We start from the raw sequence: 60,948 nt of genomic DNA, 5'->3' as shown, positions 1-60,948 counted from the left end.
ACTAGTTGGAGACTTAGTTTTGTTCAGCTGTTCTCAGCACCTTGTCACATTACTTGTTTGCTCAAAACCTCTAATGGTCTCTCATTACATTCAAAGAAAGTTATAGTTCCAACAATGGCTAACCAGGTCCTCCATGATCCAGCTTCTCCCTGCCACCCTCACCATTTGTCTTTGGCCTCAGCTAGTTTCCCCCATATTCATTCTGCTGTAGCCGTACTGGCCTCTTTGCTTTCTTGAACAAATGAGGCATTGCTCCTACATCAAGTTGCTTTGCAGTTGCTGTCTGCATGTCTGGAACATTCTCCAGTCTCATGGCTTGCTTCCTTATACTATCTTTTCTCCAATGTCACTTTCTCAGTGAAAACCTTTCCCGGCCAACCTATCTAAATTGCACTCTTTCCTTCTTGACATTTTGTATCACTTTCCTATCTTCTCCCTAACCACTTGTCATCATATGACATACAATATGCTTTTTTAAAAAACTGTTTCTCATTTACTTTGGGTTTTCCACTGCCATGTATAGTTTTTCACATACACAAGCAACAGACGTAAATCCCAGAACAGTGCCTGACCCAGAGTGGGCATGTGTTGAATAAAAGCTTGCAAAATGTTTTGCTCAATTTTGAAAGACATCTCTTTGAAAACTCCATCTTGGGAGATGTGATTAATCAGAGGTGCCAGATGACATAGAGCACTGCTACATTTCCGGCCACAGAAAAGAGCCCACAGGGTGAGGCTGCTCAGGTCTGTGTGTATTCATTCAGGTCTTGAGTCCACAGGCCTGAGAATGAAACAAAGAGCCAGAGAACCATGGAGTTGGGATGGAGGTCACTGGAAGGGCTCCAAGGGTTGCATACAGGGGATGTCTGAGGGGAATCCCCCAAGAACAATGGTAGGAGATGGGTCCAGCTCTCAGCAGTGTAACCCTTAAAGTCCCAGGTGAATGAGTCTAAAGGAAGAGTAAGAAGAGACCTGCCAAAGAGGCAACTGTGTAAAAAGCTGTTCATCCACATTCCCAACATCAGTGTTCTGTTACTATTGGAATGTAAAGTACATGTGTGTGGTGTGTGTTATAGGGAGAGTGGAGTAACAAATGGCAAAAGTTGACAGAGGCCAAATCATGGAAGGCCATGCTAATTTTATTAACTTATATAGTGCATAAAGTCTAGAATTTAAAATTACAAAGGTTTTCTACAAATCAATAAGAAAATACAAATAACCTATATTAATCAGAACAGAAACCCAATTCAATTATCTTAAACAAGAAAGGGACTTTATTGGCTCACAAAACTTTAAAGTCCGGAGGTAGGGCAGGCTTTAGGCACAGCTGGATCTAGGGCCTCCAGAAAAATGACATCAGAACTTAGTTCTCTTTCCATTTCTGCTAGCATCCGAGTTTCTCCTCAGACAGACTCTCTCCACATGGCACAAATTCAGGTTTACATGGTCCTTGATTCCTGGGATCTCCATAAAGCCTTCTTTCCAGTAGTCCCAGCAGAAGTTCTGTTGAGGGCTCTCCTTAGCCTGGCTTAAGTTATATACCCATTCTTTAATCACTGTGGCTAGGAAGCTGTGGGACTCAGGAGGCCAGGCCTGGTCATGTACTCACCTAAGCCACAGGGAATGGGTTCCCCACAAATAAATAAGGGTTGTATTACTAGAAGATGGGGAAGGACATGCTGAACAAACAATAACAAGATACCTACACATAACCCAATAGAAAGCAGGTAAAGGATACCAACAATCCACAGTAAACTATAAATGGCCAATAAACATGAAAATAACCCCAATCTCACCATTTTTTTTTATAGTCAGGGAAATGCAAAATAAGAAAAGATTCTTTTTCGCCCAACAGACAAAAACTATCAAGTGTAGGTATGGTTATATGGGAAAATGAACATTTTCCATACAGTTGGTGAAAATACAGTTATGAAGGCCTTTGGGAAGACTAAAGGTGGACAGAGAACAAACCCTTTGACCCAACAATCCACCTTACTGGACTCCAGACTAAAGAAATATTCACACACATGCACAAAGACATCTCAATAGGATGTTTACTTTGGCAATGTAATAGCGAGAGGAAAAAAAATTAAGGGAATAGTTAAATAATGGCATTTTCATAGTATTTAATCATATTCAACCATTAAGGAAATTTAAAGACCTGTTATCTTTTTTTGAGACCAAAAGCTACAGAATATGCGATCCTATTTATGTAAAAAGTGTTTTTATGTGTATGTATATTTGCATGGAAAGGTGACTAGAGGATGTATGTTAAACTGTGGTGAAATGTGATTGGTAGCATTGGAGAAAAGGTCTCTCTATTCAAAGAACTGTGTTATTATTTTTTATACAATGAGAAGGTAGTCATTACACTTTCATAATTAAAAAAAGAAAAATGGGCAAAAGCAATTCATAATAGGAAATGCAAATGGCCAACAAACATGAAAAGATGTTCCTCCTCATTAACATTCAGAGAAAAGAAAGAAATTTTGCCTATCAAAATTAAAGGATTCAGGGTTGGCAGACTGTAGGCAAACAGGCATTCTTACTAATGATGGAGTTGTAAATTGGTAAAATCTTTTTGGTACTAGTTCTCAAAACTGAAAACGTGAAATCTGATCCAATCAATTTCTAGTTATTCATCCTACAGAAATACCCACACAATTAGCAAAATACATGTACAGGAAAGTTAACTACACCTTTATCTATAGTGAACCTAATTATCAATCCATAGGGGATTAAATAAATTACAAAATATTCATGCAATGGAATAGTATATAGTTATGAAAAAAGAACATCTTCAATGTGGGCAGAGAGGAGGCAAGTCTCAGTGTAGTGCATGTGAAATGGGGTTATCTCCTACTTTATATAGTAGCTGAGGATTAAGAGTTAATCCATGATAAAGCACTTCAAGCCTGTCACAGCAACCACAGGTGTCAGCTATTAACACATTATTGATTAAATAAGTATATGCCTAAATCTGGAAGAAGAACAAACCAAATTATCATGACTTCTGGGTAACATTGTGAAAGGAAATACCCTTTTTCATTTTACATTTCTGCACTGTAAAAAATTCAAACCAGCAATGTATAATAGCTTTCACATTTGTTAACCATAAACACAAATTTATCGAGGTTTAATAGCCACCACCCATGGCATGGTGAATATGTCCCTGGAGTCTACAGAACCAGATGTGTTTTATCTCTAGGCCATATGCAAGTCACATGATCTCTGAATCTTGCTTTCCTAGTCTACAAATGTGAGATAGGTACAGTGTCTTAAGCCAATGCCTAGCATGCAGATTATTTCAGTACATGTAACCCTCCCTTCAATTTACATGAATATGAGACATACTGCTAAAGATCAACAAGTACCAACTGGGTATGACTACAGAGAGCTTAACCTCCAAGAAAGCCAGAAGAAAAAACCAGCAAACGCTCAGTGGCTACTGGGCAGGTATCAGCAGTCTGCATGACCTAAAATGACTGCTCATTTGCTAACCAGATGTTCTGGCGATGCCACTGCTTGGCAACTGCCATATCACCACTTCATCAGAAGCTAGGCACTCCCCCAAATTTCTAAGATTATCTGTGTGGGTAATAAATGATTGTGTGGATAGAATTTTAAAAATCACTACAGAGTATTCAAAATCAATTTGTATAGTGGGAACTAAGCCTAACCAGAGAGAGAAAGTACACATCTCATCATTTCCTCTTCTTGTGTGCTACCATCCGGTTTGTTTTGGTCCAGTCCCTTTTCCCCACAGAGCTTTGCCTTAGCCTCAGAATCCTTTCTGAACAATGCAGATATTAGAGCTGCCAAGACAAAGACAGTATTTGCCAACCCTAATACTACTTTTTCTACACTCACATTACCAAATATCTTTGGCATTTATGACAAATCTACCACAGGGAAGCTTCCTTGTATATAGGAACCATATATGATCTTAAAAAGCATGACATAACAGCCATTGAGAGGTTGCTCCCTTCTTACCTACTCTGATACAAGAATTCTGTCATCCCAGCTGTCTTCCAAATATGCCACCTCAAAACCTACTTGGAAAGAAGCCAGTTATAAATAAATAAATCACATCATTTATCTTAAAGCAGAGGAGTTTATAGCTTTATTGGACATTGACTTGTTTTCCCTTAGCCACAGAGAAAAAGACCCAAACAAAAGTCCCTACATTTTCTTGTATAACTTAAAATACATTATATCATTACTACATATTTATACTTCAATAAATCTTAATCTATAAAGCACATTTTTTATAATTGTTATCAGAAAACCTATAAACAAGCTCCATTCTGCCTCACTTCTCCAACCAGCTGGCCTTGCATTTATTACTATGCTTTTTAATAGGCTCACGCAAAATCTCACCTTCCATTTTTAAACTTGATCCAAGCACCAGATATAACCAAAATCTCTGAACTAGGAAATATTTGTATTCACATGGGTCATTTTCCACACAATGATGCCCATTATAAAAAAGCCTCCTCTCATATTCTATATTTTAACTTCCAGAGTTTTCCACTCAACAGTAGAACCACAGTACTTGGAATTCTCAGCCAAGGAGTACATAATCCTACTACTACAATGTATTACTTTAATACATTTTAAAAAATGTGTTAAGACTGAAAATTAAAAAAAAATTCAATTCTGATAGGATAGTTAATAAACTAGTTGTTAATAGTCTAGTTGTTTATTTTTTAAATAGAACAGTCCGTTCAACTTAATATGTAGGTACCACCTCAATGCTATTAAGAGATTGATTAGTTCTTTAAAAAGATTCGCAAACTTCCAAATTGTGGTAAGAGTATCGTGGAGTCACCTCTGAAGACCACTGGAGAGCGAGCTAGCTCTTTGAGCCAAGTCCTCCTCCCCCTCCAAATACAACACCCTGGTAAAAGAACTCTAGTTCTGGGAACCTCACAGGTGACCTCCCCTGAGGAGTGCTCAGACAAGGGGAAGAGGCTAACTCACACGAAACAGCAAACCCCTGTGATTTCCAGTGGAAGAATACCTACCTACTTAGGGTAGGATTACAGTACCTAGCACAGTGCCTTGTTGGTAGAAAATGTTTAATACACGCATGGCTGCTTTTTTAGCCTGATGTTCAACCCTTTTGTACCAAAGGAATAAAAAATAGGTAACCTGATACTTGTCCACCTGTCAGGGAATTTTCTATCCTTAGCAAAGATGAAGGCAAAATAATGATGAATTTGATCATCTTTTTCTAAAAGCCATGACAGACCATTACCCTTATGTTTACATTTGCCCTTCAACACTGCCATCCACTACAAATATTTCCCTAGTGTTATAATTTCTACCTTCATTATTTTACAATTGTCTATTGTTTAGACTGTATGCTTTTTAATAATATATGGGAAAACATTATTTTCATTAGTAAGATGACTCCAAATTATAGAGAGGATGAGTAGCTTTTGAATTTTCCTGCAGGCAGAATATAAATTCTTGATACACTTCAATTCTTAGATCAAAGTATTTGTGTATCTTCCCCAATCAAGGTGTTCCATTCACTTTTTGATGTTTTATCACCATCACTTCTTATCTGAGATCTTATGGCTCATTTTGAGGCTCTTAGCCATCCATTATCCTCTATTTTCTCAAATGCATATTCAAATTAGGTAAAAGGAAACAAGGGTAAATTTTTAAAAGATGGTTTAAAATGGTTTTCAGACTGTAATTCCTGTTGCCTTTTTATAAGGGAATGTATCCTTATAAAGAACATTTCAATGATCAATGCAGAAATAACATATTTGTCTTTAAAGAAAAAAGGAAACTTTCAAGAAAAGGACAATGAATCAGGTAGTTCATTATTTGGAGAATAGAGACATAAACATCACATGGGAAATTTAGGCATTCAGACCTGAATTAAGTTTAAATTTTCAGTTTCTAGGCAGGTACGATACCATTTCTTTCAAGATAAAATCATAATGGTGAGTGAAGATTTTTACATTTCCCAGTGGATTTTCTGACAGTCAATAGGGAAAAAACTATTCTGCATCATTTCATATTTTAAATTTTGTCTTCATTTCTGAAGAAAAAGACCTGAGTGCTGAATTTTTTTTTTCAATTTCTTAAACTTTCACAACATTCAGAAGTTTTTCTGCATTGTGTCTTCTCTGATGTCTAAAAAGATTTGAGCTTTGACTATATGATTTCCCACACTGAACGCATTCATAAGGTTTCTCCCCAGTATGGATTCTCTGATGATTAATAAGCCCTGAATTCTGGCTAAAGGCTTTCCCACATTCAAGACATTTGTAAGGTTTTTCTCCAGTGTGGACTCTCTGGTGTTGCACAAGAATGGAACTTCGGCTGAATGCTTTCCCACACTCAACACATCCATAAGGTTTCTCCCCACTGTGAATTCTTTGATGAAGAATAAGGGCTGAGCCCTGACTGAAGTGTTTTCCACATTCATCACATATATGTTGTTTCTTTCGAGAGGGATTTCTCTTTCTTTCAAACCTGCCCTTGGGGAAACAGGTTTCTCCATATTTAAAAATCTGAGGAACACCCATATTGAGAGTACCAGGAACTTCATGGGATTCTATTGCTGAAGGAAGCTCCTGCTTTGGAGCTAGTGCTCCATTTTCAGTCCTACCATCATCATCTGAAAAAAACAGAAAATGTAAATATCATTCATTATCTATTAAGGGAAAAAGAAACCTAAAAAAAATTTTTTTAATGAATTAAATAGCTTGCACACATCTATAAACCACTCTGAAAGTGGTGTTAAGGCCTGTTCTCAAAAAAGAAAAATGAAATTACTCTGAAATAACAGTATAACATCATGATATATCTGAATAAAACATAGGCAAGTGGTTTATAAATGGTAGTCAGGAAACAAAGGGCAGAAAGATGGTAGATTCTAAGATGGCTAGGGAGATAGTCAAAGTTATGTGGCTAGGTATGGATGAAACGTTGTAAGAATAAAAATAAAATAAAACTGGCCACTAGGAAATCATTATAATGTTCTTTTGCTTTGAGAAAGGGAGACATTGCATCAAAATACAAAGAAGTAAATTTTAAAAACCTGTCAGAAAGTGGCTATTTCTGAAATGAACAAGACAAGTCAGGTCACAGCCAATGTTAGACTAAAAGCAGAACACAGGAGTCTTGACACGAAGAGGCTGAAGATAAGCTGGGGCATCCTGTGTTAACCAAACACATGACATAAAAATTCAGTATGCCCCTAATAAATGAAAGTTTTCCAATAAAAGAAGCTTGCCCCATGTGATATTTGTCATGGTACTTAGAAAAATGGTTATTTCTAAGCCAGTGAAACATGTCCAATGAAAGAAAAGCCTGAATTACCAACAGGTAGTAGCATCACTCACATGCAGGCAGAGATAACAGCAAGTGTCATTTAAGACTTTTCTGAAACTTCATGCCTTAAGGAGTAAAGATACAGTTAATCTAGGGTTAGCAACTGCCTTCAGTGAAGAGGGAAATAGTAAATAATTAACAAAAAGATAAAGTCAGGAGATAAGGCTAAGAGAGAGAGACTGAAAGGTTAGAGGACAGTGAGGCTTGGAGACTTGAAAAACAGAGGAGTGAGTTTGAAGATTAAGTGGAGACAAACGGCACACAGGAAACAGAAATTCCCAAGTGTGGAAGAGACTAGACAGCTGAAATAAGGCTATTTAAACATAGGTGAAAAGTCACTCTAAAATTCAGATGAGAAGTTGAAAATATCAACCCCATATATCAAGAATGATGCTTCTCAAACTTTACTGCACAGAAGAATGTCCCATGAAACATGTAAAACTGCAGATTTTCAGCAGACTTCAGCCCCATCCCAAAAGTTCTGATTGGCTGGCACTGTCCCCTCAGATGTGAAGAAAACCTGCTCAGACCTCATTCAATGACATATAAGCACCATCTACAACTACCTCAAGGAATGATTACTAAAGCAGAGTCAAACAAAATTTCATTTTAGTTCACATAAACATGAGAAAGCAATCTAGCAGTTTTAGGAATATACTGGGCCATATCAAAGGATACACATAAGTATATGGTGTTAATGGCCAATATAATGGGAAAGACCGGTCTCATGAATTAATACAACTTTGAGCTTTTAGAAAAGCTTTTTCTGCATTTAAAGCATGTTATAGCTAAGAAGGCTTTTTTTACGTAAATACTTAGAAAAAGGAAAAAAATTACTCCAAATATAATTTCTACAAAAGAAGCTTCTTAGAAGAAAATGACTCTGGGTAGACGTTGAAGAAAATCAGAAATAAATATTTAGAAAGACTTCAGTGATATACAACAGAGAGATGAGAAGAGGTTTTCAGGTAAGCTTACTGTACCAATGGAATTAGGCAGGAGATTGAAAGTAAAAGGATGGAAAACGGATGACAAGTAATACTGAATGTAAAATAGAGGGACTTGGTCCATGGGTGGGTGCTGGCTCAAAGTAAGGCAAATGGTAGCCTGACATGGGCAACTCTTTTTAGGAAGGAAACTCAAACGGAAGAAAAGGGTGAAGATGTTAATGTCTAGGAATAAAAGATCTGAGGCCAGCAAAATCAACTTAATCAGAAAAAAACTGAGATCTTAGATTAAGAGTGATATGATTCCCTCCACCACTGAGAACAAGCAAAGTTCTGAACAAACGGCCTACGCTCTCTTTCACCCTCTAGTCCACACAGAGTTCTGGTCCTCACCACAGTGCCTTAGGGAATGGAGCTCCCAGGATGCCCACTTGAGCTGGTTCTCCACAGCATCAAGCTCAGAACTTGGTAATCCCTGAGCTTCTTCTTGAGATACCATGTCTTCTACTAGTACTTCCCGTTTTCGTCGACGGAGAGAAACCTGGAAACAGAAAGATGTGATTCAGAGAAGGAACTGTAATGAGAATCAGAACTAAACACATGTAAGAGAAACCCCATAAAACAAATATTGCAGAAGCCTAGATGGCAAAGAAGCACAGATAACAGGGAGTGGTAGGGGCACGGGGGAAAAGGTATAAACATAATTCTAACTTAGTTGAGTGGAATTAATTCAGCAGCTTTGCCTACTACTTTGCCAGTGCTTCTGACCCAGGAAATGACACAAGCAGGCTCACCGGTTGTCCAGGGTCATCAAGTTCACTCTCCAAATCCTCCAGCACTGTCACTGCCTCCTCTCCATTCTCTGGATGATGATCTCGAACCCAAGTCTGTAGCTCTTTGGGTAGGATGGCAACAAACTGCTCCAGCACTACCAGCTCCAAGATTTGCTCTTTTGTGTGCGTCTCTGGCCTGAGCCACAGACGGCAAAGTTCTCGGAGCTGGCTCACAGCCTCACGGGGCCCAGGTGAATCCTGGTATCCAAACTGCCTGAATCGCTGTCGGAAAATCTCTGGGTCTGGGAGATGGTTCCAGGGGATACTTGATCCCTCTTCGCCATCAGGATCCTCCTCCAACTTCACTCTCAGAATTTTTTCCTCTTCATCTGGAGTTGGGATGATAAGTATTGAATCTTCTTCCACTGACTGTGCAGACATTCTGATTTATAATATTTCAAGAAAATACAACTGAGGCAGAATATAAGCCTCAGGGCAATACCCCGTTTTCTTCACAGGCACTCCTGAGGCACAAGAAATAAAAGATATATAAATAAGCAAAAATATCCTAAGAATTTGGACTTACACTGATAACAGTAAAAGATACTTGTTCTTTGACGGAGTTAAAAAGTCCAGTTAATAACCTACACCAGGATTTGGCAAACTACAGCTTCGCGGCCAAATCTAGCCTGTCACCCATTTCTGTACAACACTTGCACCAATAATAATTTTCACATTTTTAAATGGCTGTGGTCTTCACCACAGTGCCTTAGGGAATGGAGCTCCCTAAAATCAAATGAATACCTAATGATATTTAGGGAATGGAGCTCCCCAAAGTCAAATGAATACCTCATGACACGTGAAAATGATACGAAATTAACATGACCGTATCCATAAAAAATTGTACTTACTCATACTTCACGCTACAATAGCAGAGCTGAGTAGTTTCAACAGACTAGATGGCCTAAAAAAACCCAACACAGTCATGCACTACAAAATGATGTTTGGGTCAATGAAGGACCTCACAGATGACAGTGCTCTCGTAAGATTATAATGGAGCTGAAAAATTCAAGATTCACCTAGTGACACTGTAGCTGTTGTAAGATTAATGCATTATTCACATGTTTGTGGTGATGGTGATGTAAACAAACCTGTTGTGTTGCCAGTTTAACACATACAGTTATGTATGATACATAAAACTTGATAACAATAAATGACTATGTTACTTATGTATTTACTATACTTTTCATACTATACTATTTTAGAGTGTGCTCCTTCTACTTATTAAAAAAAAGTTAACTGCAAAATGGCCTCAGGCAGGTCCTTCAGGAGCTATTATAGAAGGCACTGTTATCACAGAGATGACAGCTCCATGCCCGTTACTGCTCCTGAAAACCTTCCAGTGGGACAAGATACGGAGGTAGAAGGCAATGATATTGATAATCCAGACCCTGTGTAAGCCTAAGCTAATGCAAGTGTTTGTCTTAGTTTTTAACAAAAAAAAAATTCCAAAAGAAAAAAAAATAAAAACTGGCTAGGTGCAGTGGTTCACATCTGTAATCCCAGCACTATAGGAGGCTGAGGCAGGAGGATCACTAAAGACCAGGAGTTCAAGGCTCCACTGAGCTATGATCGCACCACTGCATTCCAGCCTGGGCAACAGAGTGAGACCCTGTCTCTAAAAAATGAATTTAAAAAGAGCAAAAAGCTGGGCCTGGTACGGTGGCTCACACCTGTAATCCCAGCACTTTGGGAGGCCGAGGCGGGCAGATCACGAGGTCAAGAGATCGAGACCATCCTGGCCAACATGGTGAAACCCTGTTTCTACTAAAAATACAAAAATTAGTTGGGCGTGGTGGCTCACGCCTTAGTCCCAGCTACTCGGGAGGCTGAAGCAGGAGAATCTCTTGAACCCGGGAGGTGGAGGTTGCAGTAAGCCACGATCGTGCCACTGCACTCCAGCCTGGCGACAGAGCGAGACTCTGTCGCAAAAAGCTTACAAAATAAAGATATAAATATATTTATACAGCTGTACAATGTGTTTGTATTTTAAGCGAAGTGTTATCACAAGAGTAAAAACGTTAAAAAAAAATGTAAGTTTGTAAGTGAAAAAGTTCCAGTAAGCTAAGGTTAATCATTGAAAAAAAAAGTTTTCTTAATAAATTTAGTGTAGCCTAAGTGTTCAGTGTTTATATAATCTATAGGAGTGTACAGTAAAGTCCTAGGCCTCCAAATTCACCACTCACTCACTGACTTCTTAGAGCAACTTCCAATCCAGCAAGGTCCATTCATGGTAAGTGCCCTGTACAGGCATACCTTTTTTTTTTTTTTTACACCTTTTATATCATCTTTTACTTATTTTTTCTATGTTTTGATACACAAATAGTTAGCATTGTGTTACAATTCTCTACAGTATTCAGTACAGCAACATGCTGTACAGGTTTGTAGCCTAGGCACAATAGGCCATACCAGATAGCCTAAGTGTGTAATAGGCTACGCCACCTAGGTTTGTGTAAGTACATTCTACGACGCTCGCACAAGGATGAAATAGCCTAACACATTTCTCAGACCGTAGCACTATCGTTAAATTATGCATGACCTTACTTACTATATGGCCACTTACAGGAAAAGTCTGCCAATCATGACCTACTAAGACGACAAACCCTATGTCAATAATCAAAAGAATCCAAGTAAGAACCAGACTACTTCAGTGCTTTCTAAATGTGCGTGACCCTGGAACGCATTATTTGCAATTCAGGATTGGTGTTTCCTGACAGACACAAGTCAACCAAAACGAAGGTTTGCTTTATTATTATGTGCTTAAAAAAATTTTAAAACTTAAAAAATATTTTTAAGGTATTTAAGAACTCCTTGGACTTAAAATATGTGAAAAAAATGTTCACTTGCTGAGTAACAGATTACATAATATTGAAAAGATCATATGTGAAAAACAGATCACATAATTTTGAAAAATTATCTTGCACATAATACGTAAATATTCAGTCTTCCACCACACCATACGTACATTTATATTTATGATAGGCATTAATCACAGAAAATTCTATTAAGAAAAGGCACTCGCACAAGCACCTTAACGTCTTGCAGTGGTCCAGTGTCTTGTCCTTACACTGGATGACTCACAGTTTCCCCAGCTTCTACCTTCAGGGAAACTGTATGCTGTTTCTGGACCTTTATTATTTGCACTATTCACGCCCGTGCTGTTGTTTATGACACATACTAGCAATGAGCCATGCAGCCTATTCTAGTTATTTACTCAGGGCCCAAATTCTGAACAACTTAAAAAAACTTATCGTAACCCAAGCAAGATGAAGACTGGAATCAGAAAAGGCCTTATCAGACAAGTAATACATACTGGTTTAATTAAATACCCTGGAGTGTGGTGGCCTTATAAATAAGGTCTAGCCAACACTGATTTGTTCCTATTCCAAGATCCTGCTTATCAAAGGTGCAACTATTTCTACATAAATTTCTCTTCCTTTTATGCTGTAGAGCATACTGCTTGTGGGAAATGGAGGGAAGGCCGACGGTCCCGACAATGTTTGGTCAGGGCACCTCGTTCCAGGTGATCGCCCACCTTACTGCTGCAAAGACCCGCTGTGTACCCCGATCCCGGCCAGTCCTCTAGCCCCTCTTCCCAGCACTCAGGACGGCGGATTTCAGATGACCAAAGACCACCCTGTGACAAGAGCGTCGGAACCACGGCACTTCCGCCTGCGGCCGGTGGGACTACAAATCCCAACAGCCCCGCGCAAGTCTCGCCCCACAACCACCTCCTCCCAACACGACTCCCAGAACCCTCCGCGAGACGCCAGGGCCTCGAAATAGAACAAAACCGGCCGGGGGGGAGGGGGAAGGTGAGGGTCTCGGAGGACAGAGGGGGATAGAGAGCTCTCTGCAGACGCCGAAGACCCAAGCGAGCCTGCCGCCTACCTCTCCCCGCCCCACAACTGCTAGGCGCGGAGATCGCGGCCTGTTCCCCGCGCCTCCCGGGAAGCTGAGGAAGGTCCCGGGAAGGCTTCCCCGCCGGCTCCTGCTAAGAGGTCCGCAGACCCTAGCCCGGTGTCCCACTCCCTCTCATAACGTTCCCCGCACACCAGCGCAAACCTCTGGCTCAGGAACCGCAGCAGCTTCGCTGTCCACGGCAGACGCAGAAACGCCGTTCACAAGCCTTTTCCCAGAAGCCCCCGGCACGGGCTGCTTCCGGTCTGCGGGCCTGAGGAGGCGGGGAGAGGTAAAGCCCACGTTGCCATGGAGAAGCACCCCGGGCGGGGGAGGGGCGGCCCCACGACAATGACCGCATTGATGCTGCGCTTGGCCTCGCGCCTGGAACAGCCTATCGTCCTCTGGACCGTTTAAAAGAAAAGAAGAAGTAGAGGACTCTACCATTAACATAGTCCTTACAGTTTCGCAAGCCCTTTCACGTGCATTATCTTGTGGATCCTCTCAGTAATCCCCTGCAAGAAGGAATAAAAGCGAGTATTTGTGAAAACTTACTACATTGTGCCAGGCGCTCTCATCGTGCTTTACATGTCATTTATTTTTTCACAAATAAATGATGTAGGAACTTTCATTATCCCCATTTCACAGCTGAGATAGTTGAGGCACAAATACAGTAAATAACTTGACAAGAGCTCACAACTCATTTGTGGGTAGCAGGATTTGAAACCAAGACGTGATTCAAATCTTTGGCTCCCACTAGTTATGTCACGGAGCTTTATTCTGACCTATTTATCTGTCAGGAAAACTAGATGAGACAGGTTAAGGGTTTTGGCAGCGATGTCACGGTGAATTTGTAGAATGCATGGTCATCTTCAAGCTGGGCATTTTATACCATAAAACAGCTGCTGACGCAATCATTTATTACAAATCAGACCACTTCACTCCCCTATTTAAAGCCCTCCAATTTATGCCATAATAATTTATGAAATAAAAACTCCTTATAATGTCTTGTAAGTCCCCCGTGGTCTGTTGCCTGCCCGCACCCCCAGACCCTGGCGCCCCCAGTCACCTCAGCTCTTCAGCTCCGTGTGGCCCAAGATCCTCAGCCTCACCGCCAGCCTTTCATGACACATGACCCTTCATGGCACTATTATTAATGGAAGTGATCTCATTTATTTACTTGTTTTTTGTTTTATTTTGCCTTTAAGTTCCTTAAGGGCAGGGACCTTGTCTGTCTTGTTCACCACAGCATCCCAGCCTAGACCCCAGAAGCTGACTGCCTGGTAAATAGAGAACACAATAAATGTTTGTTGAATAAATAAATGAATTGTGGGATGGTTACATCGCTGCCTTTAGTTAGGTCACATGATTGGCGTCAGACACCACACAAAGGAGCCCTGTTGTTTAAGGACTGGTCAAAAGTGCAGATTCAACCTAACATAAGCATTTCAAGTTCCTCAGGCTTTGACTTTTTGCCTCATTCGGGAACATGCCCTCTGCAGAGTGCCGTCAGGCTCTGCTGGATTCGTGCATGAAGAGAGCAAGTGAGCCAGCAGCTGATGTGTGCTATACCACTGCTTTTCATTCCGACCAGAGCTTTTCTCACAACCCGTGCTAACACTTCTCTCTTCACTGCAGGAAGCTTCAGAAATCCAGCCTTTTCACTCTGCTACTTGGATACGGCCCCCAAGCAGCTTGGCTGCTCTTCCCAACTTCTCCCTCTTTTCTGATTCATAAAGGCTAGCTGAAGTCATTTTTGTTTTATGAGTTTTTACATCTAATTAATGTTGGAAAACAAAAATCTCAAACGAAACCTTGGGGAAGTTAAAAATGTTGCAACGTTTTACAAAACCCTTTTCCTGTGATTATATTCTGTTTGTTTTTGAGACAAAGTCTCGCTCTTTCACCCAGGATGTAGGGCAATGGTGAAATTTTGGCTCACTGTGGCTTCGACCTCCCAGACTCGGTGATCCTCCCACCTCAGCCTCCTGAGTAACTGGGCATTTTGTACCATAAAACAGGTGGTGATGCGATCATTTAAAATTACAAATCAAACCACTTGACTCTCCTAATTAAAGGCCTCCATTTTATGTTATAATAATTTATCTTGAAATGCTTGTGGAAGGCTGGACTTACACTTTTGACAAGTCCTTAAACAACGGGTGTGCTCCACCATGCCCAGCTAATTTGTTTGTTTGTTTGTTTGTTTTTCAGAGATGAGGTCTTCCTATGTTTCCCAGACTGCTCTCCAACTCCTGGGCACAAGTGACCCTCCTGCCTTGGCCTCCTAAATTGCTAGGATTGCAGGCATGAGCCACTGTAACTGGCCTCCATTCTATTCCTAATTCCTTCTAAAATACTACATGGAAACCACAGTGAGGTTTTCCTCACTAAGTTACTCTTTTGAAGGCAGACGCTAATAACACCTGCTTTGAAACACCATCCTTCTGAGGTCCTTTGGGATTTTTCCTGAATGGTGGCCCTTGTTGCCATCTTAAAGATCTAGTCAAGATAAAACATCATGTTCCTCTGGACAACCTGAATGGAGGGAGCAGCTTCATACCAGGGCCTGACAATCTTGCACATATCTACATAGACCACATAGGCAATGCCTGAACCACAGCTGATCTGAGTCTTGGCAGAACACCTTGGTGTCCTCCCAGAAGATGAGCACAGTGAGAGACTTGTAAGCAGCTACTGCAAGGCTGTTTCCCACTCAGCTCTCTGTCTTCCAAAGAGACTGTCATGAGGCAGTTTCTCATTGCTTCCCGGGTTCCAATGAGCCATTCTGCCTTAGCCACTTAGAGTACAGCCACAGGTTATAACAAGGCTTAGCTGCAGCATGGCAATGACCCCTCAGCAACAAGGTGTCCACAACGTATGCTGTAGTCATCCAGCCCCTTCTGTTTTGGTGTCATCATTTTGGTATCTGAGACAAAAGCTCATGGAGAGCTGGCACTTGCTTTTGCTTTCAATGTCTTTGTAAATAATAATATGTCTAAATTCAAAAAGGGCTCATTTCTTTACCAGCCAAATCTTTCAACCTTGTCTTGATACCAAACATCTGATCCATTAATTAATGGTAAAACAAACAAAACTACCAGGCAGATACCACCTGGGTACCAGAAATACAGAGATTAATAAAATGAAGTCATGATTCCTTCTTTGTTTTTCCCTTTAAAAGAGATGGGGTGTCACTCTGTTGCCCAGGCTGGAGTGCAGTGGCATAATCACAGCTTGCTGCAGCCTCAAACTCCTGGTAGGGATCCTCCCGCCTCAGCCTCCTAAAACACTAGGATTACAGGTGTGAGCCACCATGTCCAGCTTGATTCCTTCCTTTAACATTACCATCTCTTATTAAGGAAATAAACAGCAACAACAGAAAAAAACCAAGTATTCACAAGGCAGTGTAGAGTGCTACTAGAGAAGAGCAGAATGCCTGTAAGGGCTCCTAAATGAGATGGTGTGCTGAGAGGGAAGGGAGGCACCCTGAAATGGAGGAAGCCAGCAAGAAGTTTTTAGGCTGGGCATGGTGGCCTGCACCTTTGGTCCCAGCTACTCAGGAGACTGAGTTGGGAGGATTGCTTGAACCTGAGGGGTTGAGGATGCAGTGAGCTGTGATCGTATCACTGTACTTAAGCCTTGTGGACAGAGCAAGATCCTGATCAAAAAGAGAAAAAAAAAGAAGTGTTCACATTGGAAGGAAAGTATAGACCTTCAGATTTGGTGTTATCGGATTCCATCCAAGACTGATTTTTTTCCAGGCTTTGGAGCTCTCAATCCCCTTCAGCTCAAAAGTATCTCCCTCTGGGCGCTTTCAGTACATTGCTTAAATATTCCATTTTAGCTAGTAAGTATACAGTATGAGGAGTCTTTTGATTGCAAGTGACTGAAAACCTAACAGGCAAGCATTGTTAGCTTCCTACACAAAGTGCTTCCCCTTACTTTTAATACACTCCTGATTTTTTGGATGGAGAGCTGGGAGTGTGCCCAGCTGTAAGAATAAATTGTAATTGAGCTAAGCTATCCATGACCATTCTGCTTCCCTGTGCCAGATACCGCTTTGCCTTGCTGGCAGCGAGGAATGAGTATGTGATTCATTTCTGGTCCATGAGATAAAAGGGGAAATAGTTTGTATCTTTGAAAAAATTTATCTAATTCATTTAAGTTGTCAGATTTATTGGCATAAAGTTCACAATTTTTCCTTAATATCTTTTAATGCCTAATAATACTAAATAGTTCCTTAATATCTTTTTAATGTTTGTAGAGATGTCCCCTCTTTCATTCCTGACATTGCTAATTTCTGGTTTCTTTTTTCTTAATCAAGACTTCAAGTTTTGTGCGAGGCTTATCAATTTTATTAATTTTTCAAAGAATCAACTTTTGGCTTTGTTTATTTGTTTCGTTATTCTCTATTTATGGAGTTCTTCTCTTTTAATAAAATTAACTGACAGCAAAATATGGCATTTTTGGCAGGGGGCAGATATTTCTGAGTTTTAGATTTGTGAAACGACCACCAAAATTATGATACAGAATAGTTCCATCATTCTGTAAAACTCCATCAAGTTGTACTCACGCCTTTGCCACATCCCTAATTCATGGCAACCATAGATTTGTCATCTGTCACAATAGTATTGACTTGTCCAGAATGTAATAAAAATGGAATCATAAAGTATGTAATCTCTTAAGGCTGGTTTCTTTCATTCATCATAATGCCTTTGAGATTCACCTGTGTTGCCATACGTATCAATAGTTGATTCCAGTCTATTACTGAGTAGTATTCCACTTGTATCATAGTTTGTTTATCCATTCAACCACTGAAGGACTTTGGGGTTGTTTCTGGATTTGGGTGATTATGAATAGAACTACTATAAATAGTCATGGACAGAGGCCAGGCGTGGTGGCTCATGCCTGTAATCGCAGCACTTTGGGAGGCTGAGGCAGGTGGATCACCTGAGGTCAGGAGTTCGACCAGCCTGGCCAACATGGTGAAATCCTGTCTCTACTAAAATAAAAATTAGCCGGGCATGGTGGTGTGTGCCTATAATCCCAGCTACTTAGGAGGCTGAGGTAGGAGAATCACTTGAACCTGGGAGGCGGAGGTTGCAGTGAGCCGAGATTGCACCATTGCACTCCAGCCTGGGCGACAGAGTAAGACTCCGTCTCAAAAAAAAAAAAAAAAGTTCATGGACAGGTTTTTACATGAACATAGATTTTATTTCTTTAGAGTAAATATCTAGAAGTGGGATTGGTGGGTCGCATGGTAAGTACATGGTTAACTTCCAAGGAAACTGCTGAACTGTTTTCCAGAGTGTACCATTTTGTACCACCAGCAATGCATGAGTGCTCCAGATGCTCCCCATCCTTAACAGCACTTGGTATTGTCTTTTGCTGCTGCCGTTTGTCCATTCTAATATAGCTCATCATTGTTTCAATTTGCATTTCCCTAAAGGCTAATGATGATGTTGGACAACTTTTCAGGTGCTTTTTGCCACCCATAAGTACTCTTTTATGAAGTGTCTGCTGAAGTTTCCCTCCCCATTAACATTTTTTTCTTACTATTGAGTTTTGGAAAGACATAAGTCTTTTGTCTAATTTGTGATTTGAAAATATTTCTCTGAGTCTGTAGCTTATATTTTCTTCTCTTAATAGTGTGTTTTGCAGAGCAAAACTTGTTAATTTTTATGAATGTCAACTTATCTATTTTTTAGTGCTTTTAGTGTCATATCTAATAATACCTAATACCAGACCATGAAGACTCTCTTATGTTTTCTTCTAAGAGTTTTACAGTTTTACATTTCACATTGAATATATGATTTAGTTTGCATTAATTTTAGTATAAGGCATGAACTATATAGGTCAAGGGTTTGTTTTGTTTTGTTTTGTTTTTTGCATAAAGATGCCCAATTGTTCTATTTGATAAAAGTTCATCCTTTGTCCATTGAACTGCCTTTGCATCTTTATAAAAAATCAGTTGATCATATTTCTCATTTCTCTAAACTCTTAAGTTATCAAGCATGTTATTTAACATGCTTGATTACTGTATCCTTATGATAATTGTCAAAAACCTGGGCTGGGCATGGTGGCTTATGCCTGTAATCCCAGCACTTTGGGAGGCCAAGGTGGGAGAATCATTTGAGGCCAGGAGTTCAAGATCAGCCTGGTCTACATAGAGAGACCCCATCTCTACAAAAAACTAGAAAAAATTATTTAGGTGTGGTGGTGCACACCTGTAGTCCCAGCTACTAAGGAGGTTAAGGCAGGAGGACTGCTTGAACCCAGAAGATTGAGACTACAGTGAGCTATGATTGTGCCACTGTACTCCAGCCTGGGTGACAGAACAAGACCCTGTTTCTTTAAAAAAAAAAATCTGGTAGTTTGAGTCCATTTAGCATTCCATATATCTTTTAGAATCAGCTTGCCTATATTTACAAAAACATCCTGCTGGAAATTCTATTGGAATTACATTAAATCTATTGTTCAGTTTAGGGATGTTCATGAACACTACATCTCCCCCATTTATTTTGGTATTCTTTGATTTTCTTCATCATCATTTTGTAGATTTTAGTATACAAATTCTACCCATGCTTTGTTCAATTTATTCTTAAATACTTACTGTTTTATGAGCTATTTTAAATGTTTTTCGTCTGAGACAGAGTCATGCTTTGTCACCCAGGCTAGAGTGCAGTGGTGCAATCTAAGCTCACTGCAGCCTCCAGCTCCCGGGTTCAAGGATTCTCATTCCTCAACCTCCTGAGTAGCTGGGATTACAGGCAAGTGCCACCACTCCCAGCTAATTTGTGTGTGTGTGTGTGTGTGTGTGTGTGTGTGTGTATTTTTAGTAGAGATGAGGTTTTGCTATGCCAGCCAGGCTGTTCTCAAACTCCTGGCCTCAAGTGATCCACCCACCTCAGCCTTCCAAAGTACTGGGATTATAGGCGTGAGCTACCACACCTGGCCTTTAAATAGTATTTTTAAAAATTTTGCTTTCCAATGTTTATTGTCAGTATATATAAATGTAATTGATTTTTGTGTATTGACTTTTGCTATGGACTAAGTGTTTGTGTTCCCCTGAACTTTATATGTTAAAGCCCTAATTCACAATGTGGTGGTATTTGGAGGTAAAGCCTTAGGAGGTGATATAGTTTGGATCTGTGTCCCTGCTCAAATCTCATGTTGAATTGTGATTCCCCAGTGTTGGAGGTGGGGCCTGGTAGGAGGTGATTGGATCATGGAGGCAAGTTCTCATGAATGATTTAGCACCATCCCCCTTTGGTGCTGTTCTCATGATAGAATTCTCACGAGATCTGGTAATTTAAAGTGTGTAGCACCTCCCCCCTTCTCTCTCTTCCTTCTGCTCCGGCCATGTAAGATGTGCCAGTTTCCCCTTTGCCTTCCACCATGATTTGAACTTTCCCAAGGCCTCCCCAGAAGTTGAACAGATGCCAGCATCATACTTCCTGTACAGCTTAGAGAACCATGAGCCAACCAATCTCTTTTCTTTATAAATTACCCAGCCTCAGGTATTTCTTTATAGCGGCATGAGAATGGACTAATACAGAAAATTGGTACTGAGGAGTGGGGCATTGCTATAAAGATACCTGAAAATGTGGAAGCAGCTTTGGGACTGGGTAATGGGCAGAGGTTGGAAGAGTTTGGAGGGCTCAGAAGACAGAAAGATGAGGGAAAGTTTGGACATTTCTAGAGACTTGTTGAAGTCTTCCTAGAGACTTGTTGACCAAAATGCTGATAGTGATATGAATAGCGAAGTCCAGGCTGAGGAGGTCTCAAATGAAAATGAGAAACTTATTGGGAACTGGAGTAAAGATCACTTTTGCTATGCTTTAGCAAAGAGTCTGGCTGCATGGTGCCCCTGCTCTAGGGATCTGTGAAATTTTGAACTTGAGAATGATGATTTGGGGTATCTGGTAGAAGAGATGTCTAAGCAGCAAAGCATTCATGATGTGGCCTGGCTGCTTCTAACAACCTATGCTCATATGCATGAGCAAATAAATTAGCTGAAACTGGAACTTACATTTAAAGGGAAGCAGAGGGTGGAAGTTTGGAAAATTTGTAGCCTGGCAATGTTGTAGAAAAGAAAAGCCCATTTTCATGGGAGGAATTCAAGCAGGCTGCAGAAATTTGCATAAGTATAAAGAAGCCAAGTATTAATAGCCAAGACAATGGGGAAAAGGCCTGGAAGGCATTTCAGAGACCTTTGTGGCAGCCCCTCCCATCATGGGCCTGGAGGCCTAGGAGGACAGAATGGTTTCGTGGGCCAGGACCAGGGCCCTGCTGCCCTGCCCAGCCTTGGGACACTGTTCCCTGAATCCCAGTCACTCAAACTCCAGCCACGTCACTTAGGGGCCCAGATACAGCTTGGGCCACTGCTCCAGAGAATGCAAGTCATAAGACTTGGCAGCTTCCACATGGTGTTAAGCCTGTGGGAATGCAGAGTGCAAGAGTTGAGACTTTGGAGCCTCCACCTAGATTTCAGAGGATGTATGGAAAAGCCTGGAGGTCCAGGCAGAAGCTTGTTGCAGGGATGGATCCCTCATGGAGAACCTTTACTAGGGCAGTGCAAAGGGGAAATGTGGGGTTGGAGCACCCATACAGACTCCCACTGGGGCACTGCTTAGTGGAGCTGTGAAAAGAGGTCCATCATTCTCCACACCCTAGAATGGCAGACCAACCAGCAGCTTGCACCCTGCACTTGGAAAAGTCACAGGCACTCAGTGTCAATCCTTGAGAACAGCTGTGGGGGCTGAATCCTGCAAAGCCACAGGGTGGAGCTGCCCAAGACCTTAGGAGTCTACCCATTGCATCAGCGTGCCCTGGTTGTGGGACATGAATTCAACAGAGATTATTTTGGCACTTTAAGATTTAATGATTACTCTGCTGGATTTGGGGCTTGCACGGTGCCTGTAGTCCTTTTCTTTTGGTGGACTTCTCCCTTTTGGAATAGGAGTATTTACCCTATGCCTATACCTTCATTGTATCTTGGTTGTAACTAACTTGTTTTTTATTTTACAGGTTCATAGGCGAAAGGGTCTAGCCTTGTCTCAAATGAGACTTTGGACTTTTGAGTTAATGCTGGAATAAGTTAAGACTTTGGGGGCTGTTGGGAAGACATGATTGTACTTTGCAATGTGAAATGGACATGAAATTCGGGTGGGGCCAGGAGCAGAATGATAGGGTTTGGTTCTATGTCCCTGCCCAAATCTCATGTCAAATTGTGATCCCAAATATTGGAGCTGGGGCCTGATGGGAGGTGATTGGATCAGGGGGTGAGTTCTCATGAATGGTTTAACACCATCGCCCTTGGTGCTTTCCTTGTGATAGAGTTCTCAAGAGATCTGGTTATTTAAAAGTGTGTAGCACCTCCCTACCTCTCTCTTGTACCTGCTCTGGCCATGTAAGAGGTACCTGCTTCCCCTTCATCTTGCACCATGATTGTAAGTTTCATGAGGCCTCCCCAGAAACCAAACGGATGCCAGCATCATGCTTCCTATATAGAAATAAATTTCTGTTGTTTAAACCACTATGGTATTTTGTTATAGCAGCCCAAACTCACTAAGACAACTTTATATTCTACAACCTTGCCAAACTCCATTATTATTAGGAAGTTTTTTGTAGATTCAGTGGGATTTTTTTAAGGTAGATGTACATGGTACCTGCAAATTGGGAGCACTTATTTTAAAAACAAACAGCATCCATAACTTTCTTTTTCAATTTGTAAAATTAGAGACAGGGTCTCATTTTGTCACCCAGGCTGGAGTACAGTGGTATGATCATGGCTCACTGCAGCCTCAACCTCCTGGGCTCAAGTGATTCTCCTACCTCAGCCTCCTGAGTAGCTAGCATTACAGGTGTTGCCACTACATCTGGCTCATTTTTAAAAATTTTTTGTAGAAATGGTGTCTCACTGTGTTGCTAGTCTGGTCTGAAACTCCTGGCCTTAAGTAATCCTCCTGCCTTGACATCCCAAAGTGCTAGGATTACAGGTGTGAACCACCATGCCAAGCTGTGTGTAATTTTCATATCTTGCCTTATTGTACTGGTTAGGACTTGAATTACAATGTTGAATAGCAGTGCAGAGTAGACATCCTTTTTTTGTTCTCAGTCTTAAGGGGAAAAACATTCGGTCTTTCATAATTAAGTGTTATATTAACCCTAGATTTGTAGTGGATACACTTTACAAGTTTGAAGAAGCCTCCTTCTATTTTCATAAATGGATGTTGAATTTTGTCAAATACTTTTCCTGCATCAATTGATATGACCATGTGCTTTTTCCTGTTGACTATTAATATGGTAAATCAGCTTCACTGAATTTTGAGTATTGAGTCAACCTTACAGTTCTAGGATAAACCCTACTTGGTCGAGATGTTTTATCCTTTCTATATATTGCTGAATTAAATTTGCTAGTATTTTGTTGAGGAGTTTTGTGCCTATGTCTATGAAGGATATTGGATTGTAGTTTTCTTGTACTGTCCTTTTTTTTTTTTTTTTTTTTTGGTCGATCTTTTACTTTCTGTGTCATTTAGATTCAATAATTTCTTTTGATTTATCACTATTTCCTCTGTCATCTCCGTTTTCCCATTGAACCCATCAGGTGAATATTTTATTTTGATTGTTGTATTTTTCACTTCAAAAATTTCTATTCGTTTCCTCTTTATATCTTCCATTTCTTTCCTGATGTATATCCTTCCATTCATTCACCCTTACTTTCAAAGCATGGTTATAAAACTTGCCTTAAAGTTTTTTCTGTGAATCCTAACGTCTGTATCATCTAGGTGTTGGCATCACTTGATTTTTTTTTCTCTTGCAACTTGAGATATTCCTGGTTCTGTGCCTAGTAATTTTGCATTGTATCCTGCACATTTTCAATATTATGCTGTCAGATCCTGGGTATTATTTAAGTCATAAGGAGAATGTTGATGTTTTTGTTTAACAGGTAAATGCCCTAATTAGGGTAAGATTGTGAGTTCTGATTTCATTGTGTGGGCTGCAGTTTCAATGTCAGTTCAGGTTTCAAACATTTCCAGTTCAATTTGGGTCTTTGTGTGTGCCACCCAGTGGCCAATCTGGGGCCTAAGCGGTAGTCTATCTTGTAGCTCAGTTCTCAATGCTTGTGATGTGCCAGTTAGGGTCAGCTCCACATAAGTGCAGTTTAGAGGTGAGCAGACGGGCTCTTACAAAACTTTAGGGGATCTCACTTGATCTCCATTCTCTTTGCAATAACTTTATCACTTTTCTGGCTCCCTGGGGCCTCTCTTACCAGTTTTTCAGCTAGAAAGCTGGGGTTTTAGTTTCCTGGTTTAGTTCTGCTGTTTACCTCTCCCAACTGCATTCTGAATCCTGGTCCAAGCAGCCAGAGGACACAGAGAAAATAAAAGCAATGGGGATTTGCTCCATGCTTCTGGGACTAAAGCAGCTCTGTTCAGAACAAAGTATTCCTCTTCCTCTGAGTTTAAAGTGCCTTCCCACAGCCTGGGTGACACAATGAGGCCCTGTCTCTAAAATAAATAGATAATTAAATAAATTAAATTAAATGCCTTCTCAAAGACTACTGCCATTGCAGTGCTGCTGACGCCAATGCTACTGTCATAGTATTCCTTGAAGACTGGGGTAGAAGAGAAGGGAAATAAAGCAAAAAATATTGTATGTGGGATTTCCACATTCTCTCTGACCCTTAGAACCCCCCTTTCCCACTCCAAACTTTATTAGGGCAGGGATTTTTTTTTTTAAGTGGCTTCATTTTTGTTTCTTCCAATACTTTTGTTTTTCATTGTGATACAATATATGTAACATAAAAATTGATCATTTTAACCATTTTAAGTGTACAATTCCTTAGGCCAGAAACAGAACTCTTATCTTGGAACTTTCTATTCATTCTTGGTGTGCACTTCTGGGTTTCAAGCTGCCTTTGAGTCTAGGCAAAGAGATGCCAAGTGGAGAAGATAGTAAATTCAGTGCTACTTTAGTAGATTTCAAATTCTGTCCTCCTTCCCCAATCTGCTTGCTGTCATTTACTTTGAAGAGTCCTAGATTTTGTCCAGACTTTCCAATTAGTGTGAGAGATGGGGTCAGGAGGAGTGTGCTTACTCTATCTTCCCTGGAGTCAGAGCCTCTGTTCTTGTTTTTATCATTCTATGCCCCCTCCTACTTACTTGGCTTAAGCTGCTTTTTTGTTTTTTTTCCCCCTCATTTATTAATGTGGATGATTAGATAATTGATTTTAAATATTTATTCTCTTCTAATAAAGCTATTTAAAGGAATGCTACATCAGGGCTTCAGTCTTGCTTTCCTGTAGTTTTCTATTTTTTTCCCTTCACATTATCTGCTTAAAATCCTGCAGTTTTCATAGCTCTTTCCTCCACATGTATCAGCTTCATCTTCCAGCTGATGCAGCATTTCCTAGCATCATAACCAGTCATAGTAACATGTGGGAATAGGACGATATCATCTGTCTCTTTTTTTTATAAGAAAGCAAGCTTTTCCCAGAAGTCATGGGGCAGGCTTCTCCTGATGTCTCATTGGCCTGGATTGGGTGAAATACTCATTCTTTTTTTTTTTTTTTTTTTTTTTGAGACGGAGTCTCGCTCTGTCGCCCAGGCTGGAGTGCAGTGGCCGGATCTCAGCTCACTGCAAGCTCCGCCTCCCGGGTTTAAGCCATTCTCCTGCCTCAGCCTCCCGAGTAGCTGGGGCTACAGGCGCCTGCCACCTCGCCCGGCTAGTTTTTTGTATTTTTTAGTAGAGACGGGGTTTCACCGTGTTAGCCAGGAGGGTCTCGATCTCCTGACCTTGTGATCCACCCGTCTCGGCCTCCCAAAGTGCTGGGATTACAGGCTTGAGCCACTGCGCCCGGCGGGACTTCTTTTCTAATGTGTCTTTTCCTATGTCTAAAAAGATTCGAGTCCTGTAGACTCTACCGCTGCGGACAGCGCACAGCTGCAGTCCATTAGGGGAAAGAGCGGGGCTGCTGCAGACCCGAACGACTCTGTCTGACAGCTTTGGGGAGAGCCGTGGATCTCCTAACGCGGAGGTTGAGATCTGAGAACGGACAGACTGCCTGCTCAGGTGGGTCCCTGACCCCTGAGTAGCCTAGCTGGGAGACATCCCCTACTAGGGGCAGTCTGATACCCCACACCTCACAGGGTGGCGTCACCCCTGAGAGGAAACTTCCAAAGAAAGAATCAGACAGGTACACTCGCTGTTCAGCAATATTCTATCTTCGGCAACCTCTGCTGCTGATACCCAGGCAAACAGGGTCTGGAGTGGACCTCAAGCAATCTCTAACAGACCAACAGACAGTCCTTCTGACTGTCAGACGGAAAACTATCAAACAGGAAGGACACCTATACCAAAACCCCATCAGTACGTCACCATCATCAAAGTCCAGAGACAGATAAAACCACAAAGATGGGGAAGAAGCAGGGCAGAAAAGCTGGAAATTCAAAAAATAAGAGCGCATCTCCCCCTGCAAAGGAGCGCAGCCCATCGCCAGCAACGGATCAAAGCTGGTCAGAGAATGACTTTGACGAGATGAGAGAAGAAGGCTTCAGTCCATCAAACCTCTCAGAGCTAAAGGAGGAATTACGTACCCAGCGCAAAGAAACTAAAAATCTTGAAAAAAAGTGGAAGAATTGACAGCTAGACTAATTAATGCAGAGAAGATCATAAACGAAATGACAGAGATGAAAACCATGACACGAGAAATACGTGACAAATGCACAAGCTTCGGTAACCGACTCGATCAACTGGAGGAAAGAGTATCAGCGATTGAGGATCAAATGAATGAAATGAAGCGAGAAGAGAAACCAAAAGAAAAAAGAAGAAAAAGAAATGAACAAAGCCTGCAAGAAGTATGGGATTATGTAAAAAGACCAAATCTACGTCTGATTGGGGTGCCTGAAAGTGAGGGGGAAAATGGAACCAAGTTGGAAAACACTCTTCAGGATATCATCCAGGAGAACTTCCCCAACCTAGTAGGGCAGGCCAACATTCAAATTCAGGAAATACAGAGAACGCCACAAAGATACTCCTCCAGAAGAGCAACTCCAAGACACATAATTGCCAGATTCACCAAAGTTGAAATGAAGGAAAAAATCTTAAGGGCAGCCAGAGAGAAAGGTCGGGTTACCCACAAAGGGAAGCCCATCAGATAACAGCAGACCTCTCGGCAGAAACTCTACAAGCCAGAAGAGAGTGGGGGCCAATATTCAACGTTCTTAAAGAAAAGAATTTTCAACCGAGAATTTCATATCCAGCCAAACTAAGCTTCATCAGTGAAGGAGAAATAAAATCCTTTACAGATAAGCAAATGCTTAGAGATTTTGTCACCACCAGGCCTGCCTTACAAGAGACCCTGAAGGAAGCCCTAAACATGGAAAGGAACAACCGGTACCAGCCATTGCAAAAACATGCCAAAATGTAAAGACCATCGAGGCTAGGAAGAAACTGCATCAACTAACGAGCAAAATAACCAGTTAATATCATAATGACAGGATCAAGTTCACACATAACAATATTAACCTTAAATGTCAATGGACTAAATGCTCCAATTAAAAGACACAGACTGGCAAACTGGATCAAGAGTCAAGACCCATCAGTCTGCTGTATTCAGGAGACCCATCTCACATGCAGAGACATACATAGGCTCAAAATAAAGGGATGGAGGAAGATCTACCAAGCAAATGGAGAACAAAAAAAGCAGGGGTTGCAATCCTAATCTCTGATAAAACAGACTTTAAACCATCAAAGATCAAAAGAGACAAAGAAGGCCATTACATAATGGTAAAGGGATCAATTCAACAGGAAGAGCTAACTCTCCTAAATATATATGCACCCAATACAGGAGCACCCAGATTCATAAAGCAAGTCCTTAGAGACCTACAAAGAGACTTAGACTCCCATACAATAATAATGGGAGACTTCAACACTCCACTGTCAACATTAGACAGATCAACGAGACAGAAAGTTAACAAGGATATCCAGGAATTGAACTCATCTCTGCACCAAGCGGACCTAATAGACATCTATAGAACTCTCCACCCCAAATCAACAGAATATACATTCTTCTCAGCACCACATCGCACTTATTCCAAAATTGACCACATAATTGGAAGTAAAGCACTCCTCAGCAAATGTACAAGAACTGAAATTATAACAAACTGTCTCTCAGACCACAGTGCAATCAAACTAGAACTCAGGACTAAGAAACTCAATCAAAACCGCTCAACTACATGGAAACTGAACAACCTGCTCCTGAATGACTACTGGGTACATAACGAAATGAAAGCAGAAATAAAGATGTTCTTTGAAACCAATGAGAACAAAGATACAACATACCAGAATCTCTGGGACACATTTAAAGCAGTGTGTAGAGGGAAATTTATAGCACTAAATGCCCACAAGAGAAAGCAGGAGAGATCTAAAATTGACACTCTAACATCACAATTAAAAGAACTAGAGAGGCAAGAGCAAACACATTCAAAAGCTAGCAGAAGGCAAGAAATAACTAAGATCAGAGCAGAACTGAAGGAGATAGAGACACAAAAACCCTCCAAAAAATCAATGAATCCAGGAGTTGGTTTTTTGAAAAGATAAACAAAATTGACAGACCGCTAGCTAGACTAATAAAGAAGAAAAGAGAGAAGAATCAAATAGACGCAATAAAAAATGATAAAGGGGATATCACCACCGACCCCACAGAAATACAAACAACCATCAGAGAATACTATAAATGCCTCTACGCAAATCAACTAGAAAATCTAGAAGAAATGGATAATTTCCTGGACACTTACACTCTCCCAAGACTAAACCAGGAAGAAGTTGAATCCCTGAATAGACCAATAGCAGGCTCTGAAATTGAGGCAACAATTAATAGCCTACCCACCAAAAAAAGTCCAGGACCAGATGGATTCACAGCTGAATTCTACCAGAGGTACAAGGAGGAGCTGGTACCATTCCTTCTGAAACTATTTCAATCAATAGAAAAAGAGGGAATCCTCCCTAACTCTTTTTATGAGGCCAACATCATCCTGATACCAAAGCCTGGCAGAGACACAACAAAAAAAGAGAATTTTAGACCAATATCCCTGATGAACATCGATGCAAAAATCCTCAATAAAATACTGGCAAACCGGATTCAGCAGCACATCAAAAAGCTTATCCACCATGATCAAGTGGGCTTCATCCCTGGGATGCAAGGCTGGTTCAACATTCGCAAATCAATAAACGTAATCCAGCATATAAACAGAACCAAAGACAAGAACCACATAATTATCTCAATAGATGCAGAAAAGGCTTTTGACAAAATTCAACAGCCCTTTATGCTAAAAACGCTCAATAAATTTGGTATTAATGGAACGTACCTCAAAATAATAAGAGCTATTTATGACAAACCCACAGCTAATATCATACTGAATGGGCAAAAACTGGAAAAATTCCCTTTGAAAACTGGCACAAGACAGGGATGCCCTCTCTCACCACTCCTATTCAACATAGTGTTGGAAGTTCTGGCTAGGGCAATCAGGCAAGAGAAAGAAATCAAGGGTATCCAGTTAGGAAAAGAAGAAGTCAAATTGTCCCTGTTTGCAGATGACATGATTGTATATTTAGAAAACCCCATCGTCTCAGCCCAAAATCTCCTTAAGCTGATAAGCAACTTCAGCAAAGTCTCAGGATACAAAATTAATGTGCAAAAATCACAAGCATTCTTATACACCAGTAACAGACAAGCAGAGAGCCAAATCAGGAATGAACTTCCATTCACAATTGCTTCAAAGAGAATAAAATACCTAGGAATCCAGCTTACAAGGGATGTAAAGGACCTCTTCAAGGAGAACTACAAACCACTGCTCAGTGAAATCAAAGAGGACACAAACAAATGGAAGAACATACCATGCTCATGGATAGGAAGAATCAATATCGTGAAAATGGCCATACTGCCCAAGGTGATTTATAGATTCAATGCCATCCCCATCAAGCTACCAATGACTTTCTTCACAGAATTGGAAAAAACTGCTTTAAAGTTCATATGGAACCAAAAAAGAGCCCGCATTGCCAAGACAATCCTAAGTCAAAAGGACAAAGCTGGAGGCGTCACGCTACCTGACTTCAAACTATACTACAAGGCTACAGTAACCAAAACAGCATGGTACTGGTACCACAACAGAGATATAGACCAATGGAACAGAACAGAGTCCTCAGAAATAATACCACACATCTACAGCCATCTGATCTTTGACAAACCTGAGAGAAACAAGAAATGGGGAAAGGATTCCCTATTTAATAAATGGTGCTGGGAAAATTGGCTAGCCATAAGTAGAAAGCTGAAACTGGATCCTTTCCTTACCCCTTATACGAAAATTAATTCAAGATGGATTAGAGACTTAAATGTTAGACCTAATACCATAAAAACCTAGAAGAAAATCTAGGTAGTACCATTCAGGACATAGGCATGGGCAAGGACTTCATGTCTAAAACACCAAAAGCAACGGCAGCAAAAGCAAAAATTGACACATGGGATCTAATTAAACTAAAGAGCTTTTGCACAGCTAAAGAAACTACCATCAGAGTGAACAGGCAACCTACAGAATGGGAAAAAATTTTTGCAACCTACTCATCTGACAAAGGGCTAATATCCAGAATCTACAAAGAACTCAAACAAATATACAAGAAAAAAACAAACAACCCCATCAAAAAGTGGGGAAAGGATATGAACAGACATTTCTCAAAAGAAGACATCCATACAGCCAACAGACACATGAAAAAATGCTCATCATCACTCGCCATCAGAGAAATGCAAATCAAAACTACAATGAGATACCATCTCACACCAGTTAGAATGGCAATCATTAAGAAGTCAGGAAACAACAGGTGTTGGAGAGGATGTGGAGAAATAGGAACACTTTTACACTGTTGGTGGGATTGTAAACTAGTTCAACCATTATGGAAAACAGTATGGCGATTCCTCAAGGATCTAGAACTAGATGTACCATATGACCCAGCCATCCCACTACTGGGTATATACCCAAAGGATTATAAATTACTCTACTACAAAGACACATGCACACGTATGTTTATTGCGGCACTATTCACAATAGCAAAGACTTGGAATCAACCCAAATGTCCATCTGTGACAGACTGGATTAAGAAAATGTGGCACATATACACCATGGAATACTATGCAGCCATAAAAAAGGATGAGTTTGCATCCTTTGTAGGGACATGGATGCAGCTGGAAACCATCATTCTTAGCAAACTATCACAAGAAGAGAAAACCAAACACCGCATGTTCTCACTCATAGGTGGGAACTGAACAATGAGATCACTTGGACTCGGGAAGGGGAACATCACACACTGGGGCCTATCATGGGGAGGGGGGAGGAGGGAGGGATTGCATTGGGGAATTATACATGATATAAAAGTCATGCACATGTACCCTAGAACTTAAAGTATAATTAAAAAAAAAAAAAAATAATAAAGTTTTTGAAAAAATATTTGAGTGCTTATGGAAAACAGAATTCTTAAACCTGTAAGTCCAGATTTTAGTGTCCAATTTCCCTGAAGAAAATAGGCCTGTATTTGATAATTATCAACAAAAAACATTAATAAGGTCAAACGTTTTCCTAATAATCACCGTAACATACCATGTCCATACATTGTGTTAGATGATGCAATAGGAATGCTGGGTTCTTTAGGTTAACATTAAATTGTCAACTCAGCTATGTGTGTGAATAGTAAGCCACAGAAAAAAAAAAAAAAAAAAAAAAAAGATTCGAGTCCTGACTAAAGGCTTTGCCACAGTCATGACACTTGTAGGGCTTCTCACCAGTATGGGTTCGTTGATGCTGAATCAGAATCGTGCTTCGGCTGAATGCCTTTGCACACTCGTCACATGCATAAGGTTTCTCTCCACTGTGGATTCTCTGATGTAAAAAAAAGGGCTGAGCTCTGACTAAAGATTTTGCCACATTCATCACATTTGTGTTGTTTTTTCCGAGAAGGGTTTCCTTGTCTCCTTTCAAGCCTACCGTCCTGTTCATAGGTTGCTCTATATGTGGAACTCTGGGAGGCATTGATATAAAGGATGTTAGAGACATCGCAATGCAGTTCTTTGCCTAAAGAAGTCTTCTGCCTTGCTGCGGATTTCACATTTGTAGTTTTGATGTCTTCATCTGAAATAGAAAAACGAATGTCATCAGGAAAGAGAAAGAATGATCCAAATGAAATATACATGATTATTGCTAGCATGTTTATAAAACACACAATGTGAAGGATGGAGAGTGTAAGACAAAATATTGAGAAGATTATATAAGACAAAGAGAAAGGTTTACATACTGAGGAGGCAGTCAACTAAACTATAAAGATGAAAAGTTCTACGGAAAAGACAGAATAGGGAATAAGGATAAAAAGACATCAGAAACTAAGGAAAGTCTGGAAGGAAAGAAAGGGCTTAAAAAGAAGAAATGATTTGAGACACAGAGAGACAGCTTGAAGGAGAGGAATCCAATGTGCCAGTGGGAGTAAGAAACAAGATTTAGTACTGGGGTATCAATAAACAAATAAAAGCTTAATAATCATAAAGGAATCAATAACTATACAAAGAAATGAGCTGAAGAAAGCCAAGGGGCCAAAAAGGAATGTGGAAAATAAAGTAAGAAAATATAAGTTAGGCAAATAAAGGGAAGAATATAGACTAGGATAACTAGTACCTCAAAAGATCAAGGGTAGCACAGTACCCATCGATCAAAAACCTCTACTCCTGTATGGATTTTATGTTACTGGTTGAATGGCTGTTTGTTGTATTATTTTGTATTACTTTTAACATCTATGAAAAATGTACATGGCTGCTTATGGGCTGCAGTCACTCAGGCGGCACACAAATCTGGCTTGATGCAGAGGGCCTTATGACTCAGGGTGCCTAAAGCTCCAGCAGAACTGCTAACTCAGATGTGAAAATGCCAGTGTAATGTGGATGCATTACCTGAAGAAATCACTTTAGTTATCCTCATGGTGGCATTTTAACTGAAGCTGCTGAAAGACAGGAGCTTAAAATGAGTTTATAAAAGCAAAGTACAACAGTTTTGGACATATCTGGGGACATGACTTGGCTGGAGCTGAAGTAATTATATAAATAAGATTAAAAGCAACCCAGAGAGGCACTGATGATAAGTGATCCCCTGGGCCCTCTCAAGGCCTAATCAAAAGGATGGGGTGAGAAAGGTGGTCTAGGGAGAACAGTTAGTGATGGAGTGTGATACTGAGTAAGAAAACTGAGTTTACTCTTTAGAATTTATTTAAAATGGATCTACCTGCTGTCTCTACAATCTCCTTAGAATCACCCAACATAAGCTCAAATCCTTAACATAAGCCCTTCCCAATTCCTTCTTAATAACACACCCCATAGTTTCTGTGCCGTGTTCTCTTTCTTGCTGCAGCAAACTAAATAAACCTAACTTAAAAAAACAAAAAAACAAAAAACAAAAAACAAAAACTACATAAAAATCAAATCAAATCAAATGGGTCTAAATAGTTATTACAAAAGGAATTTTAAATTATTTCTTGTATTTATTCACAAATGTGGTGTCTCAGTCCATTTTCTGTTGCTTAGAATACCTGAATTTGAGTAATTTATTTATAAAAAGAATTTCTTATAGTTATGGAGATTGAGAAGTCCAGAGTGGAGGGGTGCATCTGGTGAGAGCCTTCTTGCTGATGGAGACCCTCTGAAGAGTTCTGAAGCAGTGGAGGGCATTTCACGGTGAGGGGTCTGAGCATATTAACATGCTAACTCAGCCCTTTCTTCCTGTTCTTATAAAGTTACCAGTTCTACTCCTATGATAACCCATGAACTCATTAATCCATGAATGATTAATGGATTCATGAGGGCAGAGGTGATAATCCAATTGCTTCTCAAAGGCATCACTTCTCAATACTGCTACACTTGGGATTAAGTTTCAACATCAGTTTTGGAGGACACAAATATTCAAACCACAGCATATGGCATACTCATTTATTGTTACTAGTTTAAGTGGAAATCATTTTATAAATGGTAAGGATTCTGTCTCAAATTCATTTTTGCTAGTTTATATTTCAAAGTGACCTCAATGATTAGTCATTACTATCAAAATCCTGGCATCAATTAACACTTTACAGCACTGAGACCAAGATCATCTCCCAGAAGCTTTGATAAGATATGACTCAGTACCACAGAAATCATGTTGTGGCCTTAAGAAATGGTTCTATTATTCTGTCACATGATGCTGGTTCTCTCTGCCATGTACTGCAAGATCCTGGACCCTTTGCATTCTGTTTCAAATTTCTATGAATCGTTAAAAAAAGGTAGGAAAGGCCTCCATGAGGACATTCAGAGGTAGGATGTGGTTCTTGCCACACCTGGCTTTGAGGTTGATACTTCTGTAGTCACCGCCACACCAAGCTGCTGAGTCTGGGATGGTCTCCCTCTCTTTCCTGATGGAAAATACTTTTTCGTGAAAAGACTTTCACTTTTCTAAGTAAACTAAGACAATTTCTAGACTGGAGGTATTACGTGTCCCAGTATAAGCCTTCTGAGAGTCAGTACTTGCCAAGTTAGGGTAAGCAATGCTTTCTAAATCTTTCTAAATTACTGTATTTTCTTTGTGTAGTTTCTTATAAAAATTCCCTTGGAAAAACTCTTAACCTTGCTTAGCTATCAGCCACTCCTGAACTACGGAAGCAGTGCTGGAGGGAGGGAAGGCAATGCTCCCAAGTAGGATTTCCCTCTTAATCTCTGGCTCCTATTTTATCCAGGATGATCATCTAGACGTTGCTTCATCAGAGAGGCCTCCCTACCACTCTATATAATAAGATCCTATCCCCGCTATTCTGTTTACAGTAGCGTGGCCCTTTTATCAAATGAAATTTTACATTGAGTTCCAATATATAAAACAGATGAAAACACAGCTACTCTGTCTGAAGCAGGAACAAGCAGTCACAACCTATAAGGCCTCTAACTCAGCCTTATTTCCACTTCTTACCTTCATCTAACCCCCTTATTCTTTGTTTTGTTTTTATTTTTTCCCCAGAGCACTTATTTGTTTAGTATTTGCAATGGAAGAACAGATTGCTACACAGCTATTCTGGAGCGCTTATAGAAAGCAATGCAAAGATCAGTTGAGGCCAGGTGAGGATGTGAGGGAGTAGCAAAATGTATTCAAAGCATGTATGAGAACAAAGTCACCTTAGCAGCAATATGGGCAATTTTGCTACTAGATCCCACCAGTAACTGAGCAGTGGTCTCTGGGCTGTGTACCTTGGGGTCCCACAGACAACCCTCAAGGGCTGCCTGAAGATAAAAGGGCTACTTTAAAAAGGCATGAAAACCCTGATGGAAATGTCAGGGATTTAATATCTGAAGATTTTATAAGAATCTCTGAAAAAGAAGAACAGAATACTGAAGATCTTCATTTAGTAGGACAAATGACAGAAGTTTCCACAGTAAGAAGATGACAGCGGGAGATTTGAGGCCTCTTGCATAAATCAGCCGAGATGTGTGTGGTGAGCAGAGGGCCCTACACTTTCCACCATGAACTGAATCCTGCCCCCTCACCATGCGGTCTTAAGGACTGAAGCTCCCATGATGCTCCCTGGAGCTACTTCTTCATGGGCATGAGCTGGCTACTTGGCAATTCCTCAGTGATTTCTGAAGGTGCCAGCTTCTCTGCAATCATGTCCTTCCTTTGTCCAAAAAAAGACCTAAAAACAGGAATAACTGAGGCTGAAGAACACCATGAGGTTGGGACTTGAGGATAAAATAACAGAGAATAAACTATGCAAAAAGTATCATGGACACAGGAAAAGGGAGGTAAAAAGTAGAGCCACCTTCTCTTTGCTGGGACACCCGTTAGTACTTTCACCCCTACACATCCAGTTGTGCTGAGTGGGAATACAGTTTGAGAGCTCTACACCCAATGATGTGCCAGCACTCTTGACTCAGCCTGGGGCTTCATCTCCACAGGAATCCTTCTTACCTGCTCTGGTCCATCAAGCTCTCTCTCCACATCCTCCAGCATAGTCATAGCTTCCTCTCCATTCTCTGGATGATGCTTCTGCACCCAGGCCTGTAGCTCTTTTGGGAGGATGGCCAGAACTGCTCCAGCACCAGCAGCTCCAGGATCTGCTCCTTGGTGTGCACCTCCGGCCTCAGCCAGAGATGACAAAGTTCCCGGAGCCAGCTCAGAGCCTCCCGGGGCCGAGGTGAATCCTGGTAGCCAAACTGCCTGAACTGCTGGCAGAAGGTCTCTGGGCTGTAGCTGCTGCTCCAATGGAGGTTAGAGTCCAGATCACAGGTCTGTTCTTCCTCTTCCATCTTCACTGTCAGAATCCCATTACACTCCTCTGAAGTTTGTGTTAGGAGTGATGATGACTTTCCCAATTTTGCAGACATTTTGACAGACAAATAGCTCAGTACTGTTGGGCTCTAATCCTCAAGGAGGTAAAGCTCTCCTTATGGACACTCCTTAAATATGATTAAAGAAACAAGTGGAAAGAAGACAAAAGACAAATGCTTCTTACAACAAAACAACTAAGATTAGAAACATAAGACTGTATAGAAAATACTGACCTTAGTCTTAACAGAAATCATGCTTTTATTTATTTATTTATTTATTTTCTGAGATGGAGTCTTGCTCTGTTACCCAGGCTGGAGTGCCAGCGGTGTGATCTCAGCTCACTGCAACCTCTGCCTCCTGGGTTCAAGTGATTCTCGTGCTTCAGCGTCCTAAGTAGCTAGGACTACAGGTACCCGCCACCACGCCTGGCTAATTTTTGTATTTTCAGTACAGACGGGTTTCACCATGTTGGCCAGGCTACTCTCGAACTGACTTCAGGTGATCCGCCTGACTCCTGAAGTGCTGGGAATACAGGCATGAGCTACCACGCCTGGCCCAGAAAACATGCTTTTGAAGAATACTTCTTTAAGAGAACCAAATAGCTAAGATTTATTAATTCATATGCATAAGTGATTCACAACTCATTCTGAAAACCATGCCCACAAGGCTAATGAGTATTACAGTAAGAGATGACCCAGGATTGCATAGAAGCTCTCAGATAATGGAAAAAAGGGAAGCCTGAGAAATGCTATAGCTCTGGAGCCAGTTTAAAGAGCCAATCAGTTTTCAATCTGCTGCAAAGAGCTCAAAGAAATAGTCTCATGAGGGAAGTACTTTCAGCTTTTACTGTTAAAACATTACTTCCACATTAAAGGAACCATTCCAACAAAACAAAACAAAACAAAACCCAGTCAGCTGGGCACTGTGCTTGTGCCTGAAATCCCAGCACTTTGGGAAGCCAAGGTGGGAGATGGGAGGATCACCTGAGCCCAGGAGCTTGGGACTAGCCTGTGCAACACAGTAGGATCCCATCTCTATTTAAAAATAAATAAATAAAAAATAAGAAAAAAGAAAAACAACAAGAACAAAGGCAACCGCACATTCCTTTATCTGAATGTATTTCCATTTTTTTCCATATCCATATTATTTACTTAACTATGTATTTTAAAATACTTGGGTTGTTTCTAATTTCACTATTATAATTAATGCTGGGAGGCACATCTTTATGAATATACTATTTTTCTCCTTTCAACGTATTTCTTTCAAGCATGTCCCAAGCCTCTGCTTGTTGAGGATCAAAGGAGAATAGCAAATTCTGTCTTGCTATGTATTACCAAAATATTGCAAAAAATACTGTATCAATTCACAATACCATCACAATCATAGTGACTTGTGAGGGCAACGATTTCTTTTTTTTTTTTTTTTGAGACGGAGTCTTGCTCTGCCACCCAGGCTGGAGTGCAGTGGCCGGATCTCAGCTCACTGCAAGCTCCGCCTCCCGGGTTTATGCCATTCTCCTGCCTCAGCCTCCCGAGTAGCTGGGACTACAGGCGCCCGCCTCGTCGCCCGGCTAGTTTTTTGTATTTTTAAGTAGAGACAGGGTTTCACCGTATTAGCCAGGATGGTCTCAATCTCCTGACCTCGTGATCCGCCCGTCTCGGCCTCCCAAAGTGCTGGGATTACAGGCTTGAGCCACCGTGCCCGGCCAACGATTTCTTTAAGTATTATTAGCTCGTTAGCAACAAAGGGGTGGGGATGGCACTTCTCTTTGTATCATTTTACTCTTAAGTATCATCAGTAACTAATCGCATTTTGTTGTTGTTGTTGTTGTTGTTTTGGGTTTTTTTTTGAGACAGTCTGGCTCTGTTGCCCAGGCTGGAGTACAGTGGCGGGATCTTGGTTCACTGCAGCCTCTGCCTTCCGGGTTCAAGTGATTCTCTTGCCTCAGCCTCCCAAGTAGCTGGGATTACAGACGTGTACCACCACGCGTGGCTAATTTTTATAATTTTAGTAGAGACGGGCTTTCACCATGTTGGCCAGGCTGGTCTCAAACTCTTGCCCTCAGGTGATCCATCTGCCTCGGCCTCCCAAAGTGCTGGGAGTACAGGCGTGAGGCACCGCACCCGGGCTAATCACATTTTTTAAATTGGGCAGGAGGTATATGATAGTGTTTGTACAACTTCAGCAAATGATGACTACTTTAAAAATCTTACCTGCGCCTCCATCTTCCCTTGTTATGTATCCTGCCATTTGATTTTTTTTCTCACTTCAAGTACTGTTCTAGGTACTGAAGAAACACCAGTGTCCTGTATAAAGCCTGTGAGTTCATAAACCTTGTTACCAAATAAACGATACAACTTTACACAATGATGTGCTATGAAACAAACAACAGCAGACACACATATTAATAGAATTTACTATGTGCCAAGCACTGTTTTAAACACCTTAGGAAAAATAAACAAAGGTTAAATCCTCATGAAAGCTCTAGATTATTTTTATCCCCATGTTGTAGATGGGGAAGCAGTCACAGCAAAGCCAGATACTTTGACCAAGGGCAAAGCTGGGGTCTGAATCCAGGCCGTCCACACTTACCCATGGTGCTGTGTGGTTAAGAGGCCATAGGCAGCAGGGGCCCCTGGGGTGACCACTGCGCGTTTTCTCAGCGCATAGGAGGAAGCGGCGGCAGGAAGCCGCACTCCCAGATGAAGAGGGGCCGGAAGAGTCTGGGGAACGAGACCCGAGAGGTCGGAAAGGTTGACGTCACCGGTTTGGAGCCATCAGGTACCCTAAGGGATATATGAGGGACCCCGGGGCTAAAGCAGCCTCTGGAAGAGAGTGGCCGCCCTGTCACTTCAGCACCAGGCGCAGAATCTGTGCTAAACCTGAGGGGGGAAGGAACCCCCGACACCACACGACGGCCAGAAAGAACGGGGTCCGTGGTGGGGAGGCTTCAAAGCCTGGGACGCAGGGGTCTTTCCGCAGGGGACGCCGCTCTTGGCTCCACCCTGCTGTGGCGGGCGGGCTACGGGAGGGCTGACTTCCGACAGTCTCCGGACCACCCGCGCCCACCGCGCCGCGCCGTGCGCCTCCCAGGCTGGGAACCGCCGGAGTGAAGCGGCAGCTGGCGCGTGGGGCCGACGGGCGGCGCGTGGGGCCGGCCGGGGGCGCGTGGGGCTGGCCGGGGGCGCGTGGGGCCGGCCGGGGGCGCGGGTTCAGCTGGGAGGGCAGGCGCCGGGGTCTGCCGGGGAAGGACGAGGGGAAGGGGTGCGCGGACTCCCGGGCAGAGAGCGAGGTGGGCGCAGCGGCGAGGAGGGGCTTGGGGATCTGGGACTGTGTAGAGGGTGCTGCACTGGCGCGCGAAGGAAGGGGTGGCGCCGAGTCCGCCGTCGCCTCTCCGCGTCCCCCTTCCACCGCCCGGGAACCGCCGCTTCTGACCGCGGTCTGGGGGCCCTAAAGAGGCCTCGGGTCTCACGTCCCGGCAGAGAAGCGCCGACCCAGACACCGTCGGGGAGAAACCGGGAAACTGCACGCTGCGCAATAGCTTCCGGTTCTGGCGGCGGGTGGGGGCGGGGCCCGGGACGCTGGGACGTTGCCACGGAGACGAGCCGCCGCGGCCGCACACTTGGGACAAAGAGAGCGAACTGGGAGACTCGACCGGTGGGAAATCCAGCTGCTCTGTTCAGTGTTCGGTTCAGCAACTAGCATTGTTGCTTCGGAAAGTACTTTTGCTTACATTATTCATTTACTCCGGTAACTCAGTAAGGTTATTCCCATTTTACAGAAAATAAACTCAAATGTCCTGTGAGTTGCCAAGGATTACAGAGGGGGGAATGCTGTGCTACCACTGAGTACAATCCCCAATACCATTCCCACTCCTGAAGTGGTTACACTCCAAGTACTGACGTTTTAAGGGACGGGTTTGACATCCTCAACCCCCATGCTTTCACAGGAGAACACAATGGCCCTTGAAAAAGTGAGAACTGACCCACGTAAAATTTGTCACAATACATACACATTTATATCCTCAGATAATCTTAACCACAATTGAAAAATAAGTTTGAGGCTGGGCGCGGTGGCTCATGCTTGTAATCCCAGCACTTTGGGAGGTCGAGATCGGCGGATCACATGAGCCAAGGAGTTCGAGACCAGCCTGGGCAACATGGCTAAACCCCGTCTCTACAAAAAATACAAAAATTAGCCGAATGTAGAGATGCATGCCTGTAGTCCCCGCTACTTGGGAGGCTGAGGGGTGAGGATCACCTGAATCTGGGGAGATGGAGACTTCTGTGAGTTATGATTGCGCCACTGCACTCCAGCCTGGGCTGCAAAGTGAGACGGTCTCAAAAAAATAAAAATAAAAATAAATTTGAGCCTAAACGCACCACAGCCCCACCCTGTGACTTCCTCCTCTAGCCCCTTTCCCTAGGGACTCCTGGAAAATGTACTTGTACTCGTAACTGAGGAATTAGGGAGAGGACAGAGATGCTTGAAAAGCACTTGTTAATTAATAAACAACAATAACAAAAAATCTCTTTTGGTATGACGCCCCCCCAAAAGTATGTTAGTACTGGAATCTGAAGTGAAGAAAGAAGAGGCTGGTTTACTCAGTCTGTGACGCTAGGGGACTAGGGAGAGGTTTGGATCACAATTAATGTACAATAAAACTAAATTTGAAGAAATTCTTGCTTCAAACAAGGGGCTTTCACAGGATAAGACTTTTCGCTGAGGCAGCTGCCAACACAAATAGCAAACAGCCCAAAAGTGCCGGTGGGAATGTGTTTCTGGCGCTGGTGGGTAGGGTAGGTTAAATGACTCATGTCAGTGGAGAATTTGAAACGAGGGCAAGGCTTGGCAGTGGCGTGAAGTAACAGGAGATAATTTAAGGAGAATATGAACAACATTCAAAAGCTTCAAGGAGAAGGAGGAACTGTGGGATGTGGCAAGAGGGCAGGGATGATGAATTCATGGGTATGGTCCACCAAACAGATATCAGAGGCCAAAGTGAACAACAACAACAACAAAAAGGGAGCAGACATAAAAGATTGATTAGAAAAGTTTCACAGTCAGGTAGGTAGAGCAAGAACAGGTTTTTGTTTGCTGTTTTAATTTTTTTTTAATGTTTGGGGGTAAAGTGAAAAGAAATTAGCAGCAATAAAGTCCCAGTAGAGTGAGCACCTACTATATACTAGTTGTATGGTAAACACGGGGAATTCAATGGTAAGATGTAGATTCTTGCCCTTTAGGGGCTAATACACTAATTAAAGAGAAAGATGTATAAATGGACATTTCTAAACAATGTGGCAACATTCTGATGGAGATAACTGCAGGATACTATAAAAGCACAAAGAAAGGGAGGTCCTGGGAGAGACTGGGATTGGAGTTGATGGAGAAAGCTGGTGTTGACACATTTGAGACTGAGGTACCAGTGTGCGATGTTGTTTAGATTTGCTGGATTAAAGGACAGCAGGATAAGTGGCTGAGGACGAGGCTGAAGAGGCAAACAGCAGCCTAGTTTTAAAGCATTTGACAGGCCAAGTAAAGGGCTATGAACTAAGGTTTTAAGCAGAAACTTGAGTTAGTGGCATGTGCACATCTGCAATTCAGGTAGGGCTCTCTGATAGTAACATGAAGGATAGATTTGAAGGGAGGCAAAACTCAAGACAGGGTGACCAGCCCTGAAGCTGTTGCAAAGATCCAGGTTGCAGCTGGTGAAGGTCTGAACTAGCACAGAGGGGACGAGAATGGGGGCAGATTCTGGAAACACTTGGGAGGCTGGTGCTTGCTTACATGGAAGACTGACAGATGATTGGGTATATAATGTGTCATTCAGGGAAGTTAGACAACAGAGTATGTTTGACAATGGCTTATGTGGACATTTGAGGGGAGTTTTGGGTAGACTGGATCAGAAGCTGAATGGGATGCTATCATCAATAACTCTGCACATAATTGGACATTTTGTGTGATCATGTGAAAATAAATATCAAATCTGAATGCTTCCCTTATATAGGTATATAAAGGTCTCTATGACTTTTATGAACCATTTCTAAGGCAATCACTCTACAATGACATTATAGAGACATTTATTTCTCAACTTTGTACTCTTCTTCACCACCCCCTTCATCCCAGCATATTTGCTCTCCACCTGGGTAGAAGCTTTTAGGGGCATGGATCTGTGTCTGTCTAAACACATAACCCTTGTTTTCTTTGACCAGAGGTGCATGAAGCAGATATATTATATACAGCTGCCATGTTTCTATAGGATAAGGAATTAGAAAGTTAAAAAATTTAGGTTGGCTCAAGCATGGTGGCTCATGCCTGTAATCACAGCACTTTGGGAGGTCAAGGTGGGAGGATTGCCTGAGCCCAGGAGTTCGAGACCAGCCTGAACAACATGGCAAAAACCTGTGTCCACAAAAAAAAATACAAAAATTAGCTGGGCATAATGGCATGCACCTTTAGTCTCAGTTTCTTGGGAGGCTGAGATGGGAGAATCACTTGAGCCCAGGAAGTCAAGGCTGCAGTGAGCCACGATCACTCCATTGCACTCCAACTTGGGCAACAGAATGAGACTTTGTCTCAAAAAAAAAGAAAAAAGAAAGAAAGAAACTTAGGTTTATAAACACTGCATGTTCTCACTTATAAGTGAGAGCTAAACATTGAGTACACATAGACACAAAGAGGGGAATGATAGACACTAGGGTCTACATGAGTGGGAGGAGCGGGGGGATTCAAAAACTACCCACTATGCCTATTACCTGGGTGATGAAATAATATGTACACCAAACCCCCATGTAATTTATCTGTATAACAAGCCTCCACATGTACTCCTGAAACTGGAATAAAAAATTAACAAAAGTAAAAACTTTAAAATTAAAAAAAAAAAATTTAGATTTAGCAGTAAAAAGCAATTTGCCTACAATGGAACTATGGTTTCCAAGCAAGTGGTGGATGGGGTGTATGTGTAGGAGTCCAAGTGTGGGTACACACTTGTCAACCTGAAATAATAAAAGGGTCAGAATCCAGTTTTAAAGAGTTTATTCAAGCAAAAAGCTGGGAATAACCATTCTGGGACACACAGACTCCAGAGAAATGGGATCAGTGTTCCAAAGTTAAAAGTTAAATCTTGCTAATATAGGAAGAAGACAAAGAAATTTATCAGGATTACAACATTTTCTATAGAAGGCTGGCTTAATAGTTTCAGCAAATTAATTAGTTCCAGTTTGTTTTCTTTTCCATACAGCTTGTTTTCTTTATAGTTGATTTTCATTTCCTTTCCAATTTAAAAGAGTGTATTTAACATTCTATCTTAAGGCAATGTGATAGTCAAGAAGTCTGTGTGTGAGAAAGGTAAGAGAAAGGTGAATCTATCATAAAGGCCAACAGTGGAGAGGGAAGGGGTCTTCCCTTTGGCCATATGTAACATTTTACAAAACAATGCAGGTAAGGGAAAAGGCTTCATCTGTAATCAGATAAACAGAAGGTTATATCTCCCTAGTTTATAGGTGCCTATCATGTAACTCAGGATCAGTAATAACATTCCTCCAAGTCCTAAAATAATTTAGAGTTCCAGCAGCTTAGATTTCAAATGACTTTTTTTCCACAGAGTGAACAGATATGAGAGTTTGTGTGAGGGAACTAGGGGAGCTATCTCTCCCTTGGTGGAAGACGTGAATAAAGTATCAAGCTGGGAAAACAGTTAAGGAAGTGTATTAGTCTGTGTTCACGCTGTTGATAAAGACATACCTGAGACTGGCAATTTACAAAAGAAAGAGGTTTAGTTGGACTTATGGTTCCACATGACTGGGGAGGCCTCACAATCATGGCAGAAGGCAAAGAGAAGCAAGTCCTATCTTACGTGGATGGCGGCAGGTAAGAAAAAAGAGAGCTTATGCAGAGAAACTCCTGTTTTTAAAACCATCAGATCTGATGAGACCCATTCCCTACCAGGAGAACAGCACGTGAAAGACCCGCCCCCATGCTTCAGTCATCTCCCACCGGGTTCCTCCCACAACACGTGGGGATTATGGGAGCTACAAAATGAGATTTGGGTGGGGACACAAAGCCAAACCATATCAGGAAGTATCCCAAACTGAGTTCATCTTCTCTCCCCTTCACCCTCAATAGGCCAAATTCCTTGCTTTGATAGTGAAACTGCTGTTAGCTCTATGTTCCAGGCAGTAAGTCTTAGGAGTCATCTTAGACATTTTTCTTCCCCTTGTTTATGAAATCCAATGTGGTCCTAAAGTCAACAGAGAAACCTAGGTTCACTCCCCAACTCTGCCACAAGCTACTGTGGGTTAAGTCCTAAAATTCTCTAATCCTCATTTCCTGATTATAAAATTGGGATCATAATAAGATTATTATGATATGAAATAATATGAAGATGAAATAATGTAGATAAACCTCCCCAGGTGATCCCGATGGGCACCTGTATTAGTTTCCTTTGGCCACTGCAACAAATTATCACAAATCTGGTGACTTAAAACAACAGAAATATATTTCCTCACAGTTCTAAAAGACAGAAGTCAGAAACCCATTTCACTGGGCTTAAAGTGTCAGCATGCAGGGCAGTCCTCCTTCTGGAGGCTCTAGAGGAGAATTCATTCCTTTCTTCCTCCAGCATTTTTTGGCTGCCAGCATTCCTTGGCTTCTGGCTGCATCACTCCAATCTTGAAGGCCAACATCTTTAAATCTCCCTCTACCTCCTTTTCATAAGGATGCACATGGTTGCATTTAGGGCCCACCCAGATAATCCAGAATAATCTATCACAAGACCCTTAATTTAAATACATCTGCAAAGTCTCTTTTTCCAAATGAGGTAACATTGGTAAATGTGATGTAAACATTTGTAAATGTTCCAGGAATTAGGACTTGATACCGTTTGGGGCCATTTTTTAACCTACCACAGCAGTCAAGGGGGAGAGTCTCCCTATTTGCTAAAGAATTGTCTCAAAAAAAAAAAAAAAAAACTTTGAGAAGACAAGCATTTGAGAGGAATTTTAACCCATGATCTGTGGCTCTTTGTGTACGCAATGTGGTAACCACTAGACACCTGTGGCTAATTACATTTAAGTTTTAATTAATTAAAATTAGAAATTCAGTTCCTCAGTCACACTTGTCACAGTTCAAATGCTCACTAGCCTCATGTGGCTAGTGGTTCCCATAATGGACAGCACACGTATAGAACATTTTCATCAGCACAGAAAGTTCTAACAGACATTGCTGGATACCTCTCAAAATATGTGTTTCTAGGTGCATGTGTGCATTTTTCTTGGGGCAGGGTCTAACAGAAGACACAAGCTATAAATCTTGACAATGACCAGTCTGTTGACGGGTTCTATTTAGCCCATTGCTTTAAAATTGAATTGGTTGTTAACTTTTAAGTTTTGATTTAGGACATTAAAAAGAAAAACAAAATACAAGGCTAGAAAATCACTTGGGCCCAGAAGGTTGAGACCAGCTTGGGGAACATAGGGGGACCCCCCTCATCTCTACAAAAAATTAAAAAATTAACCAAGGGTGGTGGCACGTGCCTGTAGTCCCAGCTACTCAGGAGGCTGAGATGGGAGAATCACTTGATGTAATTAGTCCTGCTAGCTTCTGCTAGCTTAGTCAAAGCTTTGTCATCTGAGTTAGACTGTGTGAAGGTGGCAGTGGTGCAGGTCTCCCTATGGACTAGATGCCCCAATCTTGCCTCCCCCTTGATAATGCAGTAAGGACCCCCTATCTTATGACACAGGGCAGGAGGGAAGACGGACAGCTCTACAGGACCCACGTCATGTGCAGTCCCCACCAACTGAGCCTTTTCATTCTCCACCAAGGTGGTGACAGTGTTAAACCTGCTGGAAGGACAGGTCACCTCTTAGTGGAGACATCCCCTTTGCTGGCAACTGTCTTCTCAGCCCACGACAACAGCCTCTGCTTCTCTTGCTTTGTCTCTGGTCTGTACTTGTGGGCCAGCCCAAGCAGTTAAGGAGCTCGCTGGCAGTCTGAAGTCTGGGTAAAGTGGTTAATCACAGGAGGCATCTTCTGCTGCTCATAGGGTATAGCCCTTTGCCGCTGCAATCAGATATAGCTGGGCCATTTGACAAAGCAAGTGAGGTCCCTTTGGGGCTGAATGTCCTGTCCAATGCCAAAATTCTTAGGCCTTTTCCCAAACAAGGGATTTACCACCTTCTTAGCCTCCTGCTTCTTTGAGACAGCAGGGGTTGGGGCCATCTTCTTCCCCTTGGCCTTCTTTTCCTTTGGCATCTTGGGCAGCTGGAGGAGAAAGAAAGGAAAGGGAATTCTCTCCTCCATCTTCTGAACACCACTGACTGTTCCTCTTGTTCTGCAACTTCACGTATTATTAGTGTTCTCCACTGTTCTGCCTTTAGTTCCTGCACTTTTCATGCTGTAGGCTCTCTGTGGCTACCTTATCTATAGCCACCTGTGAGTCTTCAACTACCATATCTAAAGTAATTAGTTCCAACCTGTATCTTGAGCCTGACCTTTTTTTTTGAATCTCTTCTCCATAGAGTTGACTGCTACTAAACATAACTGCTTGTTTCCTGGCACCCTACACTGATCATGAATTATTCCTCCCTTTCCCTCTACCTGCCTCTTTTCTCCTGTATCTTCTATCTTCTGGACTAGCACTGCCATTCACCCATTCTCTCCAACAGAAATTTGGGATCTTCTATGATGTGTCTATTTCACTCATGTACATGTTAGGCAGGGTCTGCGTCTCATTTATCCTTGTGTTGTCTATGCCTATACTCCATAAAAACATAATAAAAAAAAGGAGAGGAACAAATTGATAAAAGAATCAGTTTGCTTATAGCAATGGGCTTATGAGAGTGGACTGGAAACAAGAAGATGTGAAGTTTGATTCATATTCATAATGGGAGCCCAGGGTAACATAGGAAGGAAATGAAGGATGAGGTCAAAATATTACATCTGAAATTTAACAAAGATGATTCAGACAGATTTAAAGGCATAGTTACCAGAGAAGACAGATAATCCATGAGGAAGATTTACTTTGGAATAAAAAGCACAATGGGGCCAGGTGCAGTGGCTCATGCCTGTAATCCCAGAACTCTGGGAGGCTGAGGAGGGAGGATCACCTGAAGTCAGGAGTTCGAGACCAGCCTGGCCAACATGGTGAAACCCTATCTCTACTAAAAATAAATAAATAAATAAATAAAAACTAGCTGGGCGTGGTGGTGAATGCCTGTGATCCCAGTTACTCGGGAGGCTGAGGCAGGAGAATTGGTTGAACCTGGGAGGCAGAGGTTACAGTGAGCGGAGATCACGCCACTGCACTTCAGCCTGGGTGATAGAGCAAGACTCCATCTCCACAAAAAAAGAAAAAAAAAAAAGCATAATGGCTTCATGACAAATTTGAATGTAAAGAGATGAAGAGAATGCATCTCATGCAATACTAAAAATACATGTCAGGGAAGACAGTAAAGCATGCTGAGAAAGAGACATGTGTTGGAGCTTCAGGGTCTGCTATCACACTGGATGCTTAGCACACTGCCCCGTATGAAGTCTTGCTCCCCACCTCTCTTCCAAGGCATGGGGCTCCATGTTTTCATCTTCAAGTTGGTTCTCCACAGACTGGAACTAAATATTTAGTGATATGTGAGGTGATTCCTCTATGAGTTTCCTCCCTAGGAAATTCATACTGTAACTACCATAAAGTTGGTGGCTTGAAACAACAGGGATTTATTATCACATGGTTCTGGAGGTTAGAAATCTGAAATGAAGGTGTTGGTAAGGCCATACCCTCAGCGAAGGCTCCAAGGAGGATATGATTCCTGCTGGTTGCCAGCAGTCTTTGACATTCCCCAACACATGGCCTTCTTCCCTCTGTGTCTGAGTGTGGTTCCATGTATCATCTTTTTAAAAGACATCAGTCGTTGGCTTTAGGACCCACCTAACAGTCAAGTATGACCTCATCTTAATTAATTACATCTGCAAAAAATGTATATTTCCAATACGGTCACATTCTGAGGTTCTAGGTGGACATAAATTTTGGGGGTATTCAACCCAGCACACTGCCTTTGCCAGCTAGTAATTTGTTGAAATTCGCCCTTCTGTGACTGCTATGTAACATGAAATGGGTCTTTTAAATCTATTTCCTTAAGGCAGAGAATGAAGGAAAGGGGCCTAAGAAAGGCAACAAGTCCTGGATGGAAGGTGGATTATGACACCTGGGAAAGTAATATCCGTGATGGCTGGAGAGACTCAAACCACAAATTTGAATACAAGTCATTCTATCCAACTGCCTGATGCCTTTGGAATCTACCCCTTGGCCAAGGCCACGACAAAATATGGTAAACAGAATGTAAGGCTATGATGGGATGTATTTATAGCCACAGGAAAATATAGGGCTCTGCCTTGTGGAGGAGATGAAGTGGAAACGAATGTGGTCTATAAATAATCATCACTGGCTTAGTACATTCATAAAATTTCCCAGAATCAGGAAACTGGAATGAGAATAGGCAAACCGGAAGCAATGCACTGAGCAGTTGTTCTGCCTCCTTTCTTTTCTAGATGACAAAACTAAAGACCCCCACAGTGAAAATGCTTATCCCAATTTAGCCAGCTATTAAGTGGCAGAACCCAAACTGGATCTAATATCTCCTGACTGTATTCTTCCTATTTTATCTTGATACTCCTCAGGAAAATGATTAGAATAAAATAAAAACGTATTTCTTGAAAGTTCTGACAATTATTACCTAGCAAGAGGATTTGAGGAAATGGCATTTTTGAGGAAATGGTGAGAAATTTGCCTTTAATTCATTTGTGTGTGAGGGAGAGTTCATTTAATTTCTTAGTTTAATATTAAGTTGTAGAAACAGTGTTTGATAAACCAAATCACAGGGGGAAAAATAAAAAGCTCCTTAGCAGTAGGCGTGATGTTACAATTTGTCAGCAGGAGGCGCTAGAGAGACATTGCAGGAGGAAGGGCTTGCCTTCTGGGACTGGTGCGCACAGCTTCTCTACCTCTTGGGCAGTTTTGTAGCCGAGTGCCTCCAGTGAGACGCCTCCCAGTGAATGGCTGTCTCTTGGACTCTAGAGGAAAGACTTCTGGTAAGTTCTGAAGGGCAGATTTCAGGAAAGTTTCACTACCAGGGCAAAACAGTGGCTTTTCTGCTATCCAGTGAGCCAAGGCTATGCACCATAGAGGAGGTGCCTAACAATCAAGTGGACAAAATGACACTCTAGGTGAATGTAAGTCAGTCTTTTTCCCCAGTGCTTGCTCAACAGACTGTAAACAAAGTAACTACTGTGGCAGGGATGGAGGCTATGTATGGCTCAAAAACAGGGACCGCCCCCACTCACGAAAACTGACCTAGCGAACACCACCATGTGTATCTACTTTGTCAACAGCAGAGGCCAATACTAAGCCCTTCAAATGGTTCTCCACCATTTGCAGATTGATTACATTGGACCATTTTATTCACAGAAGAAACAGATTAATCCTCAGTGGAATAGACATATATTCTGAATATGGATTCACCTTCCCTGCCTGTTATGCTTCAGCTAGCCCTACTATCTATGTACTTACGAAATACCTTAGTCATCTTCTTGGTATTCTGCACAGCATTGTTTCTCATCAAGGAGCTCATTTCACAGCAAATGAAGGAGAGCAATGAGTTCATGTCTATGGAAGGAATCAATTGGTCTTACCACCCACATACTCCAACATCCAGAAGCAGCTGGCCTAACTGAAAGTTGGAATGACTTACTGAAGACTCAGTTATGGTGTCAGTTGGGAGATAGCGCCCCAAAACAATAGCGTTCTGCCTTACAGGGTATCATACATGCTTGGAATCTGAGATCATTATATGATGCTGTTTCTTCATAGCCAGATTACATGGATCTGGGCATCAAGGGGTAAAAGCGAGCATGACTCCTCTCACTTTTATACCCAATAACCCATTTGCAGAATTTTTCTTCCTCTTTCAGAGACTTTGAATTATGCTGGTTGGAAGTCATAGTCCCCAAGGGAGAGATTCTTCCACCAGCAGACACAATGTTTCAATTGAATTGGACCATTCAGGAAGGTGAAACTGCTTCCCAGACATATTAGACTTCTTATACCATTGGACCAACTGGAAAATAAAAAGGAGTTATTATAGGTGAGGTGCTTGATCATGGTTACCAAGAGGAACCTGGGTTGCTGCTACACTATAGGGGCAAGGACTGTGTCTGAAACTCAGGGAGTTATCCAGGTGTGCCCTTATACTTCTGTGGCCACTAGTAAAGGTTAATGGAAAACTACAGAAACCAAAAAAGTCAAGGTTAACAACTTAGATTCTCCAGGAATAAAGGTTTGGGTCACTATACTGGCTGGAGAACCCCAACAAGCTGTGTTTCTGGCTGAGGATGGAGGATGGGTGAACTAGGTAATGGAAGAAGGAAGAGACAGATATTCAGTTTCACAACAAATTACAAAACCAAGGACAGTAATAGCTTTGTGTATTTTCTGTTTGCTTATTATATACAATTTTTAATTTCATATTCTAACCATTTTCATCTTCTCTCTCCACATTGTCATTTTATATACAAATAGTTGAAACTTAACTTTACAATGTATTCTTTTGGTTACAGAATATTTAGTGGGACTATGACTGAATTCGAGGAGTAATTAATATAACCAATGATGAATACAATGACTGCCAGGACTGTGCATCTTTACATTTTGAGGAAATGGTGAGAAATTTGCCTTTAAAATAGATTGTTGTATTTTATTACAGAAGAAAATTAGAGTTGCTTTGTTGATGTACAGACGTGCTCAAAGATGTTAAGAAGGTTGCACATGTAAGTTGAGTAGTCAGAGTCCTATTCTCATTTGAATCTTTGCTTTTGCTCAAGCTATTCCATGAAGGAACCTTCAAAAAGTTCATGGAAAATGTGTATTATGAAAAACTATGTGTGGATTTCAAATTTTTTGCAAATAAATTCATACTAACTTGATATGACACATCTGAATGGAACCTAGTTTGAGGCACTAAGAAGGATAAGATATCAATTTGAAAAGATCCTCTGTTGGAGCAACATGAATTCTGCTAAAATTGAAGCAAGAACAAACATTGAATTTATGGTGATGCTTGCATGAAAGAACGGTGAAATCATTGACGCTTTACAAAAAGTTTGTGAGGACAATGTCCCCAAATAAATCAGAAGTTTACAAATGGATCAATCACTTTAAGAAGGACAAGATGATATTGAAGATGAAGCCTGCAGTGGCAGACCATCCACATCAATTTGCAAGGGAGAAAATAATCTTGTTTATGCCCTAGTTGAAAAGGACTGACAATTAACAGTACAAACAATAGCCAACACCATAGATGTCTCAAGTGGCTCAGCTTACACAATTCTGACGAAAAAAATAAAGTTGAGCAAACTTTCCACTCTATGAGTGCCAAAACCATTGTGCCCAGATCCACTGCAGACAAGAGCAGAGCTTTCAGTGGAAATTTTAAACAAATAAGATACAGATCCAGTAGCATTTCCTTGAAGAATTGTAACAGGAGATGAAACATGGCTTTACTAGTATGATTCTGAAGACAAAGTACCATCAAAGCAATGGCTACCAAGACGTGGAAGTGGTCCAGTCAAAGCAAAAGTGGACTGGTTAAGAGCAAAGGTTGTGACAACAGTTTTCTGGAATGCTCAAGGAATTTTGCTTGTTGACTTTCTGAAGGGTCAAAGAATGATAACACTGCTTATTATGAGGGTGGTTTGAGACAGCCAAAACTTTAGCAGAAAAACACCCAGAAATCTTCACCAGAGTTCTTCTTCACAATGACAATGTTGTTACTCATTCCTCTCATTAAACAAGGACAGTTTTGCAAAGGTTTCGATGGGAAATCATTAGACTTCATCCATCTTCCAGTCCTGATTGGGCTCATTCTGACTTTTTATTTTCTAATCTAAAAAATATCTGTGAAGGGCACCCATTTTTTTTTCTTCAGTTAATAGTGTAAAAAAGACTGCATTGACATGGTTAAATATCCAGGACCCTCAGTTCTTTAGGGATGGTCTTATCACTTACAAAAGTGTCTTGATCTTGGTGGAGCTTATGTTGAGAAATAAAGTTTTAATTTTTCAATTTTTATCTCTTAATTTTATTTTCCCACAAACTTGAAGTTCCCCATGTATGTACCTTAAATGACTCCTCCTGTCCTCTCAAATTTGAGACACGGTTTATTTTATCATGAAGTTTCTTCCAGTTGCCCTACCCTGCAGTGATTTCTTTCTCTGTGTCCTTGAAGGATTTGATAGTATCATAGATTTAGTACCTAATTATCTATTCTGAACATAATTATCCTTTAATTATTGGATGTATTATACTGCTCTCCATCCCCCGCCCCACCTGCCCCAGTCCACTAGACCCTAAGCTCTTTTAGGATGATGTCTCATTCCTTTTTGCACTGTCCATCAAAAACACACATACAGTGAGTCACTACTCAATGAATACTTCTTAAATAACTGTCCTTACCCACGTGCTGCACTGATCAATCTCCATCTCGCTCCGAAGTCAGTGTTTCAGCTAATACAGTGTTTTTCAACCTAATTTGACTAAAGAGCATCTTTGACATCAGTATCTAATTCCTCAAAACCACTTGGGACTAAAAAGATAATTTGTCAATTTTTCCTTGATATGTAAAAATGATTTACATAAAATATTTTGTTTTGAATTAACATATCACAAAATTCTTTAAAATTATATTCTACATTTGTAATATGACTTTTTTCCATTATTTGGAAATAATTAAGAAAGCAGAGTTAAAATACTATACTGTAGTTATTCAAAAAATTAAAATAGAATTATATGATCCAGCAATTCCACTTCTGGGTATATACCCAAATTAATTGAAAGCAGGGACTGAAAAAGATATTTGTACACCCATAATCATAACAGCATTATTCACAGTAGCCAAAAGGCGAAAGCAACACAAGTGTCCATCAGTAGATACATGGATAAACAAAATGTGGTATGCATTTTAATGGTATATTATTCAGTCTTAAAAAGGAAGGAAATTTTGACATGTGCTACAACATGGATGAGTCTTGAGGACATTATGCGAAGAGAAATAAGATAGTTACAAAAAAATACTATATGATTTCACTTATATGAGTTACCAGGATTAGTTAAATTTACAGAGCCAAAAAGTAGAATGGAGGCTACCAGGGGCTGGGGAAGGGGGAATAGGGAAATGGGTAGTAGCTGCAGTCAGATGATCCTGAAGCTGAAATCATCCGAAGACCTATCAACTCACATGTCTGGTGATGCATGTGATTGTATTTTGGACATGATGTGTCTGCATAGCTGGAGGCTATCCAGATGTCTCTCCATGCTGCGTTTCTATGTGGCCAGGTCGGGCTTCCTCAAAGTATGACAATGTGAGGGTCGTCAGACTTCTTACATGGCAGCTGGCTTCCCCTAGAGTCTACATTCCAAGAGACCCAGGGAGACGTTTCAAGGCGTCCTATGACCTAGCCTCAGGCAACCCAGAATATCACACTTTTGCTGTATTCTATTCCTCAAAGAAGTAACTAAAGTCAGCCCAGAGTCAAGGGGAGAAGAATTAGACTTCACCCCCTAAAGAGAGAAATGGCAAAAAAAATTTCAGCCACCTGTAATCTATTATAAGTGAGCTCATCTGATTGCAAAGTGCAATTATTACTTTCATTCCCATTTTATGTAATAACAGACTGCATAAGTCATATTGTGTATTCACTAACATACTGTATTACTGGAAAATGGACACCTTACATGTGACAAGACTTTTTGCCTAGGAAAAAAGAAAAACTAAAAAACTAACTTTTTGTGTTACTATAGAATTTCCATTTTTACCCATTTCTAGTTTTTTTTTTGTTTTTTTTTGAGACGGAGTCTCACTCTGTCGCCTAGGCTGGCATGCAGTGGCTCTCTGCTCACTGCAACCTCTGCCTCCCAGGTTCAAGTGATTCTCCTGCCTCAGCCTCCTGAGTATCTGGGATTACAGTCCTGCACCACCACGCCCAGCTAATTTTTGTACTTTTTAGTAGAGATGGGGTTTCACCATGTTGGTCATGCTGGTCTCGAACTCCTGACCTCAGGTGATCTGCTCATCTCGGCCTCCCAAAGTGCTTGGATTATAGGTGTGAGCCACCACACCCTGCCTACACCCGTTTCTAGTTTTTAATATAATTTCCTATTTCTTAACTTGAAGATTGTTTTACTTTTTTTCTCATACAAATGTTTTTGTTGAGATATAATTTACATACTGTAGTAAGCAGAAAAATGGTACTCCAAAGAAACACACATCCCAATCCCTGGAAGCTGTGAATGTGTTGTACTACATGGCAAAAGCGAATTAAGGTTACAGGTGAAATTAAGGTTGCCAAGTAGCTGACCTTGAAATAGATTATTCTGGGTTGTCTGGTTGGGCCCAGTGTAATCAAAAGGGTCCACATAAGTGAAAGAAAGGCAGAAGAATGGTCAGATTGATGTGAGAAGGACTCAATCTGCTATTGCTTCCTTGGAAGATGGAGGACGGGGCCATGAGCCAGGAATGCAGGCAGCTTCTAGAAGCTGGAAAAGCCAAGGAAACATTTCCCTAGTAAGCTCCAGAAAGGAATGCAACACTGCTGACACTTTGCTTTTAGCAAAATGAGACCATGACAGACTTCTGACCTCCAGAACTGGAATGTAATATATTTGTCTTGTTTTAAACCAGCCAGGTTGATATTTTGTTACAGCAGCAATAGGAAACATATACATGCCACAAAAATTCACCCTTTTGAAGTATATGATTCAACGGTTTTTAGTATAGTCACAAAGTTGTATAACTTCACCACTATCTAATTACAGCATATTTTAATCACACCCCAAATAAGTTCCATTATCAGTCACTCCCCAGTGCCTCCTCCTCCTAGCTCTTGACTACCACTAAACCATTTTATATCTCTGTGGATTTGCCTGTGCCAGATATTTCACATAAAAGGAATCATACATGTGTCCTGTTGGGTTTGGCTTCTTTCCCTTACCATAATGTTTTCAAGGTTCAGCATGTAGCATGGATCAGTACTTCATTTCTTTTTACTGTCAAATAATATTCCATCATATGGCTATATCACATTTTGTCTGTTCATCAGTTAATGGACATTTGGGTTGTTTCCACTTTGGGGGCATTCTAAATCATGCTGCTATGGACATTGGTATATAAGTTTTGTGTGAACAAATGTTTCCAGTACTTTTGCATATATACTTAGGAGTGGAATTGTTGAATCATATGGCAACTTTCTGTTTAACCTTTTGAGGAATTGCTAAGCTATGCTCCATAGTGGCTGTGCAATTTCATATTTCCACCACCAATGTATGAGGGTTCCAACTTGTCCACATGCTTGCCAACATTTATTTTCTATTTTAAAATTATTATTATAGCCATCCTAGTGGTTTTAAGGTGGTATTTCATTGTGGTTTTGACTTGCATTTCCCTAACGATTAATGATGTTGGGCGTATCTTAAAGTGCTTATCATCCATTTATATTATTTCTTTGGGGAATGTCTATTCAAATTCTTTGTCCATTTTATTTTTTATTTTTTAGAGACGGAGTCTTGCTCTGTCGCCCAGGCTGGAGTGCAGTGGCCGGATCTCAGCTCACTGCAAGCTCCGCCTCCTGGGTTCACGCCATTCTCCTGCCTCAGCCTCCCAGGTAGCTGGGACTACAGGCGCCCGCCACATCGCCCGGCTAGTTTTTCGTATTTTTTAGTAGAGACAGGGTTTCACCGTGTTAGCCAGGATGGACTCGATCTCCTGACCTCGTGATCCGCCCGTCTCGGCCTCCCAAAGTGCTGGGATTACAGGCTTGAGCCACCGCGCCCGGCCCTTTGTCCATTTTAAAATTGAGCTATTTGTCTTTACATTGTTCAGTTGTGAGAGTGCTTTGTGTACTCTGGATACTAGTCTGTTATCAGATATATAATTTATAAATATTTTCTTCTTAGTGGGTTGTCTTTTCACTTTTTTGATAGTTACTTTGAAACATAGAAGTTTTTAATTTTGATGAAGTTTAATTTTTTTTTCTTTAGTTGTTTCTTTAGTTGTTTGTGTTTTGGTGTCCTATTTAAGAAACCACTGCCCAATCCAAGGTCATAAAGATTTATTGCTATTTTTTCTGAGAACTTTATACCCTTAGCTCTTGCATTTAGGTCTTAGATCCATTTTGAGTTAATTTTCGTATGTGGTATGTGTGGTAAGGATGCAACTTCATCCTTTTTCATGTGGAAATCCAGTTGTCCCAGAACCATTTGTTGAAAAACCCAATCTGTCCCATTGTGTTGTCTTGGCACCTTCGTCAAAAATCAGTTGACCATAAACATATGAGTTTTTCCTGGACTTTCTTTTTTTGAGACGGAGTCTCGCTCTGTCGCCCAGGCTGGAGTGCAGTGGCCGGATCTCAGCTCACTGCAAGCTCCGCCTCCCGGGTTTACGCCATTCTCCCGCCTCAGCCTCCCGAGTAGCTGGGGCGCCCGCCACCTCGCCCGGCTAGTTTTTTGTATTTTTTTTAGTAGAGACGGGGTTTCACCATGTTAGCCAGGATGGTCTCGATCTCCTGACTTCGTGATCCTCCCGTCTCGGCCTCCCAAAGTGCTGGGATTACAGGCTTGAGCCACCGCGCCCGGCCTCCTGGACTTTCAATGTCATTCTGTTGATCAATATATCTGTCCTTATGCCAGTACCACATAGTTTTGATTACTGCAGATTTGTGGTAAGTTTTGAAATCAAGAAGTGTAAATTCTCCAACTTCATTCTTTTCCAAGATTGTTTTGGTTATTCTGGGTCCCTGGCATTTCCACATGAATTTTAGAATCAGCTTGTCAGGTTTTCTAAAATAAGCAGCAGTGATTTTAATAGGCATTGTGCTGAATCTGTAGATCAGTTGGGGGAGTATTGCCACCTTAATATCACTGTTTTCCAATCCATGAATATAGAATGCCTTTCCGTTTTTTAAAGTCTCTTTAATTTCTGTCAACAGTGTTTTGTAGTTTTCAGTATACAAGCTTCAGACTTATTTTGTTAAATTTATTCCTAAGTATTTCATTACTTTTGAGGCTATTGTAAATGGAATGCCTAATGTTATTTTTGGATTACTCATTGCTGCTGTATAGAAATACAGTTGATTTTTGTATATTGATCTCGTATCAATTACAAGGGTTCAGCAGCAACGTTGCTGAAATTGTTTATTATTTATTAGTTCTAATAGTTATTTTGGTGGTTTCTTTTTTTTTTTTTTTTTTTTTTGAGACGGAGTTTCACTCTTGTCTCCCAGGCTGGAGTACAATGGCGCAATCTTGGCTCGCTGCAACCTCCACCTCCCGGGTTCAAGTGATTCTCCTGCTTCAGTCTCCTGAGTAGCTAGGAATTCAGGCATGTCCAGCTAATTTTTTGTATTTTTAGTAGAGACAGAGTTTCACAGTGTTGGCCAGGCTGGTCTCAAACTCCTGACCTCAGGTGATCCACCTGCCTCGCGGTATCTCACACCTGTAGTCCCAGCACTTTGGGAGGCCAAGGTGGGTGGTAGCTTCTTTAGAAATTTTCTTTTCTTATTTTTAGGAACAGGATCTTGCTCTCTTGCCCAGGCTGAAGTGCAGTGACACAGTCACAGCTCACTGCAGCCTTGACTTCCCAGCCTCAAACAGTCCTCCCACCTCAGTCTCCTCAGTAGGGGGTACTATAGGCATGTGCCATGATGCCTGGCTAATTTTTTAATTTTTGTGTAGTGACGAGTTTTGCTTTTTTGCCCAGGCTGGTAGAATGTTCTTTGTACTATTCATATCATCTGAAAATAAAAATAGCTTTACTTCTTCCTTTCCAATCAGGGTACTTTTAATTTCATGTTCTTGCCCAATTTCCCTGGCTAGAACCTGCAGTACAATATTGAATAGGAGTGGTAGAAATGAACATCTTTGTCTTATTCCTGATTTTAGGGGGAAAATTTTCCATTTTTTAACATTTAGTGTGATGTTAGCTGTGAGGGTTTTGTTGTTGTTGTTTTGAGTCAGGTTCTCACTGGGTTGCCCAGGCTGGAGTGCAGTGGCCCAATCATGGCTCATTGCAGCCTTGACCTCCTCAGGCTCAGGTGATCCTCCCACCTCAGCTTCCTGAGTAGCTGAGCCTAAAGGCGAACACCACCATGGCTGGCTAGCTTTTGTGTTTTTTGTAGAGACGGGGTTTCACCATGTTGCCCAGGCTGGTCTCAAACTCCTGATTTCAAGCCATCCACCCATCTTGGCCTCCCAAAGTGCTGGGATGAAAAGTGTGAGCCACCGTGCCTGGCCAGCTATGGGTTTTCATAAATGCTCTGTATTAGGTTAAGGAGGTTCCCTTCAATTTCTAGGTTTGTTTTTCTCATGAAAGGATATTGAATTTTTGGTCAATTTTTGTGTGTGTCTATTGAGATGGTCATGTGGGTTTTGCTTTTTATTCTATAGATATGATGTAATTATATTTATTAATTTTCTTTTGTTGAACTGTCATTCTTAAAAACCATAGTATATATAATTGTTTTGCAGTCTGTATCTGATATTTTTAGCATCTGAAATTGTTGCATTTGCTGTTTGTTTCTCAAGGATTCTAGTTTTCTTACATGTTTTGTGACTTTTGACTATAACTGAAGTTACTTGTAGAAATAATTTGAGATTAGGATGATGGTACTTTCCTCCAGAGAAGATATTTATTTGCCACTTACAAAGCAGCAGGAAGTCTACCTATCCAGGACCATCTCAAATAATACAAAAGCACTGAGATTTCCTGAACAACCTAGGTGATTCAAAAGTGGCCTATAATTTTGCACAAAAGCATTATAATTCACTCCCACTTCAAGGAAGGTTTCCTCTGACTCCTAACTGTGTGTAGTATCTGTCTCCCTTACCTTGTTAGTTCTGTAAAAGGAAAGTTGGAATGTTCTGTAATAGGAAAATATACTAAAACATGACGTATACCCTTGCCTTATATCATATATAACATTATCTTGAAATGGATAACTAGCCTAAAAATATAAGAGCTAAAATTTAAACCCCTAGGAAAAAATCTAGAAAAATAATCTTTGTGATATTGGGTTAGTTAGTGGTTTCTTAGATAGGGCGCACCAAGTAAGAACCAAAGGAAAAAATAGATAAATTGAACTACATCAAAAATTAAAACGTTTTGCTCTTCAAAAGACACCATTAAGGAAGACACAGAAAATATTTGCAAAACATATATCTGATGAGGGATTTGTCTTCAGAATATGTAAAACTCTTACAAATCAGTAAGACAATCTATTTTTAAAAAATGGTAAATAAACACATGAAATTTGGTCAACATTATTAGTCATTAGATAAATTGCATTTTAAAGCCACCATGAGGTGCTGGGCACAGTGGCTCATGCCTGTAATCCCAGCACTTTGGGAGGCTGAGGTGGTTGGATCACTTGAGGCCAGGAGTTTGAGACCAGCCTGGCCAACATGGTGAAACCCTGACTCTACCAAAATTACAAAAACTAGCCGGGGCTGGCCACGGTGGCTCCTGCTTGTAATCCCAGCACTTTGCGGGGGGGCAAGACGGGTGGATCACCTGAGGTCAGGAGTTCGAGACCAGCCTGGCCAACATGACGAAACCCCGTCTCTACTAAAAATCCAAAAATTAACTGGGTGTGGTGGCGTGTGCCTGTAATTCCAGCTACTCGGGAGGCTGAGGCAGGAGAATCGCTTGAACCCGGGAGGCAGAGGTTGCAGTGAGCCAAAATTGTGTGACTGTACTCCAGCCTGGGCAACAGAGCGAGACTCCATCATAAAATAAAATAAAATAAAATAAAATAAAATAAAATAAAATGAAAGAAAATAAGCCACGATGAGCTGTTACTGGAGTGCCCTGATGATTCTTGAACCACTCTTGGAAAAATAGATCTCCAGCAGACTTTCAGCTTCTTCAATCTGTGGTCTCTGTTCCTGGAGGTGGGCTGAAGCTCCCTAGACAGAAAGGCCAGGAACTATTGCAGTTCTACAAGAAGCTGCCCTTTCAGGTACATTTCTGGTTTCAGTCACTGTTGGCAGGGTCCGGTCCAGAAAGAGACTTACGAGGTCCAGGTGAATATGAATAGCAAAATTTCCTGGCATGTTTTGGAAAGACACGTGGTTCATGGCAGTTACTTCACTCCAGGCTGGAATTCCTGCTCTCTATGGATAGTATTCTCTTCCTGCTTTATATATACTTGTTTCTCTTTCATTTGCAACCCAGTACAGTACCTTTTTAAAATTCAACAGTCATCATGGCTGTGGAGTGAAACAGCAAAACAGTTATTACTGTGAGTTTCCCTCTCAGAAATCATCCAGGAATGGCAAATTGCAAACCTTCCTTCGGTCATAGATGTCTCCTAAAGGAGGGCAATACTTAATAAGATAATTTTATAAATGGAAACATAATGAAATTTCCTAAGTAATTTGCAAGGCTGCTGTAACACTGTCATGCACATAGTCACATTTATTTTAAAATAATGCTTTGT

The 60,948-nt window shown here is 41.3% G+C and overlaps 2 protein-coding genes and 1 long non-coding RNA gene across 6 annotated transcripts; 1 reads left to right on the top strand and 2 right to left on the bottom strand.

Annotated features, from left to right (window-relative positions):
• Nucleotides 1-391: 391 nt before the first annotated feature.
• ZNF24 (zinc finger protein 24) lies at nucleotides 392-13,456 on the bottom strand. 4 transcript variants are annotated; one of them, XM_033177970.1, is made up of 4 exons: nucleotides 13,202-13,456; nucleotides 9,098-9,600; nucleotides 8,643-8,844; nucleotides 392-403 (listed from the first exon to the last, which is right to left on the bottom strand). In XM_033177970.1, exons 2-3 carry the CDS (start codon nucleotides 9,515-9,517, stop codon nucleotides 8,662-8,664), a joined length of 603 nt encoding a protein of 200 aa, XP_033033861.1. In that variant the 5' UTR covers nucleotides 9,518-9,600; nucleotides 13,202-13,456; the 3' UTR covers nucleotides 392-403; nucleotides 8,643-8,661. The 4 variants fall into 4 exon arrangements, with proteins under 4 accessions (XP_033033861.1, XP_033033858.1, XP_033033859.1 ...); XM_033177967.1 differs by lacking the exon at nucleotides 392-403 and adding an exon at nucleotides 1,104-6,640 and having other exon boundaries at nucleotides 8,697-8,844; XM_033177968.1 differs by lacking the exon at nucleotides 392-403 and adding an exon at nucleotides 1,104-6,640 and having other exon boundaries at nucleotides 8,697-8,844; nucleotides 13,192-13,292.
• LOC117063986 lies at nucleotides 12,898-17,711 on the top strand. Its single transcript, XR_004429203.1, has 2 exons — nucleotides 12,898-13,328; nucleotides 15,251-17,711. It is a non-coding gene; the product is annotated as an uncharacterized LOC117063986 (long non-coding RNA).
• A 7,661-nt stretch (nucleotides 17,712-25,372) lies between these two features.
• Nucleotides 25,373-39,115, bottom strand: ZNF396 (zinc finger protein 396). The gene is given in 8 exon segments (XM_033178500.1): nucleotides 25,373-25,453; nucleotides 25,911-25,955; nucleotides 31,828-31,983; nucleotides 31,985-32,220; nucleotides 35,637-35,779; nucleotides 36,056-36,173; nucleotides 36,176-36,545; nucleotides 39,010-39,115. Coding segments are annotated over 7 exon segments (1,077 nt in total). The 5' UTR covers nucleotides 36,474-36,545; nucleotides 39,010-39,115.
• Nucleotides 39,116-60,948: the final 21,833 nt, after the last annotated feature.

The sequence above is a fragment of the Trachypithecus francoisi genome, unplaced genomic scaffold (genome assembly GCF_009764315.1).
Source record: "Trachypithecus francoisi isolate TF-2019V2 unplaced genomic scaffold, Tfra_2.0 Lachesis_group19, whole genome shotgun sequence".
Classification (NCBI taxonomy): Eukaryota; Metazoa; Chordata; class Mammalia; order Primates; family Cercopithecidae; genus Trachypithecus; species Trachypithecus francoisi.
Note: the sequence above shows the minus strand (reverse complement) of the source record. Positions and strands in the feature narration are given on the sequence as shown.

Excerpts from the sequence above, each read along its gene's own strand:
- ZNF24 (XM_033177967.1), bottom strand. The coding sequence starts at position 9,517 with ATGTCTGCACAGTCAGTGGAAGAAGATTCAATACTTATCATCCCAACT. Across the intron at positions 8,845-9,097 it reads TTGATGACCCTGGACAACCG|GTTTCTCTCCGTCGACGAAA; the intron begins GTGAGCCTGCTT and ends TTCTGTTTCCAG. Across the intron at positions 6,641-8,696 it reads CCATTCCCTAAGGCACTGTG|ATGATGATGGTAGGACTGAA; the intron begins GTGAGGACCAGA and ends TGTTTTTTTCAG.